General features: G+C 45.8%; 6 protein-coding genes and 2 long non-coding RNA genes across 8 annotated transcripts; 2 read left to right on the forward strand and 6 right to left on the reverse strand.

Moving 5' to 3' along the window:
- Positions 1-3988: 3988 nt before the first annotated feature.
- On the reverse strand, positions 3989-4627 carry LOC135824209 (pulmonary surfactant-associated protein D-like). Its single transcript, XM_065336941.1, has one exon. It carries the CDS (start codon positions 4625-4627, stop codon positions 3989-3991), a length of 639 nt encoding a protein of 212 aa, XP_065193013.1.
- Positions 4628-24571: 19944 nt separating this feature from the next.
- On the reverse strand, positions 24572-25210 carry LOC135824210 (tetranectin-like protein). Its single transcript, XM_065336942.1, has one exon. The coding sequence runs from the start codon at positions 25208-25210 to the stop codon at positions 24572-24574; it is 639 nt and encodes a 212-aa protein (XP_065193014.1).
- A 2360-nt stretch (positions 25211-27570) lies between these two features.
- LOC135825259 (uncharacterized) lies at positions 27571-28105 on the reverse strand. Its single transcript, XR_010555042.1, has 3 exons — positions 28003-28105; positions 27777-27917; positions 27571-27634 (listed from the first exon to the last, which is right to left on the reverse strand). It is a non-coding gene; the product is annotated as an uncharacterized LOC135825259 (long non-coding RNA).
- A 14895-nt stretch (positions 28106-43000) lies between these two features.
- Positions 43001-43645, reverse strand: LOC135824211 (tetranectin-like protein). Its single transcript, XM_065336943.1, has one exon. It carries the CDS (start codon positions 43643-43645, stop codon positions 43001-43003), a length of 645 nt encoding a protein of 214 aa, XP_065193015.1.
- A 3857-nt stretch (positions 43646-47502) lies between these two features.
- Positions 47503-48141, reverse strand: LOC135824213 (tetranectin-like protein). Its single transcript, XM_065336944.1, has one exon. The coding sequence runs from the start codon at positions 48139-48141 to the stop codon at positions 47503-47505; it is 639 nt and encodes a 212-aa protein (XP_065193016.1).
- An 8241-nt stretch (positions 48142-56382) lies between these two features.
- On the forward strand, positions 56383-56994 carry LOC135824214 (pulmonary surfactant-associated protein D-like). Its single transcript, XM_065336945.1, has one exon. The coding sequence runs from the start codon at positions 56383-56385 to the stop codon at positions 56992-56994; it is 612 nt and encodes a 203-aa protein (XP_065193017.1).
- A 2386-nt stretch (positions 56995-59380) lies between these two features.
- On the reverse strand, positions 59381-60635 carry LOC135824740 (uncharacterized). Its single transcript, XR_010554935.1, has 2 exons — positions 60065-60635; positions 59381-59671 (listed from the first exon to the last, which is right to left on the reverse strand). It is a non-coding gene; the product is annotated as an uncharacterized LOC135824740 (long non-coding RNA).
- Positions 60636-62156: 1521 nt separating this feature from the next.
- Positions 62157-62789, forward strand: LOC135824215 (pulmonary surfactant-associated protein D-like). The gene has a single exon (XM_065336946.1). The coding sequence runs from the start codon at positions 62157-62159 to the stop codon at positions 62787-62789; it is 633 nt and encodes a 210-aa protein (XP_065193018.1).
- Positions 62790-72089: the final 9300 nt, after the last annotated feature.

The following is a 72089-nucleotide window of genomic DNA, read 5'->3' on the forward strand; positions in this document are numbered from 1 at the left end:
TGGCAGCAGCAAAATACTATCAGGGGAAACTAACGTCATGCAGATATGCGCGGGCACCCACACATACACACAATACTTGACACAATCTTTACTAGGAAACTTGAAATACATTACAGATGTGAAAAACAGTAGATGGTTCAGCTACAGTATGCAATACAATGTCCATACATACTTTGTCGAATGTACAGGTACATATTATTATTACTACTACTGCTACATGTGTGTACATTGTACAGCTGCCACAAAATGGCCAGGTCGCTCCCAGGGGCGGAAGACAGCAGCGAGAAAGGCAAGGAAACAAGTGGAGTGATTGAGTGTCGCTGTCTTCCAGTGGCGGAGAATCGTTCGCTACATAGGCTGCATTGGAGGGGCAGATTAAGAAAGCCTCAATGAAACTGATTAACTAGGCGAAGGTCAGCAGGTAGGAAGGTTTCAAACTCCTCCACTGTTAAGTTAACAGACTGTCTTTTGATGCGTGTTATGTCCCCATGACGCCGTGACGTCAGGTCCGCTGAGGGCAAAAAGAATCACCATCATGGTGCTCCAGTATGTAATTTTTGTCTCTGCCTGTGAGCTGTGATCATTGTAAAATAAAATAAAAATGTGATCCCGCGACTTCCTTTAATTAATGTGCAGACTGCGCCAGGCAGTGCACCAGTGAGGTTGCAACTAAACCAGATTTGAACAGTCAGACGTGCACAATCTAGCACAAAACTGACAAGGAGTACTGATACATACCACAGCATGATCGTCAACTTGAACATTGCTCAATAGCGCTAACCTTCCCGTCTTTTATTAGCACTATAAATATCCATGAAACTTCCAAGTTGGAAAGCCGTTGGTTAGCGCTATCGAGCAGTGCTCAAGCTGACTTTCATCGTAGAATGTCTCAGTACTCCTTATCAGTTTTGTGCTAGATTGTGCACGTCTGACTGTTCAAAATCTGGTTTACTTGGTGGACTCGATCACATAACTTGAATACAACTAAGTTACGGTGTAGTCGTCATCCAAGAAGGTTGGTGCATTGCGTGTTTCGGCCTCTTCCAAAGTTTGCCTCATAGCAGTGACGTGCCACAACAACTGATGTGCCCAACAAAAGATTTCAGACACGGCTTCGTGACTTTACATGTCTGATTCCACGTACATGTTAGTGCCACTGACAAGCAGCACTCACACAGTTCGAAAACACCTCAAGTTGATAAAAATTACCTACATTGTACACTGGGATAGGAGCACGGCCTGTATCTACATTAAATTTTGGCTGTGGAGCAACACGCGAACATGAAAAGTCGAAAAATGAATGCGTGCATCATGTGCGGTTGTGTTGGGTACTCGAGCGTTAATCCCTCTAAGCTGCCCATTTGTGGCTTGAAACTACTCTGATGATCCTATTCTCAGTGGAAAGAGGATGAGAAATATTTGACCGAGTCTGGAAGTGGCATCGTCTGATTCCAGCTGTTTGTTTGACAGTTCAGTTATTTTTTCTGCATCAATGTCAAGTGTTTTGCGTACTTGTATGTTAACCGTCGTGTGCCTATGCACTCTGCTTGTAGTACTGTGTTCAATTCCAGCGAGGAGCTCATGCAGTGACGGGCAGTTCTTTGTAGAACACCAGAACCGTTGCTCATTGTACTGTATTGCAATCTCATTGCATGAACTGATCGCCAAGTAAGTGGTGCTCTATGCCCCGAAAGCCGATTACCTTTCGCATGATGAGCGTCACGGAGATGGAAACGGGAAACGTCTGAGGAAAATATTGGCTGTCACCACCATTGAGGATTCCAACCAGAGACCCTTGCGACCAGAGATGCTCTACCACTAAGCCCTAGGCTCCGGCGGCTTATGCTCGCGAAATCATGGAATTATGCTTTCATGGATTCTCGCATTATGCTTGCGAAATCCTCATAATTATTATGCTTTGGCACGCGGGGATCCATATCCACTTTGTTGTATACTTACCGGGAGCCTCAAAGTTCGGAAGATTGTGCCTTTTTCGTCCTTGCAGGTGACCATACGGACAACAAAATACATGAGTATCCCCATACCAAGGAGCTAGGTGTCCATGCATGCTAGAGATCAACATGGAAAAGAGGAAACATTACTTCTTCAATTCATTAATTGACTCCTTTTTTTGTAAAATGATTTTTTCATTGCCGAATTAGTTTGAGTTACCTTTGAAAATTATCATCACGGTTCAACTCTCTTCGCAATCGTCATACTCGCCCAAGCGTTGTCAACCTCACCCTGCGATTCATCAGCTCACCTCTCCCGTAGCTCCATGTCTACTTCCATCATGACCGAACATCAACTATACCTCAATTTGTTAGAGCTGCATTGTATATCGGGATAACCGTAGCCTGCGCAGTCATGGCTGCTAAAATCCAGAGGTCATGGCTTCGTAACATGCAGAAGGTACAATCATGTACATGAATGTATGCAGCGTTTTGCGGACTACCCGTTACTATCTCGTTCGCGCCGGGATGCCTGATAAAGGGGGATTCCCTCGCATCTTCAGCTACATGTACTGTATCAATGCGAGAAAGAACTTTGAAGGAGCCTACGATAATGTATTGCCATGATTTCTACCCTGTGTTTTCATTGAAAACATTATCTGCACGCAGTGCATGACCTCCGAACCCTTTTTTCATTACATGTACATGTACCATGCGGACTACCACCACTAATCATGTGCATTGAACACAATTGTGTAGCCTTCATACTAGAACTGTAGTACAATCCGATGTAGTTATGCTCCTACCTCCGAAAGGATGCCAAATTATGCTCCAAATTTTCAACAGACAAATTATGCCAATAATTATGCCGGCAAAATCTGCCGGTGCCTACTAAGGCCCTCTTTTTTCTCCCTCACTACTGCGTCCGCCGGCGCGAGGGTTTTTCCTGGCTGGATTGGTTCAGGAATATTTTATCTGACGGTCCCAAGTGTTTTGGCATCACGGCCTCTTTCTGCTATCCACTGGCACACCTATTCTATCTGAGACACTCTGTTCTCAGTCCTTGCTTCCAAGCCTTTCATGCCTCACTCGTTATCCGGTTCACATCTGGCTGCCTAGTCACATCTGGCTGCGGCCAACTACCTTTCACTTTATTCTTTGTTGCCATCTTCATTAGGTCCGTCAAATAGTAGTTATAGGTTTTTTCATTTGACCCGACGAGAGTGTGGTCTCGTCGGGTCAAATGAAAAAACCTATAACTACCTTTCACTTTGTGTGCTGTCCTTATTGTTGTCTATGTCCCTGTGTGTGCAAGTATATCTGGAGCGAGAACTTGGAGAATCTTGGACAAAAAGAGTCTGATCACAACTGTGACATTATCTACCCGTCAGATCTTACCTAACTCACTAATGAAGCGCGTGATAAAATTCTGCATAACTCTATGCTACACACACCATGTTAACTACTTCCCATCCCACACGTCTCGGCATCAACTAAAGACACACACGTACTGTACACGACATTGACCTCGCACTAACGTTGATGTCATGCATATACCGGCACACTCAAGTACATTCCCCCAGAGCTAAGCATGTGGTCTAATGATATCATTCGGAGTCGACTGAACGCAATGAACATGGTAGAAACACAGTTATCAGCTGCTGATCCGACTAAGAAAGAACAAAATTAACGATGCAGGGCCTGGGTACACGGATGTAGAGCATGATCCTCGGTTTGCGCAAGATACAATATTAGTAGGGTGAATCCGGCATAAAGAGCTATCTAATCGTCAGGGAGATATTCGTGAAAGCATGGAGACAGGAGGGTGAATAGACACTAACAGAATTATACATGACCGGTTGCAGCAAACCCATGGAGGGGAAGACTAGAGTAAGGTTGTACAAGTCAGCTACATGTATGGACATGTGTATGGAGGGTTTACACGCCGATTTGTGGGCTGGAGGCAGTGACGGCAAATATCACTTAAGCAATCATGAATGAGTTGTCAGCAATGCGGTTTAAGGGTTGGGCTAGATCTAATATCCAGGGATTCTGAACTCACAGATAGATTGGAGTAGAGCAGAGCATGGTTTGTCGTTAAATTTTCCAGTCGGTCCATGCATCTCTACACAATCTTCTTCGCCTGAGTTGTTTGGCTCGTGAGGGAAATAGTTGTTGATCACCGCGGGATGTCCGGTGTTGTCGACAAACGTGCCTTCCTGCTCAAAATCATTGTATCCAACAAAGCCAAAAGTGTTCCCCAGAAGGGGACGAACGAAGGCCTCCAGGACAATGAATTCCTTCATGTTGAGTGGCGTTGCCAGTTCTCCGCCATTGCGCTGACAGTTCTTGAGAGCGTCGTGATGGTTCATAGCAGTTGCTTCGAACCGGTAAATGAGAAGTCGATGCTCGGAGTCTTGGCAGCACTCAACGGAGATGGGCGCTGTCTCCGATGGCGATCGTTTGCCTGAATTCTTCATAGCCAGCTGGTTTCCTGCAACACTTGCACTGTCTTCAATGCTCTGGGCAGGTTGATCCTCATTCTCCTTTACACGGTCAGTGTTACTGTCAAGGCCATCTTCATACGAATCTAGAAACGGATGAGACGAGGGCAGGCTGGATACCTCAGACAGGAACACCACGCACAAGGCGAGAGTCAAGGAACAGCGAATCATGATTTCTTTCCTGACGCGATGACAAACAGTTCCTTTTTATGATGGAGCAGAGAAAAATGAAGCCCTACTTTCGATGATCAAATTCTGTAGTCTGCCGGTTGTAGGTTGCTGCTTTAAATACTCTGCGCACACAATGCACGCTTGTGTGCATGTGTATTGCTAGTAGAGTTCACTGGGACACGACCGTTCAGATGTTTTCATTTCTTGTTGGCTGAGTTTTGCGAAATAAAAAAAGAAATGTTGTTCTTTTCGAACGAACAGGTCTGGGACCGAGGTCAGACAGTTTTGGGCGTACTAGTACGCCGCAGTTCCTCATCTTTTGTTTCCTTGCTTTGCAAGCTGGTTGCTGTGGCTGTCCCCGCAGTTGTCTATTCTGTGATGAGTGTGTGTATGAGTGTGTGTGTGTGTGTGTGTGAGAGCGAGAGAGAGTGTGTGTGTGTGTGTGCGTGTGTGTGTTTGTGTGTGTGTGTGTCTGTGTGAGTATGTGTGCAGGTGTGTATATAGTACTGACTTGTGAGTGAGAAAAGAAAACCGTATTTGCAACTAAAACGAGGAAGATAACATCACGGAACTACTATGCAAACAGATCTGAGAGAATCTTGGACGTTAAGAGTTTGATGTCAACATCAAACACTATCCAAGATTTTCGAAGATCTTCCGCTTCGTTCTTCAGATAACAATCTGATCGTGGGATTAGTTTCAAATGTCAGCGAAGAGAAATCTACCAGCGCCTAACACGACCGTACATAATGCTGACACACGTTATTCGACTTTCATTTTCGGGTGAAGGTCTACAGAATTTGTTATAGACCATGCTGCTGTATATGCTGCTATCTACAAAGATCACACAGCAATGAAGCGAACAAATTCTTTCCCGCTGTTACTCGGAGTTTTGTGTGAAACACTCATCAGATAGCATTTCTCACGAAACTCGGAGTAACAGCGGATAAGGAATTCTTTGCTTCAATGCTGTGTGATCATTGCAATACTGGCTCTGTCCACGGGACATAGAGCACTATACGCAGCATGATGACCTTAGACAATTGTCTTACTGGCTATGCTGCTATCTACATGGACACGTAACTGGTTGCCGTCAGGTTGGAGTGCTTCAATACTTGTCAGAACTGTTTGTCACTGTCATTTTCATACGGTTAGCGCTACGGAGATGTGTTAAAGCTAGGTGTCAGGACGTCGATTGTCTCAGTACTCTGTCAGTTTTGTGCCTAGTTATTGCACTTACTGACTGTATATAGTATCCAGTTACAGTGATGGAGAGCTACTCTTAACTCGTATCCATATGTCCTTTTCTTTTCTACATTATTTTATTTATGGCTCAACATCCGAGTTTCAAATTGCACAACTGATGTGCCGTCACGAACCGTACGGCGAAACGTACGTGGTGTGAAACAACTTGTTTTGTAGTCAACTAGTCCATCACAATGTCATGCATGAGGAGTACTGTAGGAGTTTGGCTTTCGGCTTGTACAATTCGTTTTCGGAAAGCTTCCCCTTTCTTTACTTACCTTTAATATTTATGACCCACCCAAGTTGGGTGGTGTGCTGCTTTGCTGCTTCGAATTGTAGTCAGACCGCTTTGTCAAATATCGTACTGGTCTCGTCATCATCCAGTAACAATCGACATTCTTTATTCCGTTGGGACTGTAGCTTTTGCTCGTTTTCGTTGCGCTTGCCTTCCCCTCTTTGGTCTTTTCATAACCTTGAACCTTCCAAGTTGGAAGGCTGTCGGTTAGCGCTACGGAGATGTGTTGAAGCTAGGTGTCAGGACGTCGAATGTCTCAGTACTCTGTCAGTTTTGTGCCTAGTTATTGCATTTTCTGACTGTATAATTATAGTATCCAGTTACAGTGATAAAGATTTACTCTTAACTCGTATCCATATGTCCTTTTCTATTCTACATAATTAAGAGTGTGAACAACAAACGGGAAGTGCTACAGCATTACATAATAGGTGTCAAACATAATGCTAAAATACATTAATTTTATAACAGCATAATTACGAGTGTAAACAAAAAAAGGGAAGTGCTACAGCATTACATAATAGGTGTCCACCCTAGTGCTAAAACTATAATTATAACTGAGTGCACACACAAAGCATGAGGTGATACAGTGCAACATAACACGAAATTTACATCTGATAACCAGCTACGAGAACAACTTTAACGCGACTACTTGCTTCTTTTGTTTACGAAGAACAGGATTATGCACACGAATACATACAGCTTCTAGAACCTTCAACTGCTTATCATAACGTGCACGGCACAAAACAGAAAAGTGAGAATCATCGTACACACTTGATGGCCCTCTTGTGTGCTCTGCATGTAGCCGTGAGTCAGGCAGGCAAGAAAGCGCAACCACCAGCGCAGCATTTGTAGCAACGCAAAACGATTCACAAGGAGTGAATATATCTTGGCTTCAGTGGACTGGCCAGGGTTGTTCGCTCATTCGTTGACACGATGGGAAACTGTCATTTGCCAATAAATCAGTGCGGTGAGCTCAGCAAATAGCGACTTACTCGAGAGGTTGTCAGCTGACAAACACCGTGCATATTTTCAGTTTCCAAATATTAGCTGATGTTTAGGAACATAGTTACTTACCCTGTTTTCGGAGAATCTTGCAAGCTCACTACCCAGTCCCCCATCCAGATATACAGCCACGCGTTATCTATTTTTCATCTCACTCACGCCAAAGAAGAATTATACTACATGTATTTGTGTATCTATATCCTCACCCTGTAACATTAGGAGATAGTGGTAGCGACTTCGGCGGTGACTTCATGGGAAAGGTTCTCCCCACACCGGGGCTCGCGATTTTCCGCCAACTGACTTGACACTTGACTGACTCACGACTGCCATCTAGAGTACACAAGTCCATGGAACCTGCCACTCGGCCAACCTTCCCTACATGTATACAGCACAACACCATGCTCACAGTGTTTCGGGGAACTTACCCCTGATCAGTTGAGCTTCAGTAGGCTGAGAAAGATTTTTTCTGAACAGCACCACTTATAGCGCTCTCCAGGCCAAAGCATCACCCGAGTAGTTAGTGCGGGGCAGGTTCTGGCTCACTTTTTGACCTTTGACCTTTGGGCCAAATAAGGCACACTGTGTCGGTCGTGCTTGGTCTGGCCCCAGGACTTCCCCAGGGTTTGACCTTTGACCTTTGGGTTAAATAAGGCACACTGCGTCGGGCGCGCTTGGTCTGGCCCCGGGACTCCCCAGAGTTTGACCTTTGACCCCTGGCATGCCATAAATGTGCCATAAAGGTTCTTTTCCGTGGCGAACGTGCACTTGTGCACGTTCGGTGCATTCGCACCGGGGAGTAGTAAAATACGTACTATTTCCTGATTTGCACATCGTAGATGTGCAGTGACATATTGCGCATGCGTGCATACGCACGCGGAGCGTGTGACCTTCAGAGACCCTGCTTGCGGGAAAGACGCAGTACAACACAAGGTGTACTAGTACACGTGTCATTATACTACTCCCTGATTCGCACTTCGTAGATGTGCAGCAAACAAGTGAGTTCACGTGCCATGCACTCGTTGAGCTCCAAGATCAGAACTCGGCTCAACGTAGTACTTGAAGTCACCGTTCCCATTACGTCATGTACATTTACATACACTCTGTTGAAGCACTGAAACATCGGTTTTCGGGGAATTCAACATGCGAATTTTTGAACATTCGGCGAAAAGATGGGTAATTTCTTCAAAACCACTGTTTTCGGCGAATTTTTCGCCCGGCCGATTTGGGAAATGCCAACTATCCATGCATGTACATTAGATGCATATTTCTATTTTGATCGGGATACAGTAAGAATCAACCGGCTACGCCCGGAGTATCATGCATTAAAACAATTATTGAAGGGGTGTCACAGTGAAGCAGTGTTGCTACGCACCACAAATCCCCTCTGCACTGTACCGAATCTATACTGGAGAATCCAGAGTGGCCAGCAAAGAGTCACAACCCGCGGGTATCCAGTCACACTAAGGCATGTCCACCATTCCCCACATATTCACCATAACAAAACACAATACTGTTTACTATAATACACTTTTATTTAAATAATTGACTTGGATGAGTCTGTAGAAGAGAACACAATGCACGCACACGCACGCATGCGCGGACACACACACGCACACACGCACACACACACATCTAGGTTATAGTGCTATACACGTATCTAGGGTTTAGGAAGCACGAGAATATGTCGAAGCACCCACACATACCCCTTCATGCAGTGTACTTCAGTAGCCCAACACGTTACGACCGCTCAGGACCATCACAAAACACATTACGACCGCTCAGGACCATCACAAAACACTACACACTGTTACTACACTGCATACACAGTTACTACACTACGCCTGTTACAAGTACTTACAAATAATTTTGAAAACAAATGGCACATCCCGAAGACGGCAGCTAGCTCCAGACCTTCATACATACGTCATCATCATCTGTAAAACCAAGCATGAGCGCACACAAACACTATTAGTGTCACGAATACGGAAGCAGGGTAAGACAAGAGGATACGAAACAAGTAAGTATCGCTATAACGAGGGGGGTAAGTATACATGTAGACAGAGCAGTGCTTACTTACAGGGTCCGGATACGCTCCATGGCGTCCCGGTAGTCGGACTGCAACAGCAGCCCGACTTGCCGGCCCTCCCAGTAACGGGCCCGATGGGCCGCACCCGCCAGGTGTGCGGCCACGGCCTGGCCTCCCACCAGCCTTTCTCCACTGTAAAAACGAAAGAAACCGCAGAAAGCACAGTGTCATAGAGCTCTTTTGTTGGGGGAGAGAGCTAGGAGCACTGCACACTTACCATTTGTCGCAATATATGATAAGAAAGAGGCGGCGCTTGACGCACCGCCTCAGGTGCTGGAACAGGGGTATTACCCCTGTCAGCTCCACACCGCAGTGGCAAGTGAATGCCATACTGTAAATGTAATGATACTGAAGTGAAGGTGTGAACCGCAAAGCAAGGCCTTTACCTTCTTCCTGTCGAATTCGCTCCCCAGCTGCATACCGACATCACCCGCTAAAATCCAATCATACCAAGTAATGCAAAGGTCATCAGTTGACCTTTTGGACTTTTCAACTCTTATCCAAAACCACCAAGAGGAAAAACCAGGATGAAGAAGACGTCAGTTGTAGAAGCGTTTGTGGAGGAGTTGTTACATTATTCTCAGTAAATAGATATGGCTGATACATTCGGCGTAGACTTGGACGACCGGTCGTGGTCTCTCACCACGGGTCCTTTACTAATAGAAAGATGGACGCCAATAAGAACTGTTGTGGAGTTGGCAGATCAAAACGCGCAGCAAGAAATTTGGCACGTCGATGGTAGACTCCATCGGGAGGACGGACCAGCTCTTGTTGATAGTAGGGGAGTGTCCGCCTGGTGCTATGGAGGTCGCCTTCATCGCGTTAATGAACCGGCTTGGATAGGACGGGGTAGCATAGAGTACTACCTCAACGGCGCCCGTCATAGAGCCGGCGGTCCTGCAGTCAGTTATTATGACGCCACATGCGGTATTCTACGGTGGTATCACCACGGAAGACTCCACAGGTATGATGGCCCTGCAGTGGAAACATTTTCAGACCTTGGTGAAGACTCTGAGGGGTTCTACCGACACCGCGAAGAGTGGTATTGGAATGGCGTCAGACAAAGGATCGGCGACGGCCCTGCTCTGACGGAGAGATTTGATGGCGCCTATTTGCTGGAAGCCTGGTATGTCCAAGGGCGTCTACACAGAGTAGACGGACCAGCCAGGATCACTCGGAGTGATGATGGTATCACCATCCAGTGGTATTATCACGACCGGCTCCACAGGGAGAATGCGCCAGCCGTGATACGCAGGGAAGGTAACAACCGTGTACGGGAGTGGTACCGATACAACCTTCGGCATAGGGAAGATGGGCCTGCTTTCATCTCTCAGGAGGAGGGTATCTATCAGTGGTACCTCAACGGGGTGTATTACGGTGACCACCATCAAGACCAGGCAATACACCCCATGGAGCTGCAGTACATCAATGTAGTGCCTACTAAGGTAGACTCGTCAGCAATAAGTCATGAGCCCATTTGTGTGATTTGTCAGGATACCCTGGACCGTCCTCTATCCAAGTTGGAGTGTGGTCATGAATTTCACTTCCACTGTATCAAGGAGTGGATCAGTTCTGCCTCCAGCCCAACTTGCCCAACCTGCCGCTACTCCATGACTGCTGAGGACTTGGTTGAGTTCTTGTAGTAATACATGACACCGCTGCGTGTAGGCGACTACGAATGACCAGTCATGTGCTACAGATGGACACGGACACGCCACCCTAAGTAGCCATGAGCGGCTATTTGGACAAGGACAACAAAGCACCTCGTGGGTGGCCAAGGTTGACACTAGCCACAAGTCTGGTCGCTCAGTTGAATAAGCTGGGTGTGCCCATGAAGACCATGCAGAGGACAAGACAGACTGGAAGAAACTGTGCAGCTCGACACTCGAGGACAAATCAGTATCAGCAGCTACTACACCTTGCTGATGATGCTCACAAGACAGAAGTGGGGAAAAAAAACTGAATTTCTTTATTTAGTGCTCAACTACGCGAAATGTGTTATTATTATTATACATGTTCAACTGTAATCAGTCTGGCTGACTGCCATTCTCTACCACACATTACCGGACACTGTTGTGGTTGTCGTCGTTATCGTCGTCGTTGTTGATGTTGTAGTCGGTTGTTGTCGTCGTTATCGTCGTCGTTGTTGATGTTGTTATTGGTTGTTGTTGTCGGTTGTTGCCGGTTGTTGTCGTCGTTTGTTGTTGGTTGTTGTTGGTTGTTGTTGATGTTGTAGTCGGTTGTTGTCGTCGTTATCGTCGTCGTTGTTGATGTTGTTATTGGTTGTTGTTGTCGGTTGTTGCCGGTTGTTGTCGTCGTTTGTTGTTGGTTGTTGTTGGTTGTTGTTGATGTTGTTGTCGGTTGTTGTCGTCGTTATCGTCGTCGTTGTAGATGTTGTTATTGGTTGTTGTTGGTTGTTGTTGTGTGTTGTTGTCGGTTGTTGTTGGCTGTTGGATGTTGTTGTCGGTTGTTGCTGGTTATTGTTGGTTGTTGTTGGTTGTTGTTGTTGTCGGTTGTTGTCGGTTGTTGGGTGTTGTTGTCGGTTGTTGGGTGTTCTTGTTGGCTGGTGTTGGTTGTTGTTGGTTGTTGTCGGTTGTTGTCCGTTGTTGTCGGCTGTTGCTAGTTGTTGCTGGTTGTTGTTGTTGGCTGTTGTTGGTTGTTGTTGGATGTTGTTGTCGGTTGTTGTCGGTTGCTAGTTGTTGGTTGTAGTTGGTTGTTGTCGGTTGTTGTTGGTTGTTGTCGGTTGTTTTCGGCCGTTGTCGGTTGTTGTTGTTTATTGTTGGCTGTTGTTGGTTGTTGTTGGGTGTTGTTTGGTATTGTTGTCGGTTGTTGCCGGTTGTCGTTTGCTGTTGTTGGTTGTTGTTGCCGGTTGTTGTCGGTTGTTGGGTGTTGTTGTCGGTTGTTGGGTGTTGTTGTTGTCGGTTGTTGGGTGGTGTTGTTGGTTGTTGTTGGTTGTTGTTGGTTGTTGCCGGATGTTGTCGGTTGTTGTTGGTTGTTGTTGTCGGTTGTTGTCGGTTGTTGTCGGTTGTTGTTGGTTGTTGTTGGTTGTTGTTGGTTGTTGTTGGTTGTTGTTGGCTGTTGTTGGCTGTTGTTGTCGGTTGTTGTTGGTTGTTGTTGGTAGTTGTTGTCGGTTGCTGTCGGTTGTTGTCGGTTGTTGTCGGTTGTTGTTGTTTGTTGTTGGTTGTTGTTGGTTGTTGTTGGTTGTTGTTGGTTGTTGTTGGCTGTTGTTGTTTGTTGTTGTTTGTTGTTGTCGGTTGTTGTCGGTTGTTGGGTGTTGTTGTTGGTTATTGTCGGTTGTTGTCGGTTGTTGTCGGTTGTTGTGTTTTAACCCTTTGCGGTGCATCAGTCATTAACGACTGATATTGTGTACATACCGTAAAACTGTCGTAACTCCATCGATTTTAGTCCTGTTGCACATATCGAAATATGTAGATTAATCGTTATTTTGTTCATTATCCAGGAGGATGTTGCTATGATTCAGTACCATTTTTTCGCATAATGAGACAAGTTTGTGTAACGTTAGTGTGACGTGGGTATGCTGATTGGATGCGAGGTGGTGAGAGTATGCTGATTGGCCGATAACAATTAGTGGAAGGGATAAAGTAATGCGCTGCTTGTGCAGCGTAACCAAACACATGGTCTGTGGGAAACACCCTAGTAAAATAAATAAAATAATAATAACACGAATTGCCACCGGCACTTGAGAGACTCGAGCCCCGCCACCTTGTTCAAATCGGACTTGGTAGCTTCGTATTGGAACTTAATCTTCTTCTTTTTGAGGTATGACCGTACAAAACGCGCTTGGAGTTTTCATTTATTTTATTTTTTCATTGCAACTTTTTTAGCAGATGTCCACTCGTGAAACAACGGTGAATCTGGAACGAATAAATGGTCCATGCCAAAGGCATGACGAGTCTCGAAGTCTTCACATTCATGATGGAACCTTGTCATGATTGACGCATTCCTTGATGGTGCGCACATGAAATCAACCTGGCTCATCTTTTCCAATTCCATTCTTTTCACATCCTGCAACCCATACCCTACTAGTATCAGTGGGGACGCTAGAATCAGAAGAGGCAAGGCAGCACTCTTCCGTGGATGTATTACTCGACACAACACCACCCATACTTGTTTTCTAGAAGTTTTGAATATAATGATATATTGCAGTAGGAAGTAGTATACAGTCAAATAGGATAGGATAAGAATGAATGATCAGCTGTCTGATAAAGAATGCAGTTCATTAAAGACTTATTGGAAGCTCTCTACCAGCTGATCGTCTTGTTGAACGGCGACACTGCATAATGATATGAAGCTCTCAGTTAGCTGTTTCAGTTCCGTGGTAGAAAGTGTCATGTGCGCGTCCAGAGCACGATGAAAACATCTGGGCTCCACGTGGATGCAGACGATTGGAGCAACAGTAAGACGTACCTTCAACGCCTGCTCGTCAATGTCGAGGGAGACTGCCCCGGGGTAGATGAAAACATCTTGTTCCACATCCAGTTCGAACGAGCTGGTCGGGACTAGCTTGCTTTCACCGTTGATGTACACCCGACATTGACCGTCGGACGAACGTGATGGGTAGAAGTTGGTCTTGATCTTCTCCACACGTCCTCTTCGGAGAGTGTCACGGAGCGATGGACAAGTCTTCATCAAGTTCGTAATGATGAACTCAGTGGACTCATTCAGGTCGATGTAAACCTGTCCTTGAGCATCTTTGCGAGCTGTTGCCGTACTACCACAGGCTGGTAGAGCTCCTGAAGGGAAGTACATCTTATAACCAGGCTTGTAGAAGGATCTACCTGATGACTTGTAGGACAGTTGCATGTCCTCCTGAAACCCATCCACCACAATCTCTTTGTGGAGCTTGGTAGGAGCAGGTGGCACATAGCGACGCTTAGCCGGTACTGCGTTCGAAGAGAGCACAACTTGAGGAGGGTCAGCAGGAAGAGCGGAATTCTTCCTCACCCGTCGCTCGTAAAGGGAATCCATCTTCCAGGAAGCGAAGGCAGAACAACTCATCAGCACTGTATTCGATGAACGAATGACTCAACTACAGGACAACCATCTGTATTTATACAAGTCAGAGACGGGGGCGGATTGAAATGTTAAAAATATGTGTCAGCTAGATCAACCAATCACCATCAAGCCCGACACAAACATTTGCCCAATCAGCATTGAGCCCGCCAAAAACATTTGACCAACCAGCATCAAACTCACCAAAAACATTTTGTCCAGTCAGCGGCATGCCCACCAAATAATTATCTCATCTTAAAGATTCCTTACATGATACAGCCACTTTAGTGAACTGATACAGTATGGAAATAAGATCAAAGTCAAACGTGTGCAAGTTCTGAATCACGTGATCAAGTGAATAGGTTTCCCAACAATAGGCATCAATCAATGATGTCATAAGAGATGTATCAGATGGAGATAAAATCAGCAAATTCGTACGCAACGTGGACAGTTGAGATGATGACACCATCCTGGTCGACTCCATGAGATGCAGTACATATAGGAGTGGAAAATGCTGAGGAAGAGGTTTCATGATTCGACTGAACCTCAACCACGATACATTGCTACGAGGTAAGTAGGAACGCAGTTTACGTAGTACATCCACATTCGTATCGTATACTATGCAGGATAATGCTATAGCATAGTTTAAACTCTTGTACAAACAGGATTTTTTCATCGCAAGTAACTGCTCCCGAAGAGGGTGTACGCAAAGCTGATCGGATAAGAGTTCAGTTTTCGAAAGAAAATGCAAAAGATGACGATCCACACCGCATAACCGCTCATGTACAGCGTAACGCTTCTTCATCAAACTACATCTCCTATGCACATCATCTTCAGGGAAGTAAATCACCGCCATGACAAGTCCACACGAAGAACACACGTATCTTCCTTCATGTAAAACATGATCAAGATGTTGACACTGTTTTTCCTCCCCGTATTGCTCTTTTTCTTCTTCTTTCTTCTTAAATTCAGAATCCATCTTCACTCCTCACCAACATCCTCATTATGACACTATATCCAGCATGATATCTACTTTATATAACCAATCCTATCCAGGGCAATTATCAGGTACAACCATGGGGGTAGATGACCTCATACCCTCTCCGACGTGTTGGCGAGGGTATGAGGTCATCTACCCCCATGGTTGTACCTGATAATTGCCCCGGATAGGATTGGTTATATAAAGTAGATATCATGCTGGATATAGTGTCATAATGAGGATGTTGGTGAGGAGTGAAGATGGATTCTGAATTTAAGAAGAAAGAAGAAGAAAAAGAGCAATACGGGGAGGAAAAACAGTGTCAACATCTTGATCATGTTTTACATGAAGGAAGATACGTGTGTTCTTCGTGTGGACTTGTCACGGCGGTGATTTACTTCCCTGAAGATGATGTGCATAGGAGATGTAGTTTGATGAAGAAGCGTTACGCTGTACATGAGCGGTTATGCGGTGTGGATCGTCATCTTTTGCATTTTCTTTCGAAAACTGAACTCTTATCCGATCAGCTTTGCGTACACCCTCTTCGGGAGCAGTTACTTGCGATGAAAAAATCCTGTTTGTACAAGAGTTTAAACTATGCTATAGCATTATCCTGCATAGTATACGGTACGAATGTGGATGTACTACGTAAACTGCGTTCCTACTTACCTCGTAGCAATGTATCGTGGTTGAGGTTCAGTCGAATCATGAAACCTCTTCCTCAGCATTTTCCACTCCTATATGTACTGCATCTCATGGAGTCGACCAGGATGGTGTCATCATCTCAACTGTCCACGTTGCGTACGAATTTGCTGATTTTATCTCCATCTGATACATCTCTTATGACATCATTGATTGATGCCTATTGTTGGGAAACCTATTCACTTGATCACGTGATTCAGAACTTGCACACGTTTGACTTTGATCTTATTTCCATACTGTATCAGTTCACTAAAGTGGCTGTATCATGTAAGGAATCTTTAAGATGAGATAATTATTTGGTGGGCATGCCGCTGACTGGACAAAATGTTTTTGGTGAGTTTGATGCTGGTTGGTCAAATGTTTTTGGCGGGCTCAATGCTGATTGGGCAAATGTTTGTGTCGGGCTTGATGGTGATTGGTTGATCTAGCTGACACATATTTTTAACATTTCAATCCGCCCCCGTCTCTGACTTGTATAAATACAGATGGTTGTCCTGTAGTTGAGTCATTCGTTCATCGAATACAGTGCTGATGAGTTGTTCTGCCTTCGCTTCCTGGAAGATGGATTCCCTTTACGAGCGACGGGTGAGGAAGAATTCCGCTCTTCCTGCTGACCCTCCTCAAGTTGTGCTCTCTTCGAACGCAGTACCGGCTAAGCGTCGCTATGTGCCACCTGCTCCTACCAAGCTCCACAAAGAGATTGTGGTGGATGGGTTTCAGGAGGACATGCAACTGTCCTACAAGTCATCAGGTAGATCCTTCTACAAGCCTGGTTATAAGATGTACTTCCCTTCAGGAGCTCTACCAGCCTGTGGTAGTACGGCAACAGCTCGCAAAGATGCTCAAGGACAGGTTTACATCGACCTGAATGAGTCCACTGAGTTCATCATTACGAACTTGATGAAGACTTGTCCATCGCTCCGTGACACTCTCCGAAGAGGACGTGTGGAGAAGATCAAGACCAACTTCTACCCATCACGTTCGTCCGACGGTCAATGTCGGGTGTACATCAACGGTGAAAGCAAGCTAGTCCCGACCAGCTCGTTCGAACTGGATGTGGAACAAGATGTTTTCATCTACCCCGGGGCAGTCTCCCTCGACATTGACGAGCAGGCGTTGAAGGTACGTCTTACTGTTGCTCCAATCGTCTGCATCCACGTGGAGCCCAGATGTTTTCATCGTGCTCTGGACGCGCACATGACACTTTCTACCACGGAACTGAAACAGCTAACTGAGAGCTTCATATCATTATGCAGTGTCGCCGTTCAACAAGACGATCAGCTGGTAGAGAGCTTCCAATAAGTCTTTAATGAACTGCATTCTTTATCAGACAGCTGATCATTCATTCTTATCCTATCCTATTTGACTGTATACTACTTCCTACTGCAATATATCATTATATTCAAAACTTCTAGAAAACAAGTATGGGTGGTGTTGTGTCGAGTAATACATCCACGGAAGAGTGCTGCCTTGCCTCTTCTGATTCTAGCGTCCCCACTGATACTAGTAGGGTATGGGTTGCAGGATGTGAAAAGAATGGAATTGGAAAAGATGAGCCAGGTTGATTTCATGTGCGCACCATCAAGGAATGCGTCAATCATGACAAGGTTCCATCATGAATGTGAAGACTTCGAGACTCGTCATGCCTTTGGCATGGACCATTTATTCGTTCCAGATTCACCGTTGTTTCACGAGTGGACATCTGCTAAAAAAGTTGCAATGAAAAAATAAAATAAATGAAAACTCCAAGCGCGTTTTGTACGGTCATACCTCAAAAAGAAGAAGATTAAGTTCCAATACGAAGCTACCAAGTCCGATTTGAACAAGGTGGCGGGGCTCGAGTCTCTCAAGTGCCGGTGGCAATTCGTGTTATTATTATTTTATTTATTTTACTAGGGTGTTTCCCACAGACCATGTGTTTGGTTACGCTGCACAAGCAGCGCATTACTTTATCCCTTCCACTAATTGTTATCGGCCAATCAGCATACTCTCACCATCTCGCATCCAATCAGCATACCCACGTCACACTAACGTTACACAAACTTGTCTCATTATGCGAAAAAATGGTACTGAATCATAGCAACATCCTCCTGGATAATGAACAAAATAACGATTAATCTACATATTTCGATATGTGCAACAGGACTAAAATCGATGGAGTTACGACAGTTTTACGGTATGTACACAATATCAGTCGTTAATGACTGATGCACCGCAAAGGGTTAAAACACAACAACCGACAACAACCGACAACAACCGACAATAACCAACAACAACACCCAACAACCGACAACAACCGACAACAACAACCAACAACAAACAACAACAGCCAACAACAACCAACAACAACCAACAACAACCAACAACAACCAACAACAAACAACAACAACCGACAACAACCGACAACAACCGACAGCAACCGACAACAACTACCAACAACAACCAACAACAACCGACAACAACAGCCAACAACAGCCAACAACAACCAACAACAACCAACAACAACCAACAACAACCAACAACAACCGACAACAACCGACAACAACCGACAACAACAACCAACAACAACCGACAACATCCGGCAACAACCAACAACAACCAACAACAACCAACAACACCACCCAACAACCGACAACAACAACACCCAACAACCGACAACAACACCCAACAACCGACAACAACCGGCAACAACAACCAACAACAGCAAACGACAACCGGCAACAACCGACAACAATACCAAACAACACCCAACAACAACCAACAACAGCCAACAATAAACAACAACAACCGACAACGGCCGAAAACAACCGACAACAACCAACAACAACCGACAACAACCAACTACAACCAACAACTAGCAACCGACAACAACCGACAACAACATCCAACAACAACCAACAACAGCCAACAACAACAACCAGCAACAACTAGCAACAGCCGACAACAACGGACAACAACCGACAACAACCAACAACAACCAACACCAGCCAACAAGAACTCCCAACAACCGACAACAACACCCAACAACCGACAACAACCGACAACAACAACAACCAACAACAACCAACAATAACCAGCAACAACCGACAACAACATCCAACAGCCAACAACAACCGACAACAACACACAACAACAACCAACAACAACCAATAACAACATCTACAACGACGACGATAACGACGACAACAACCGACAACAACATCAACAACAACCAACAACAACCAACAACAAACGACGACAACAACCGGCAACAACCGACAACAACAACCAATAACAACATCAACAACGACGACGATAACGACGACAACAACCGACTACAACATCAACAACAACCAACAACAACCAACAACAAACGACGACAACAACCGGCAACAACCGACAACAACAACCAATAACAACATCAACAACGACGACGATAACGACGACAACAACCGACTACAACATCAACAACGACGACGATAACGACGACAACCACAACAGTGTCCGGTAATGTGTGGTAGAGAATGGCAGTCAGCCAGACTGATTACAGTTGAACATGTATAATAATAATAACACATTTCGCGTAGTTGAGCACTAAATAAAGAAATTCAGTTTTTTTCCCCACTTCTGTCTTGTGAGCATCATCAGCAAGGTGTAGTAGCTGCTGATACTGATTTGTCCTCGAGTGTCGAGCTGCACAGTTTCTTCCAGTCTGTCTTGTCCTCTGCATGGTCTTCATGGGCACACCCAGCTTATTCAACTGAGCGACCAGACTTGTGGCTAGTGTCAACCTTGGCCACCCACGAGGTGCTTTGTTGTCCTTGTCCAAATAGCCGCTCATGGCTACTTAGGGTGGCGTGTCCGTGTCCATCTGTAGCACATGACTGGTCATTCGTAGTCGCCTACACGCAGCGGTGTCATGTATTACTACAAGAACTCAACCAAGTCCTCAGCAGTCATGGAGTAGCGGCAGGTTGGGCAAGTTGGGCTGGAGGCAGAACTGATCCACTCCTTGATACAGTGGAAGTGAAATTCATGACCACACTCCAACTTGGATAGAGGACGGTCCAGGGTATCCTGACAAATCACACAAATGGGCTCATGACTTATTGCTGACGAGTCTACCTTAGTAGGCACTACATTGATGTACTGCAGCTCCATGGGGTGTATTGCCTGGTCTTGATGGTGGTCACCGTAATACACCCCGTTGAGGTACCACTGATAGATACCCTCCTCCTGAGAGATGAAAGCAGGCCCATCTTCCCTATGCCGAAGGTTGTATCGGTACCACTCCCGTACACGGTTGTTACCTTCCCTGCGTATCACGGCTGGCGCATTCTCCCTGTGGAGCCGGTCGTGATAATACCACTGGATGGTGATACCATCATCACTCCGAGTGATCCTGGCTGGTCCGTCTACTCTGTGTAGACGCCCTTGGACATACCAGGCTTCCAGCAAATAGGCGCCATCAAATCTCTCCGTCAGAGCAGGGCCGTCGCCGATCCTTTGTCTGACGCCATTCCAATACCACTCTTCGCGGTGTCGGTAGAACCCCTCAGAGTCTTCACCAAGGTCTGAAAATGTTTCCACTGCAGGGCCATCATACCTGTGGAGTCTTCCGTGGTGATACCACCGTAGAATACCGCATGTGGCGTCATAATAACTGACTGCAGGACCGCCGGCTCTATGACGGGCGCCGTTGAGGTAGTACTCTATGCTACCCCGTCCTATCCAAGCCGGTTCATTAACGCGATGAAGGCGACCTCCATAGCACCAGGCGGACACTCCCCTACTATCAACAAGAGCTGGTCCGTCCTCCCGATGGAGTCTACCATCGACGTGCCAAATTTCTTGCTGCGCGTTTTGATCTGCCAACTCCACAACAGTTCTTATTGGCGTCCATCTTTCTATTAGTAAAGGACCCGTGGTGAGAGACCACGACCGGTCGTCCAAGTCTACGCCGAATGTATCAGCCATATCTATTTACTGAGAATAATGTAACAACTCCTCCACAAACGCTTCTACAACTGACGTCTTCTTCATCCTGGTTTTTCCTCTTGGTGGTTTTGGATAAGAGTTGAAAAGTCCAAAAGGTCAACTGATGACCTTTGCATTACTTGGTATGATTGGATTTTAGCGGGTGATGTCGGTATGCAGCTGGGGAGCGAATTCGACAGGAAGAAGGTAAAGGCCTTGCTTTGCGGTTCACACCTTCACTTCAGTATCATTACATTTACAGTATGGCATTCACTTGCCACTGCGGTGTGGAGCTGACAGGGGTAATACCCCTGTTCCAGCACCTGAGGCGGTGCGTCAAGCGCCGCCTCTTTCTTATCATATATTGCGACAAATGGTAAGTGTGCAGTGCTCCTAGCTCTCTCCCCCAACAAAAGAGCTCTATGACACTGTGCTTTCTGCGGTTTCTTTCGTTTTTACAGTGGAGAAAGGCTGGTGGGAGGCCAGGCCGTGGCCGCACACCTGGCGGGTGCGGCCCATCGGGCCCGTTACTGGGAGGGCCGGCAAGTCGGGCTGCTGTTGCAGTCCGACTACCGGGACGCCATGGAGCGTATCCGGACCCTGTAAGTAAGCACTGCTCTGTCTACATGTATACTTACCCCCCTCGTTATAGCGATACTTACTTGTTTCGTATCCTCTTGTCTTACCCTGCTTCCGTATTCGTGACACTAATAGTGTTTGTGTGCGCTCATGCTTGGTTTTACAGATGATGATGACGTATGTATGAAGGTCTGGAGCTAGCTGCCGTCTTCGGGATGTGCCATTTGTTTTCAAAATTATTTGTAAGTACTTGTAACAGGCGTAGTGTAGTAACTGTGTATGCAGTGTAGTAACAGTGTGTAGTGTTTTGTGATGGTCCTGAGCGGTCGTAATGTGTTTTGTGATGGTCCTGAGCGGTCGTAACGTGTTGGGCTACTGAAGTACACTGCATGAAGGGGTATGTGTGGGTGCTTCGACATATTCTCGTGCTTCCTAAACCCTAGATACGTGTATAGCACTATAACCTAGATGTGTGTGTGTGCGTGTGTGCGTGTGTGTGTCCGCGCATGCGTGCGTGTGCGTGCATTGTGTTCTCTTCTACAGACTCATCCAAGTCAATTATTTAAATAAAAGTGTATTATAGTAAACAGTATTGTGTTTTGTTATGGTGAATATGTGGGGAATGGTGGACATGCCTTAGTGTGACTGGATACCCGCGGGTTGTGACTCTTTGCTGGCCACTCTGGATTCTCCAGTATAGATTCGGTACAGTGCAGAGGGGATTTGTGGTGCGTAGCAACACTGCTTCACTGTGACACCCCTTCAATAATTGTTTTAATGCATGATACTCCGGGCGTAGCCGGTTGATTCTTACTGTATCCCGATCAAAATAGAAATATGCATCTAATGTACATGCATGGATAGTTGGCATTTCCCAAATCGGCCGGGCGAAAAATTCGCCGAAAACAGTGGTTTTGAAGAAATTACCCATCTTTTCGCCGAATGTTCAAAAATTCGCATGTTGAATTCCCCGAAAACCGATGTTTCAGTGCTTCAACAGAGTGTATGTAAATGTACATGACGTAATGGGAACGGTGACTTCAAGTACTACGTTGAGCCGAGTTCTGATCTTGGAGCTCAACGAGTGCATGGCACGTGAACTCACTTGTTTGCTGCACATCTACGAAGTGCGAATCAGGGAGTAGTATAATGACACGTGTACTAGTACACCTTGTGTTGTACTGCGTCTTTCCCGCAAGCAGGGTCTCTGAAGGTCACACGCTCCGCGTGCGTATGCACGCATGCGCAATATGTCACTGCACATCTACGATGTGCAAATCAGGAAATAGTACGTATTTTACTACTCCCCGGTGCGAATGCACCGAACGTGCACAAGTGCACGTTCGCCACGGAAAAGAACCTTTATGGCACATTTATGGCATGCCAGGGGTCAAAGGTCAAACTCTGGGGAGTCCCGGGGCCAGACCAAGCGCGCCCGACGCAGTGTGCCTTATTTAACCCAAAGGTCAAAGGTCAAACCCTGGGGAAGTCCTGGGGCCAGACCAAGCACGACCGACACAGTGTGCCTTATTTGGCCCAAAGGTCAAAGGTCAAAAAGTGAGCCAGAACCTGCCCCGCACTAACTACTCACCCGGGATACACAAACGTACAGAGAAGCTCCATTTCCAGCGCGAAAAACACCTCTTGAGCGCCAGAAAGCAGTGCGCGAGTGAGTCAGTTTCGCTCCTGGACTTTGAGAACAGATGTTGAGGGCCCTTGGTCATTCGCAACGTTGTCACCTCCAAATCAACTAGTCGCAACCGCTTGTTTGCTCTGGATGGCAGTCGTAAGTCAGTCGGCGGAAAAGCGAGAGCTCCGGTGTGGCGAGCACCTTTCCTATGAAATCATCAGCGAAGTCGCTACCAATATCTCGTAGTGTTCTGGGAAAGGTTTTCAGAATTCTATTGTTGCCCGAACAATCAATATTCATTAATTTGAGGCAGTCTGTTGAGCTGGTTGTTGCCGACGCCAAGGTTGCTCACATGTGAGAAATAAATTGCCGCAGATTATTCTTATTTTAAATACTGGAAGTGGCTGCTGGATGACTGTGCTCTTTGTATGTTACAGGCTATTTTCATTATTAAAAAGGCCCTCTTCTTTCTCCCTCACTACTGCGTCCGCCGGCGGGAGGGTTTTTGCCTGGCTGGCTTGGTCCAGGAATATTAATCTGACGGTCCCAAGTGTTTTGGCATCATGGCCTCTTTCTGCTATCCGCTGGCACACCTATTCTATCTGAGACACTATGTTCTCAGTGCTTGCTTCCAAGCCTTTCATACCTCACTCGTTATCCGGTTCACATCTGGCTGCGGCCAACTGCCTAGTCACATCTGGCTGCGGCCAACTACCCTTCACTTTGTGTGCTGTCGATGTCTCTGTGTGTGCCAGTATATGTGGAGCGAGAACTTGGAGAATCTTGGACAAAAAAAGTCTGATCACAACTGAGATATTATCTACCCGTCAGATCTTACCTAACTAACTAATGAAGCGCGTGATAAAATTCTGCATAACTCTATGCTACACACACCATGTTAACTACTTCCCATCCCACACGTCTCGGCATAAACTAAAGTCAAGACACACACGTACTGTACACGACATTGACCTCGCACTAACGTTGATGTCATGCATATACCGGTACACTCAAGTACATTCCCCCAGAGCTAAGCATGTGGTCTAATGATATCATTCGGATTCGACTGAACGCAATGAACATGGTAGAAACACAGTTATCAGCTGCTGATCCGACTAAGAAAGAACAAAATAACGATGTAGGGCCTAGGCACACGGATGTAGAACATAATCCTCGGTTTGCGGAAGATACAATAATAGTAGGGTGAATCGGGCACTAACAGAATTTTACATGACCGGTTGCAGCAAACCCATGGAGGGGAAGACTAGACTAAGGTTGAACATGTATGTTACGCTTGTGAACCAGAATAATCAGTGACACGCCCAGTCAGCTACATGTATGGACATGTGTATGGAGGGTTTACAGGCCGGTTTGTGGGCTGCAGGCAGTGACGGCAAATATCACCTAAGCAATCATGAAGGAGTCGTCAGCAATGCGGTTTAAGGGGTGGGCTAGTTCTAATATCCAGGGATTCTGAACTCACAGATAGATTGGCGTCCAGAGGTGCATGTTTGATCGTTAAATTTTCCACTGGATCCTTGCATCTCTACACAATCCTCGTTGCCTTGGTTGTTTGGCTCGTTGGGGAAATAGTTGTTGATTACCGCGGGATGTCCGGTGTTGTCGACAAACGTGCCTTCCTGCTCAATATCATTGTATCCAACATAGCCAAAAGTGTTCCCCAGAAGGGGACGTACGAAGGCCTCCAGGACAATGAATTCCTTCATGTTGAGTGGCGTTGCCAGTTCTCCGCCATTGCGCTGACAGTTCTTGAGAGCGTCGTGATGGTTCATAGCAGTTGCTTCGAACCGGTAAATGAGAAGTCGATGCTCGGAGTCTTGGCAGCACTCAACGGAGATGGGCGCTGTCTCCGATGGCGATCGTTTGCCTGAATTCTTCATAGCCAGCTGGTTTCCTGCAACACTTGCACTGTCTTCAATGCTCTGGGCAGCTTGATCCTCATTTTCCTTTACACGGTCAGTGTTACTGTCAAGGCCATCTTCATACGAATCTAGAAACGGATGAGATGAGGGCAGGCTGGATACCTCAGACAGGAACACCACGCACAAGGCGAGAGTCAAGGAACAGCGAATCATGATTTCTTTCCTGATGCGATGACAAACAGTTCCTTTTTATGATGGAGCAGAGAAAAATGAAGCCCTACTTTCGATGATCAAATTCTGTAGTCTGCCGGTTTCAGGTTGCTGCTTTAAATACTCTGCGCACACAATGCACGCTTGTGTGCATGTGTATTGCTAGTAGAGTTCACTGGGACACGACCGTTCAGATGTTTTCATTTCTTGTTGGCTGAGTTTTACGAAATAAACAAGAAATGTTGTTCTTTTCGAACGAACAGGTCTGGGACCGAGGTCGGACAGTTTTGGGCGTACTAGTACGCCGCAGTTCCTCATCTTTAGTTTTCTTGTCCCCGCAGTTGTCTATTCTGTGATGAGTGTGTGTGTGTGTGTGTGTGTGTGTGTGTGTGTGTGTGTGTGTGTGAGTGTGTGTGTATGAGTGTGTTTCTGTGTGTGTGAGAAAGAGAGAGAGAGAGTATGTGTGTTTGTGTGTGTGTGTGTGTGCAGGTGTGTGTCTGTGTGAGTATGTGTGCAGGTGTGTATATAGTACTGACTTGTGAGTGAGAAAAGAAAGCCGTATTTGCAACTAAAACGAGGAAGATAACATCAGGGAACTACTATGCAAACAGATCTGAGAGAATCTTGGACGTTAAGAGTTTGATGTCAACATCAAACACTATCCAAGATTTTCAAAGATCTTCCGCTTCGTTCTTCAGATAACAATCTGATCGTGCGATTAGTTTCAAATGTCAGCGAAGAGAAATCTACCAGCGCCCAACACGACCGTACATAATGCTGACACACGTTATTCGGCTTTTCATTTTCGGGTGAAGGTCTACAGAATTTGCTATAGACCATGCTGCTGTATATGCTGCTATCTACAAAGATCACAGTAGTTAGTGCGGGGCGGGTTCTGGGCCACTTTTTGACCTTTGACCTTTGGTCCAAATAAGGCACACTGTGTCGGTCGTGCTTGGTCTGGCCCCGGGACTTCCCCCAGGGTTTGACCTTTGACCTTTGGGTTAAATAAGGCACACTGTGTCGGGCGCGCTTGGTCTGGCCCCGGGACTCTCCCAGGGTTCGACCTTTGGCCCTGCCATGTCATAAATGTGCCATAAAGGTTCTTTTCGCCATTGATGGCGAACGTGCACTTGTGCACGTTCGGTGCATTCGCACCAGGGAGTAGTAAAATACGTACTATTCCCTGATTCGCACATCATAGATGTGCATTGCATGCAGCGAATGACATATTGCGCATGCGCGCATACGCACGCGGAGCATGTGACCTTCAGTGGTCCTATGCGTGTGGAAAAGATGCAGTGCAACACAAGGTGTACTAGTACACGTGTCATTATACTACTCCCTGATTCGCACTTCGTAGATGTGCAGCAAACAAGTTCACGTTCCGTGCATTCGTTTTATTCGCACATCGTAGATGTGCACTGATTGACAAGTTGCCCATACAGAGCATGCCTAATCGGTTTTTCGATCCGTTAAGAGAATGTTCAAAATCGGCCATATTATGAGCCCCAAGATCAGAATTCGGCTCAACGTAGTACTTGAAGTCCCATTACGTCATGTACATTTACACACAAGCACACTCTGTTGAAGCACTGAAACATCGATTTTCGGCGAATTCAACATGCGAAATTTGAAAATTCGGCGAAAAGATGGGTGATTTCTTCAAAACCACATTTTTCGGCGAATTTGTCGGCCAGCCGATTTGGGAAATGCCTACTGTCCATGCAGGTGCATTAGATGCATATTTCTATTTTGATCGGGATACAGTTAGAATCAACCGGTTACGCCCGGAGTATCATGCATCAAAACAATTATTGAAGGGGTGTCACAGTGAAGCAGTGTTGCTACGCACCACAAATCCCCTCTGCACTGCATCGAATCTATACTGGAGAATTCAGAGTGACCAGCAAAGAGTCACAACCGGCGGGTATCCAGTCACACTAAGGCATATCCACCATTCCCCACATATTCACTGTAACAAAACACAATACTGTTCACTATAATACACTTTTATTTAAATGGACTTGGATGAGTCTGTAGAAGAGAACACAATGCACGCACACGCACGCATGCGCGGACACACACACACGAACACACACGCGCGCGCGCACACATCTAGGTTATAGTGCTATACACGTATCTAGGGTTTAGGAAGCACGAGAATATGTCGAAGCACCCACACATATGACATATCCCTTCATGCAGTGTACTTCAGTAGCCCAACACATTACGACCGCTATAGCACAGGACCATCACAAAACACATTACTCCTGCTATAGCACAGGACCATCACAAAACACTACACACTGTTACTACACTACACACACAGTTACTACACTACGCCTGTTACAAGTACTTACAAATAATTTTGAAACAAATGGCACATCCTGAAGACGGCAGCCCCAGACCTTCATACATCATCATCTGTGAAACCAAACATGAGCGCACACAAACACTATTAGTGTCACGAATACGAAAGCAGGGTAAGACAAGAGGATACGAAACAAGTAAGTATCGCTATAACGAGGGCGTAAGTATACATGTAAACAGAGCAGTGCTTACTTACAGGGTCCTAATACGCTCTACGGCGTCATGGTAGTCGGACTGCAACAGCAGTCCGACTTGCCGACCCTCCCAGTAACGGGTTAGATGGGCCGCACCCGCCAGGTGGGCGACCACGGCTGGGCCTCCCACCAGCCTTTCTCCACTGTAAACACGAAAGAAACCGCAGAAAGCACAGTGTCATAGAGCTCTTTTGTTGGGGGAGAGAGCTAGGAGCACTGCACACTTACCAAGTATCACAATATATGATAAGAAAGAGGCGGCGCTTGACGCACCGCCTCAGGTGCTGAAACAGGGGTACTACCCCTGTAAGGCGAACACCGCAGTGACACGTGAACGTCATTTCTACATTTCTAATGATACTGAAGTGAAGGTGTGAACCGCAAAGCAAGACCTTTACCTTCTTCCTGTCAAATTCGCTCCCCAGCTGCATACCGACATCATCCGCTAAAACCCAATCATACCAAGTAACGCAAAGGTCATCAGTTGACCTTTTGGACTTTTCAACTCTTATCCAAAACCACCAGGAGGAAAAAACCAGGATGAAGAAGACGTCAGTTGTAGAAGCGTTTGTGGAGGAGTTGTTACATTATTCTCAGTAAATAGATATGGCTGATACATTCGGTGTAGACTTGGACGACCGGTCGTGGTCTCTCACCACGGATCCTTTACTAATAGAAAGGCGGACGCCAATAAGAACTGTTGTGGAGTTGGCAGATCAAAACGCGCAGCAAGAAATTTGGCACGTCGATGGTAGACTCCATCGGGAGGACGGACCAGCTCTTGTTGATAGTAGGGGAGTGTCCGCCTGGTGCTATGGAGGTCGCCTTCATCGCGTTAATGAACCTGCTTGGATAGGACGGGGTAGCATCGAGTACTACCTCAACGGTGTCCGTCATAGAGCCGGCGGTCCTGCAGTCAGTTATTGTGACGCCACATGCTGTATTCTACGGTGGTATCACCACGGAAGGCTCCACAGGGAGAATGCGCCAGCGGTGATACGCAGGGAAGGTAACAATCGTGTACGGGAGTGGTACCGATACAACCTTCGGCATAGGGAAGATGGACCTGCTTTCATCTCTCAGGAGGAGGAGGGTATCTATCAGTGGTACCTCAACGGGGTGTATTACGGTAGCCACCATCAAGACCAGGCAATACACCCCATGGAGCTGCAGTACATCTATGTAGTGCCTACTAAGGTAGACTCGTCAGCAATAAGTCATGAGCCCATTTTGTCAGGATACCCTGGACCGTCCTCTATCCAAGTTGGAGTGCGGTCATGAATTTCACTTCCACTGTATGAAGGAGTGGATCAGTTCTGCCCCAGCCCAACTTGCCCAACCTGCCGCTACTCCATGACTGCTGAGGACTTGGTTGAGTTCTTGTAGTAATACATGACACAGTTGCATGTGGGCGACTACGAATGACCAGTCATGTGTTACAGATGGACACGGACACGCCACCCTAAGTAGCCATGAGCGGCTATTTGGACAAGGACAACAAAGCACCTCGTGGGCGGCCAAGGTGGACACTAGCCACAAGTCTGGTCGCTCAGTTGAATAAGCTGGGTGTGCCCATGAAGACCATGGAAGACCTTTCCAGGTGCCGGCAACATGCAGAGGACAAGACAGACTGGAAGAAACTGTGCAGCTCGACACTCGAGGACAAATCAGTATCAGCAGCTACTACACCTTGCTGATGATACTCACAAGACAGAAGTGGGAAAAAACACTGAATTTCTTTATTTAGTGCTCAACTACGCGAAATGTGTTTTATTATTATTATTATACATGTTCAACTGTACACAGACTGGCTGACTGCCATTCTCTACCACACATTACCGGACACTGTTGTGGTTGTCGTCGTTATCGTCGTCGTCATTGTTGATGTTGTTGTCGGTTGTTGTCGTCGTTATCGTCGTCGTTGTTGATGTTGTTATTGGTTGTTGCTGTCGGTTGTTGCCGGTTGTTGTTGGTTGTTGTTGGTTGTTGTTGGTTGTTGTTGATGTTGTTGTCGGTTGTTGTCGTCGTTATCGTCGTCGTTGTTGATGTTGTTATTGGTTGTTGCTGTCGGTTGTTGGTTGTTATTGGTTGTTGCTGTCGGTTGTTGGTTGTTATTGTTGATTGTTGTCGGTTGTTGTTGGCTGTTGGATGTTGTTGTCGGTTGTTGTCGGTTGTTGTTGGTTATTGTTGGTTGTTGTTGGTTGTTGTTGGGCGTTGTTGGTTGTTGTCGGTTGTTGTCAGGTGTTGTTGGCTGTTGTTGGTTGTTGTTGTCGGTTATTGTCGGTTGTTGGGTGTTGTTGTCGGTTGTTGGGTGTTGTTGTCGGTTGTTGGGTGTTGTTGTTGGTTGGTGTTGGTTGGTGTTGGTTGTTGTTGGTTGTTGTCGGTTGTTGTCCGTTGTTGTTGGTTGTTGTTGGTTGTTGTTGGCTGTTGTTGGTTGTTGTTGTTTGTTGTTGTCGGTTGTTGGTTGTTGTTGTTTGTTGTTGTTTGTTGTTGTTGGTTGTAGTTGGTTGTTGTCAGTTGTTGTTGGTTGTTGTCGGTTGTTGTCGGTTGTTGTCGGTTGTTGTCGGTTGTTGTTGTTTGTTGTTGTTTGTTGTTGGCTGTTGTTGGTTGTTGTTAGTTGTTGTTGTTTGTTGTTGTTTGTTGTTGTCGGTTGTTGGTTGTTGTTGTTTGTTGTTGTTGGTTGTAGTTGGTTGTTGTCAGTTGTTGTTGGTTGTTGGATGTTGTTGTCGGTTGTTGTCGGTTGTTGTCGGTTGTTGTTGGTTGTTGTTGGTTGTTGTTGGCTGTTGTTGGCTGTTTTTGGTTGTTGTTGGTTGTTGTCGGTTGTTGTCGGTTGTTGTGTTTTAATCGTTATTTTGTTCATTATCCAGGAGGATGTTGCTATGATCCAGTACCATTTTTTCGCATATATGAGACAAGTTTGTGTAACGTTAGTGTGACGTGGGGTATGCTGATTGGATGTGAGGTGGTGAGAGTATGCTGATTGGCCGATAACAATTAGTGGAAGGGATAAAGTAATGCGCTGCTTGTGCAGCGTAACCAAACACATGGTCTGTGGGAAACACCCTAGTAAAATAAATAAAATAATAATAACATGAATTGCCACCGGCACTTGAGAGACTCGAGCCCCGCCACCTTGTTCAAATCGGACTTGGTAGCTTCATACTGGAACTTAATCTTCTCCTTTTTGAGGTATGACCGTACATAACGCGTTTTGGATTTTTTCATTTTATTTTATTTTATTTTTATTTTTTTTTCATTGCAACTTTTTTAGCAGATAGCAACTTTTTTAGCAGACTCGTGAAACAACGGTGAATCTGGAACGAATAAATGGTCCATGTGAAAGGCATGACGAGTCTCGAAGTCTTCACATTCATGATGGAACCTTGTCATGATTGACGCATTCCTTGATGGTGCGCACATGAAATCACCCTGGCTCATCTTTTCCAATTCCATTCTTTTCACATCCTGCAACCCATACCCTACTAGTATCAGTGGGGATGCTAGAATCAGAAGAGGCAAGGCAGCACTCTTCCGTGGATGTATTACTCGACACAACACCACCCATACTTGTTTTCTAGAAGTTTTGACTATAATGATATATTGCAGCAGGAAGTAGTATACAGTCAAATAGGATAGGATAAGAATGAATGATCATCTGTCTGATAAAGAATGCAGTTCATTAAAGACTTATTGGAAGGTCTCTACCAGCTGATCGTCATATTGGACGGCGACACTGCATAATGATATGAAGCTCTCAGTTAGCTGTTTCAGTTCCGTGGTAGAAAGTGTCATGTGTGCGTCCAGAGAACGATGAAAACATCTGGGGTCCACGTTGATGCAGACGATTGGGGCAACAGCAAGACGTACCTTCAACGCTTGCTCGTCAATGTCGAGGGAGACTGCCCCGGGGTAGATGAAAACATCTTGTTCCACATCCAGTTCGAAACAGCTGGTCGGGACTAGCTTGCTTTCACCGTTGATATACACCCGACATTGACCGTAGGACGAACGTGATGGGTAGAAGTTGGTCTTGATCTTCTCCACACGTCCTCTTCGGAGAGTGTCACGGAGCGATGGACAAGTCTTGATCAAGTTCGTAATGATGAACTCAGTGGACTCATTCAGTTCGATGTAAACCTGTCCTTGAGCATCTTTGCGAGCTGTTGCCGTACTACCACAGGCCGGTAGAGCTCCTGAAGGGAAGTACATCTTATAACCAGGCTTGTAGAAGGATCTACCTGATGACTTGTAGGACAGTTGCATGTCCTCCTGAAACCCATCTACCACAATCTCTTTGTGGAGCTTGGTAGTAGCAGGTGACACATAGCGACGCTTAGCCGGTACTGCCTTCGAAGAGAGCACAACTTGAGGAGGGTCAGCAGGAAGAGCGGAATTCTTCCTCACCCGCCGCTCGTATAGGTTATCCATCTTCCAGGAAGCGAAGGGAGAACAACTCATCAGCACTGTATTCGATGAACGAATGACTCGACTACAGGACAACCACCCGCATTTATACAAGGCAGAGACGGAGGCGGGTTGAAGTGATAAAATATGTGTCAGCTAGGTCAACCAATCACCATCAAGCCCGCCAAAAACATTTGACCACTCAGCATTGAGCCCACCAAAAACATTTGGCCAACCAGCATCAAACCCGCCAAAAGCATTTTGTCCAATCAGCGGCATGCCCACCAAAATCATATCTCATCTTAAAGATTCCTTACAAGTCTAGAGACCTTACAGAGACCTTACAGTATGGAAATAAGATCAGAGTCAAACGTGTGCAAGTTCTGAATCACATGATCAAGTGAATAGGTTTCCCAACAATAGGCATCAATCAATGATGCCATAAGAGATGTATCAGATGGAGATAAAATCAGCAAATTCGTACGCAACGTGGACAGTTGAGAAGAAGACACCATCCTGGTCAACTCCATGAGATGCAGTACATATAGGAGTGGAAAATGCTGAGCATTTTCCACTCCTATATGTACTGCATCTCATGGAGTTGACTGATTCACGTTTGACTCTGATCTTATTTCCATACTGTATCAGTTCACTAAAGTGGCGGTATCATGTAAGGAATCTTTAAGATGAGATATGATTTTGGTGGGCATGCCGCTGATTGGACAAAATGCTTTTGGCGGGTTTGATGCTGGTTGGCCAAATGTTTTTGGTGGGCTCAATGCTGAGTGGTCAAATGTTTTTGGCGGGCTTGATGGTGATTGGTTGACCTAGCTGACACATATTTTATCACTTCAACCCGCCTCCGTCTCTGCCTTGTATAAATGCGGGTGGTTGTCCTGTAGTCGAGTCATTCGTTCATCGAATACAGTGCTGATGAGTTGTTCTCCCTTCGCTTCCTGGAAGATGGATAACCTATACGAGCGGCGGGTGAGGAAGAATTCCGCTCTTCCTGCTGACCCTCCTCAAGTTGTGCTCTCTTCGAAGGCAGTACCGGCTAAGCGTCGCTATGTGTCACCTGCTACTACCAAGCTCCACAAAGAGATTGTGGTAGATGGGTTTCAGGAGGACATGCAACTGTCCTACAAGTCATCAGGTAGATCCTTCTACAAGCCTGGTTATAAGATGTACTTCCCTTCAGGAGCTCTACCGGCCTGTGGTAGTACGGCAACAGCTCGCAAAGATGCTCAAGGACAGGTTTACATCGAACTGAATGAGTCCACTGAGTTCATCATTACGAACTTGATCAAGACTTGTCCATCGCTCCGTGACACTCTCCGAAGAGGACGTGTGGAGAAGATCAAGACCAACTTCTACCCATCACGTTCGTCCTACGGTCAATGTCGGGTGTATATCAACGGTGAAAGCAAGCTAGTCCCGACCAGCTGTTTCGAACTGGATGTGGAACAAGATGTTTTCATCTACCCCGGGGCAGTCTCCCTCGACATTGACGAGCAAGCGTTGAAGGTACGTCTTGCTGTTGCCCCAATCGTCTGCATCAACGTGGACCCCAGATGTTTTCATCGTTCTCTGGACGCACACATGACACTTTCTACCACGGAACTGAAACAGCTAACTGAGAGCTTCATATCATTATGCAGTGTCGCCGTCCAATATGACGATCAGCTGGTAGAGACCTTCCAATAAGTCTTTAATGAACTGCATTCTTTATCAGACAGATGATCATTCATTCTTATCCTATCCTATTTGACTGTATACTACTTCCTGCTGCAATATATCATTATAGTCAAAACTTCTAGAAAACAAGTATGGGTGGTGTTGTGTCGAGTAATACATCCACGGAAGAGTGCTGCCTTGCCTCTTCTGATTCTAGCATCCCCACTGATACTAGTAGGGTATGGGTTGCAGGATGTGAAAAGAATGGAATTGGAAAAGATGAGCCAGGGTGATTTCATGTGCGCACCATCAAGGAATGCGTCAATCATGACAAGGTTCCATCATGAATGTGAAGACTTCGAGACTCGTCATGCCTTTCACATGGACCATTTATTCGTTCCAGATTCACCGTTGTTTCACGAGTCTGCTAAAAAAGTTGCTATCTGCTAAAAAAGTTGCAATGAAAAAAAAATAAAAATAAAATAAAATAAAATGAAAAAATCCAAAACGCGTTATGTACGGTCATACCTCAAAAAGGAGAAGATTAAGTTCCAGTATGAAGCTACCAAGTCCGATTTGAACAAGGTGGCGGGGCTCGAGTCTCTCAAGTGCCGGTGGCAATTCATGTTATTATTATTTTATTTATTTTACTAGGGTGTTTCCCACAGACCATGTGTTTGGTTACGCTGCACAAGCAGCGCATTACTTTATCCCTTCCACTAATTGTTATCGGCCAATCAGCATACTCTCACCACCTCACATCCAATCAGCATACCCCACGTCACACTAACGTTACACAAACTTGTCTCATATATGCGAAAAAATGGTACTGGATCATAGCAACATCCTCCTGGATAATGAACAAAATAACGATTAAAACACAACAACCGACAACAACCGACAACAACCAACAACAACCAAAAACAGCCAACAACAGCCAACAACAACCAACAACAACCAACAACAACCGACAACAACCGACAACAACCGACAACAACATCCAACAACCAACAACAACTGACAACAACCAACTACAACCAACAACAACAAACAACAACAACCAACAACCGACAACAACAAACAACAACAAACAACAACAACTAACAACAACCAACAACAGCCAACAACAAACAACAACAAACAACAACAACCGACAACAACCGACAACAACCGACAACAACCGACAACAACCAACAACAACTGACAACAACCAACTACAACCAACAACAACAAACAACAACAAACAACAACAACCAACAACCGACAACAACAAACAACAACAACCAACAACAGCCAACAACAACCAACAACAACCAACAACAACGGACAACAACCGACAACAACCAACAACAACCAACACCAACCAACACCAACCAACAACAACACCCAACAACCGACAACAACACCCAACAACCGACAACAACACCCAACAACCGACAATAACCGACAACAACAACCAACAACAGCCAACAACACCTGACAACAACCGACAACAACCAACAACGCCCAACAACAACCAACAACAACCAACAATAACCAACAACAACCGACAACAACCGACAACAACATCCAACAGCCAACAACAACCGACAACAATCAACAATAACAACCAACAACCGACAGCAACAACCAATAACAACCAACAACCGACAGCAACAACCAATAACAACATCAACAACGACGACGATAACGACGACAACAACCGACAACAACATCAACAACAACCAACAACAACCAACAACAACCAACAACAACCGGCAACAACCGACAGCAACAACCAATAACAACATCAACAACGACGACGATAACGACGACAACAACCGACAACAACATCAACAATGACGACGACGATAACGACGACAACCACAACAGTGTCCGGTAATGTGTGGTAGAGAATGGCAGTCAGCCAGTCTGTGTACAGTTGAACATGTATAATAATAATAATAAAACACATTTCGCGTAGTTGAGCACTAAATAAAGAAATTCAGTGTTTTTTCCCACTTCTGTCTTGTGAGTATCATCAGCAAGGTGTAGTAGCTGCTGATACTGATTTGTCCTCGAGTGTCGAGCTGCACAGTTTCTTCCAGTCTGTCTTGTCCTCTGCATGTTGCCGGCACCTGGAAAGGTCTTCCATGGTCTTCATGGGCACACCCAGCTTATTCAACTGAGCGACCAGACTTGTGGCTAGTGTCCACCTTGGCCGCCCACGAGGTGCTTTGTTGTCCTTGTCCAAATAGCCGCTCATGGCTACTTAGGGTGGCGTGTCCGTGTCCATCTGTAACACATGACTGGTCATTCGTAGTCGCCCACATGCAACTGTGTCATGTATTACTACAAGAACTCAACCAAGTCCTCAGCAGTCATGGAGTAGCGGCAGGTTGGGCAAGTTGGGCTGGGGCAGAACTGATCCACTCCTTCATACAGTGGAAGTGAAATTCATGACCGCACTCCAACTTGGATAGAGGACGGTCCAGGGTATCCTGACAAAATGGGCTCATGACTTATTGCTGACGAGTCTACCTTAGTAGGCACTACATAGATGTACTGCAGCTCCATGGGGTGTATTGCCTGGTCTTGATGGTGGCTACCGTAATACACCCCGTTGAGGTACCACTGATAGATACCCTCCTCCTCCTGAGAGATGAAAGCAGGTCCATCTTCCCTATGCCGAAGGTTGTATCGGTACCACTCCCGTACACGATTGTTACCTTCCCTGCGTATCACCGCTGGCGCATTCTCCCTGTGGAGCCTTCCGTGGTGATACCACCGTAGAATACAGCATGTGGCGTCACAATAACTGACTGCAGGACCGCCGGCTCTATGACGGACACCGTTGAGGTAGTACTCGATGCTACCCCGTCCTATCCAAGCAGGTTCATTAACGCGATGAAGGCGACCTCCATAGCACCAGGCGGACACTCCCCTACTATCAACAAGAGCTGGTCCGTCCTCCCGATGGAGTCTACCATCGACGTGCCAAATTTCTTGCTGCGCGTTTTGATCTGCCAACTCCACAACAGTTCTTATTGGCGTCCGCCTTTCTATTAGTAAAGGATCCGTGGTGAGAGACCACGACCGGTCGTCCAAGTCTACACCGAATGTATCAGCCATATCTATTTACTGAGAATAATGTAACAACTCCTCCACAAACGCTTCTACAACTGACGTCTTCTTCATCCTGGTTTTTTCCTCCTGGTGGTTTTGGATAAGAGTTGAAAAGTCCAAAAGGTCAACTGATGACCTTTGCGTTACTTGGTATGATTGGGTTTTAGCGGATGATGTCGGTATGCAGCTGGGGAGCGAATTTGACAGGAAGAAGGTAAAGGTCTTGCTTTGCGGTTCACACCTTCACTTCAGTATCATTAGAAATGTAGAAATGACGTTCACGTGTCACTGCGGTGTTCGCCTTACAGGGGTAGTACCCCTGTTTCAGCACCTGAGGCGGTGCGTCAAGCGCCGCCTCTTTCTTATCATATATTGTGATACTTGGTAAGTGTGCAGTGCTCCTAGCTCTCTCCCCCAACAAAAGAGCTCTATGACACTGTGCTTTCTGCGGTTTCTTTCGTGTTTACAGTGGAGAAAGGCTGGTGGGAGGCCCAGCCGTGGTCGCCCACCTGGCGGGTGCGGCCCATCTAACCCGTTACTGGGAGGGTCGGCAAGTCGGACTGCTGTTGCAGTCCGACTACCATGACGCCGTAGAGCGTATTAGGACCCTGTAAGTAAGCACTGCTCTGTTTACATGTATACTTACGCCCTCGTTATAGCGATACTTACTTGTTTCGTATCCTCTTGTCTTACCCTGCTTTCGTATTCGTGACACTAATAGTGTTTGTGTGCGCTCATGTTTGGTTTCACAGATGATGATGTATGAAGGTCTGGGGCTGCCGTCTTCAGGATGTGCCATTTGTTTCAAAATTATTTGTAAGTACTTGTAACAGGCGTAGTGTAGTAACTGTGTGTGTAGTGTAGTAACAGTGTGTAGTGTTTTGTGATGGTCCTGTGCTATAGCAGGAGTAATGTGTTTTGTGATGGTCCTGTGCTATAGCGGTCGTAATGTGTTGGGCTACTGAAGTACACTGCATGAAGGGATATGTCATATGTGTGGGTGCTTCGACATATTCTCGTGCTTCCTAAACCCTAGATACGTGTATAGCACTATAACCTAGATGTGTGCGCGCGCGCGTGTGTGTTCGTGTGTGTGTGTCCGCGCATGCGTGCGTGTGCGTGCATTGTGTTCTCTTCTACAGACTCATCCAAGTCCATTTAAATAAAAGTGTATTATAGTGAACAGTATTGTGTTTTGTTACAGTGAATATGTGGGGAATGGTGGATATGCCTTAGTGTGACTGGATACCCGCCGGTTGTGACTCTTTGCTGGTCACTCTGAATTCTCCAGTATAGATTCGATGCAGTGCAGAGGGGATTTGTGGTGCGTAGCAACACTGCTTCACTGTGACACCCCTTCAATAATTGTTTTGATGCATGATACTCCGGGCGTAACCGGTTGATTCTAACTGTATCCCGATCAAAATAGAAATATGCATCTAATGCACCTGCATGGACAGTAGGCATTTCCCAAATCGGCTGGCCGACAAATTCGCCGAAAAATGTGGTTTTGAAGAAATCACCCATCTTTTCGCCGAATTTTCAAATTTCGCATGTTGAATTCGCCGAAAATCGATGTTTCAGTGCTTCAACAGAGTGTGCTTGTGTGTAAATGTACATGACGTAATGGGACTTCAAGTACTACGTTGAGCCGAATTCTGATCTTGGGGCTCATAATATGGCCGATTTTGAACATTCTCTTAACGGATCGAAAAACCGATTAGGCATGCTCTGTATGGGCAACTTGTCAATCAGTGCACATCTACGATGTGCGAATAAAACGAATGCACGGAACGTGAACTTGTTTGCTGCACATCTACGAAGTGCGAATCAGGGAGTAGTATAATGACACGTGTACTAGTACACCTTGTGTTGCACTGCATCTTTTCCACACGCATAGGACCACTGAAGGTCACATGCTCCGCGTGCGTATGCGCGCATGCGCAATATGTCATTCGCTGCATGCAATGCACATCTATGATGTGCGAATCAGGGAATAGTACGTATTTTACTACTCCCTGGTGCGAATGCACCGAACGTGCACAAGTGCACGTTCGCCATCAATGGCGAAAAGAACCTTTATGGCACATTTATGACATGGCAGGGCCAAAGGTCGAACCCTGGGAGAGTCCCGGGGCCAGACCAAGCGCGCCCGACACAGTGTGCCTTATTTAACCCAAAGGTCAAAGGTCAAACCCTGGGGGAAGTCCCGGGGCCAGACCAAGCACGACCGACACAGTGTGCCTTATTTGGACCAAAGGTCAAAGGTCAAAAAGTGGCCCAGAACCCGCCCCGCACTAACTACTGATCACACAGCAATGAAGCGAACAAATTCTTTCCCGCTGTTACTCGGAGTTTTGTGTGAAACACTCATCAGATAGCATTTCACACGAAACTCGGAGTAACAGCGGATAAGGAATTGTTTGCTTCATTGCTGTGTGAACATTGTAATACTGGCTCTGTCCACTGGACATAGAGCACTATACGCAGCATGATGACCTTAGACAATTGTCTTACTGTCTATGCTGTTATCTACATGGACACGTAACTGGTTGCCGTCAGGTTGGAGTGCTTCAATACTTGTCAGAACTGTTTGTCACTGTCATTTTCATACGGTTAGCGCTACGGAGATGTGTTGAAGCTATGTGTCAGGACGTTGAATGTCTCAGTACTCTGTCAGTTTTGTGCCTAGTTATTGCACTTTCTGACTGTATATAGTATCCAGTTACAGTGATGGAGAGCTACTCTTAACTCGTATCCATATGTCCTTTTCTTTTCTACATTTATTTATGGCTCAACATCCGAGTTTCAAATTGCACACCTGATGAGCCGTCACGAACCATACGGCGAAACGTACGTGGTGTGAAACAACTTGTTTTGTAGTCAACTAGTCCATCACAATGTCATGCATGAGGAGTACTGTAGGAGTTTGGCTTTCGGCTTGTACAATTCGTTTTCGCAAAGCTTCCCCTTTCTTTACTTATCTTTGATATTTATGAACCACCCAAGTTGGGTGGTGTGCTGCTTTGCTGTTTCGAATTGTAGTCAGACCGCTTTGTCAAATATCGTACTGGTCTCGTCATCGTCCAGTAACAATCGACATTCTTTATTCCGTTGGGACTGTAGCTTTTGCTCGTTTTCGTTGCGCTTGCCTTCCCCTCTTTGGTCTTTTCATAACCTTGAACCTTCCAAGTTGGAAGGCTGTCGGTTAGCGCTACGGAGATGTGTTGAAGCGAGGTGTCAGGTCGTCGAATGTCTCAGTACTCTGTCAGTTTTGTGCCTAGTTATTGCATTTTCTGACTGTATAATTATAGTATCCAGTTACAGTGATAAAGAGTAACTCTTACCTCGTATCCATATTATCCTTTTCTTTTCTACATAATTAAGAGTGTGAACAAAAGAAGGGAAGTGCTACAGCATTACATAATAGGTGTCAAACATAGTGCTAAAATACATTAATTTTTATAACAGCATAAGAGTGTGAATAAAAAAAAGGAAGTGCTACAGCATTACATAATAGGTGTCAAACCTAGTGCTAAAACTATATAACTGAGTGTAAACACAAAGCATGAGGTGATACAGTGCTACATAACACGAAATTTACATCTGATAACCAGCTACGAGAACAACTTTAACGCGACTACATGCTTATTTTGTTTACAAAGAACAGGATTATGAACACGAATACATACAGCTTCCAGAATCTTCAACTGCTTAGCATAACTTGCACGGCACAAAACAGAAAAGTGAGAATCATCGTACACACTTGATGGCCCTCTTGTGTGCTCTGCATGTAGCCGTGAGTCAGGCAGGCAGGAAAGGGCAACCACCAGCGCAGCATTTGTAGCAACGCAAAACGATTCACAAGGAGTGAATATTATCTGGGCTTCAGTGGACTGGCCAGGGTTGTTCGCTCATTCGTTGACACGATGGGAAACAGTCATTTGCCAATAAATCAGTGCGGTGAGCTCAGCAAATAGCGACTAACTCGAGAGGTTGTCAGCTGACAAACACCTTGCATATTTTCAGTTTCCAAATATTAGCTGATGTTTAGGAACTTAGTTACTTACCCCGTTATCGGAGAATCTTGCAAGCTCACTACCCAGTCCCTCATCATTATACAGCCACGCGTTATCTATTTTTCATCTCATTCACGCTAAAAAATAATTATGCTTCATGTATTTGTGTATTTATATCCTCACCCTGTAACATTAGGAGATAGTGGTAGCGACTTCGGCGATGACTTCATGGGAAAGGTTCTCCCCACACCGGAGCTCGCGATTTTCCGCCAACTGACTTGACACTTGACTGACTCGCGACTGCCATCTAGAGTACACAACAAGTCCACGGAACCTGCCACTCGGCCAACCTTCCCTACATGTATACAGCACAACACCATGCTCACAGTGTTTCGGGAAACTTACCCCTGATCTGTTGAACTTCAGTAGGCTGAGAAAGATTTTTTCAAAACAGCACCACTTATAGCGCTCTCCAGGCCAAAGCATCACCCATGATACACAAACGTACAGAGAAGCTCCTTTTCCAGCGCGAAAAACACCTCGTGAGCGCCAGAAAGCAGTGCGCGAGTGAGTCAGTTTCGCTCCTGGATTTTGAGAACAGATGTTGAGGGCCCTTAGTCATTCGCAACGTTGTCACCTCCAAATCAACTAGTCGCAACCTCTTGTTTGCTCTGGATGGCAGTCGTAAGTCAGTCGGCGGAAAAGCGAGAGCTCCGGTGTGGCGAGCACCTTTCCTATGAAATCATCAGCGAAGTCGCTACCAATATCTCGTAGTGTTCTGGCCAAGGTTTTCAGGATTCTATTGTTGCCCGAACAATCACTATTCATTAGTTTGAGGCAGTCTGCTGAGCTGGTTTTTGCCGACGCCAAGGTTGCTCACATGTGAGAACTAAATTGCCGCAGATTATTCTTATTTTAAATACTGGAAGTGGCTGCTGGATGACTGTGCTCTTTGTATGTTACAGGCTATTTTCATTATTAAAAAGACCCTCTTCTTTCTCCCTCACTACTGCGTCCGCCGGCGCGAGGGTTTTTTCCTGGCTGGCTTGGTCCAGGAATATTAATCTGACGGTCCCAAGTGTTTTTGCATCATGGCCTCTTTCTGCTATCCGCTGGCACACCTATTCTATCTGAGACACTCTGCTCTCAGTGCTTGCTTCCAAGCCTTTCATACCTCATTCGTTATCCGGTTCACATCTGGCTGCGGCCAACTATCTTTTACTTTGTGTGCTGTCGCTATTGTTGTCTATTCCTCTGTGTGTGCCAGTATATGTGGAGCGAGAACATCGAGAATCTTGGACAAAAGAGTCTGATCACAACTGAGATATTATCTACCCGTCAGATCTTACCTAACTAACTAATGAAGCGCGTGATAAAATTCTGCATAACTCTATGCTACACACACCATGTTAACTACTTCCCATCCTACACGTCTCGGCATGAACTAAAGAAACACACGTACTGTACACGACATTGACCTCGCACTAATGTTGATGTCATGCATATACCGGTACACTCAAGTACATTTCCCCAGAGCTAAGCATGTGGTCTAATGATATCATTAGGATTCGACTGAACGCAATGAACATGGTAGAAACACAGTTATCAGCTGCTGATCCGACTAAGAAAGAAGAAAAATAACGATGCAGGGCCTAGGTACACGGATGTAGAACATGATCCTCGGTTTGCGCAAGATACAATATTAGTAGGGTGAATCGGGCATGAAGAGATATCTAATCGTCAGGGAGATATTCGTGAAAGCATGGAGACAGGAGGGTGAATAGACACTAACAGAATTATACATGACCGGTTGCAGCAAACCCATGGAGGGGAAGACTAGAGTAAGGTTGAACATGTATTGTTACGCTTGTGAACCAGAATAATCAGTGACACGCCGAGTCAGCTACATGTATGGACATGTGTATGGAGGGTTTACAGGCCGATTAGTGGGCTGCAGGCAGTGACGGCAAATATCACCTAGGCAATCATGAAGGAGTCGTCAGCAATGCGGTTTAAGGGTTGGGCTAGTTCAAATGTTCAGGGATTCTGAACTCACAGATAGATTGGCGTACAGAGGAGCATCTTTCATCGTTAAATTTTCCACTGGATCCTTGCATCTCTACACAATCTTCGTCGCCTTGGTTGTTTGGCTCGTGGGGTAAATAGTTGTTGATCACCGCGGGATGTCCGGTGTTGTCGACAAACGTGCCTTCCTGCTCAAAATCATTGTATCCAACAAAGCCAAAAGTGTTCCCCAGAAGGGGACGAACGAAGGCCTCCAGGACAATGAATTCCTTCATGTTGAGTGGCGTTGCCAGTTCTCCGCCATTGCGCTGACAGTTCTTGAGAGCGTCGTGATGGTTCATAGCAGTTGCTTCGAACCGGTAAATGAGAAGTCGATGCTCGGAGTCTTGGCAGCACTCAACGGAGATGGGCGCTGTCTCCGAAGGCGATCGTTTGCCTGAATTCTTCATAGCCAGCTGGTTTCCTGCAACACTTGCACTGTCTTCAATGCTCTGGGCAGGTTGATCCTCATTCTCCTTTACACGGTCAGTGTTACTGTCAAGGCCATCTTCAAACGAATCTAGAAACGGATGAGATGAGGGCAGGCTGGATACCTCAGACAGGAACACCACGCACAAGGCGAGAGTCAAGGAACAGCGAATCATGATTTCTTTCCTGACGCGATGACAAACAGTTCCTTTTTATGATGGAGCAGAGAAAAATGAAGCCCTACTTTCGATGATCAAATTCTGTAGTCTGCCGGTTGTAGGTTGCTGCTATAAATACTCTGCGCACACTGTGCACGCTTGTGTGCATGTGTATTGCTAGTAGAGTTCAGTGGTACACGACCGTTCAGATGTTTTCATTTCTTGTTGGCTGAGTTTTGCGAAATAAACAAGAAATGTTGTTCTTTTCGAACGAACAGGTCTGGGACCGAGGTCCGACAGTTTTGGGCGTACTAGTACGCCGCAGTTCCTCATCTTTTGTTTCCTTGCTTTGCAAGCTGGTTGCTGTGGCTGTCCCAGCAGTTGTCTATTCTGTGACGAGTGTGTGTGTATGAGTGTGTGTGTGTGTGTGTGAGACCGAGAGAGAGAGAGAGAGAGTGTGTGTGTGTGTTTGTGTGTGTGTGTGTCTGTGTGAGTATGTGTGCAGGTGTGTATATAGTACTGACTTGTGAGTGAGAAAAGAAAACCGTATTTGCAACTAAAACGAGGAAGATAACATCACGGAACTACTATGCAAACAGATCTGAGAGAATCTTGGTCGTTAAGAGTTTGATGTCAACATCAAACACTATCCAAGATTTTCGAAGATCTTCCGCTTCCTTCTTCAGATAACAATCTGATCGTGGGATTAGTTTCAAATGTCAGCGAAAAGAAATCTACCAGCGCCTAACACGACCGTACATAATGCTGACACACGTTATTCGACTTTTCATTTTCGGGTGAAGGTCTACAGAATTTGTTATAGACCATGCTGCTGTATATGCTGCTATCTACAAAGATCACACAGCAATGAAGCGAACAAATTCTTTCCCGCTGTTACTCGGAGTTTCGTGTGAAACACTCATCAGATAGCATTTCAAACGAAACTCGGAGTAACAGCGGATAAGGAATTGTTTGCTTCATTGCTTTGTGATCATTGTAATACAGGCTCTGTCCACTGGACATGTAGAGCACTATACGCAGCATGATGACCTTAGACAATTGTCTTACTGTCTATGCTGTTATCTACATGGACACGTAGCTGGTTGCCGTCAGGTTGGAGTGCTTCAAACCTTGTCAGAACTGTTTGTCACTGTCATTTTCATAGGGTTAGTGCTACGGAGATGTGTTGAAGCTATGTGTCAGGACGTCGAATGTCTCAGTCCTCTGTCAGTTTTGTGCCTAGTTATTGCACTTTCTGACTGTATAAAGTATCCAGTTACAGTGATGGAGAGCTACTCTAAACTCGTATCCATATGTCCTTTTCTTTTCTACATTTATTTATGGCTCAACATCCGAGTTTCAAATTGCACACCTCATGAGCCGTCACGAACCATACGGCGAAACGTACGTGGTGTGAAACAACTTGTTTTGTAGTCAACTAGTCCATCACAATGTCATGCATGAGGAGTACTGTAGGAGTTTGGCCTTCGGCTTGTACAATTCGTTTTCGCAAAGATTCCCCTTTCTTTACTTATCTTTGATATTTATGACTCACCCAAGTTGGGTGGTGTGCTGCTTTGCTGCTTCGGATTGTAGTTAGACCGCTTTGTCAAATATCGTACTGGTCTCGTCATCGTCCAGTAACAATCGACATTCTTTATTCCGTTGGGACTGTAGCTTTTGCTCGTTTTCGTTGCGCTTGCCTTCCCCTCTTTACTCGTTTCATAACCTTGAACCTTCCAAGTTGGAAGGCTGTCGGTTAGCTCTACGGAGATGTGTTGAAGCTACGTGTCAGGACGTCGAATGTCTCAGTACTCTGTCAGTTTTGTGCCTAGTTGTTGCACTTTCTGACTGTATAATTATAGTATCCAGTTACAGTGATAAAGAGTTACTCTTAGCTCGTATCCATATGCCCTTTTCTTTTCTACATAATTAAGAGTGTGAACAAAAAAAGGGAAGTGCTACAGCATCACATAATAGGTGTCAAACCTAGTGCTAAAACTATATAACTCAGTGCAAACACAAAGCATGAGGTGATACAGTGCAACATAACACGAAATTTACATCTGATAACCAGCTACGAGAACAACTTTAACGCTACTACATGCTTATTTTGTTAACAAAGAACAGGATTATGCACACGAATACATACAGCTTCCAGAACCTTCAACTGCTTAGCATAACGTGCACGGCACAAAACAGAAAAGTGAGAATCATCGTACACACTTGATGGCCCTCTTGTGTGCTCTGCATGTAGCCGTGAGTCAGGCAGGCAAGAAAGCGCAACCACCAGCGCAGCATTTGTAGCAACGCAAAACGGTTTCCAAGGAGCGAATATATCTGGGCTTCAGTGGACTGGCCAGGGTTGTTCGCTCATTCGTTGACACGATGGGAAACAGTCATTTGCCAATGAATCAGCGCAGTGAGCTCAGTAAATAGCTACTAAATAGAGAAGTTTTCAGCTGACAAACACCGTGCTTATTTTCAGTTTCCAAAATATTAGCTGATGTTTAGGAACATAGTTACTTACCCTGTTTTCGGGGAATCTTGCAAGCTCACTACCCAGTCCCTCACCATTATACAGGCACGCGTTATCTATTTTTCATCTCACTCACGCTAAAAATAATTAAGTTTTCAGGATTCTATTGTTGCCCGAACAGATATCAATATTCATTAGTTTGTGGCAGTCTGCTGAGCTGGTTGTTGGCGACGCCAAGGTTGCTCACATGTGAGAACTAAATTGCCGCAGATTATTCTTATTTTAATTACTGGAAGTGGCTGCTGGATGATTGTGCTCTTTGTATGTTACAGGCTATTTTCATTATTAAAAAGACCCTCTTCTTTCTCCCTCACTACTGCGTCCGCCGGCGCGAGGGTTTTTTCCTGGCTGGCTTGGTCCAGGAATATTAATCTGACGGTCCCAAGTGTTTTGGCATCATGGCCTCTTTCTGCTATCCGCTGGCACACCTAAATCTATCTGAGACACTCTGTTCTCAGTGCTTGCTTCCAAGCCTTTCATACCTCATTCGTTATCCGGTTCACATCTGGCTGCGGCCAACTATCTTTCACTTTCTGTGCTGTCGCTATTGTTGTCTATGTCTCTGCGTGTGCCAGTATATTTGGAGCGAGAACATCGAGAATCTTGGACAAAAGAGTCTGATCACAACTGAGATATTATCTACCCGTCAGATCTTACCTAACTAACTAATGAAGCGCGTGATAAAATTCTGCATAACTCTATGCTACACACACCATGTTAACTACTTCCCATCCCACACGTCTCGGCATGAACTAAAGACACACACGTACTGTACACGACATGGACCTCGCACTAACGTTGATGGCATGCATATGCCGGTACACTCAAGTACATTTCCCCAGAGCTAAGCATGTGGTCTAATGATATCATTAGGATTCGACTGAACGCAATGAACATGGTAGAAACACAGTTATCAGCTGCTGATCCGACTAAGAAAGAAGAAAATAACGATGCAGGTCCTAGGTACACGGATGTAGAACATGATCCTCGGTTTGCGCAAGATACAATATTGGTAGGGTGAATCGGGCATGAAGAGTTATCTAATCGTCAGGGAGATATTCGTGAAAGCATGGAGACAGGAGGGTGAATAGACACTAACAGAATCATACATGACCGGTTGCAGCAAACCCATGGAGGGGAAGACTAGAGTAAGGTTGTACATGTATGTTACGCTTGTGAACCAGAATAATCAGTGACACGCCCAGTCAGCTACATGTATGCACATGTGTATGGAGGGTTTACAGGCCGATTAGTGGGCTGCAGGCAGTGACGGCAAATATCACCTAAGCAATCATGAATGAGTCGTCAGCAATGCGGTTTAAGGGGTGGGCTAGTTCTAATATGCAGGGATTCTGAACTCACAGATAGATTGGCGTCCAGAGGTGCATGTTTGATCGTTAAATTTTCCACTGGATCCTTGCATCTCTACACAATCCTCGTTGCCTTGGTTGTTTGGCTCGTTGGGGAAATAGTTGTTGATTACCGCGGGATGTCCGGTGTTGTCGACAAACGTGCCTTCCTGCTCAAAATCATTGTATCCAACATAGCCAAAAGTGTTCCCCAGAAGGGGACGTACGAAGGCCTCCAGGACAATGAATTCCTTCATGTTGAGTGGCGTTGCCAGTTCTCCGCCATTGCGCTGACAGTTCTTGAGAGCGTCGTGATGGTTCATAGCAGTTGCTTCGAACCGGTAAATGAGAAGTCGATGCTCGGAGTCTTGGCAGCACTCAACGGAGATGGGCGCTGTCTCCGATGGCGATCGTTTGCCTGAATTCTTCATAGCCAGCTGGTTTCCTGCAACACTTGCACTGTCTTCAATGCTCTGGGCAGCTTGATCCTCATTTTCCTTTACACGGTCAGTGTTACTGTCAAGGCCATCTTCATACGAATCTAGAAACGGATGAGATGAGGGCAGGCTGGATACCGCAGACAGGAACACCACGCACAAGGCGAGAGTCAAGGAACAGCGAATCATGATTTCTTTCCTGACGCGATGACAAACAGTTCCTTTTTATGATGGAGCAGAGAAAAATGAAGCCCTAATTTCGATGATCAAATTCTGTAGTCTGCCGGTTTCAGGTTGCTGCTTTAAATACTCTGCGCACACTGTGCACGCTTGTGTGCATGTGTATTGCTAATAGAGTTCACTGGGACACGACCGTTCAGATGTTTTCATTTCTTGTTGGCTGAGTTTTACGAAATAAACAAGAAATGTTGTTCTTTTCGAACGAACAGGTCTGGGACTGAGGCCCGACAGTTTTGGGCGTACTAGTACGCCGCAGTTCCTCATCTTTTGTTTTCTTGCTTTTCAATCTGGTTGCTGTGGCTGTCCCAGCAGTTGTCTATTCTGTGATGAGTGTGTGTGTGTGAGTGAGAGAGAGAGAGAGAGAGAGAGTGTGTGTGTGTGTGTGTGTGTGTGGAGGTGTGTGTCTGTGTGAGTATGTGTGCAGGTGTGTATATAGCACTGACTTGTGAGTGAGAAAAGAAAACCGTACTTGCAACTAAAACGAGGAAGATAACATCACGGAACTACTATGCAAACAGATCTGAGAGAATCTTGGACGTTAAGAGTTTGATGTCAACATCAAACACTATCCAAGATTTTCGAAGATCTTCCGCTTCGTTCTTCAGATAACAATCTGATCGTGGGATTAGTTTCAAATGTCAGCGAAGAGAAATCTACCAGCGCCTAACACGACCGTACATAATGCTGACACACGTTATTCGACTTTTCATTTTCGGGTGAAGGTCTACAGAATTTGTTATAGACCATGCTGCTGTATATGCTGCTATCTACAAAGATCACACAGCAATGATGCGAACAAAATCTTTCCCGCTGTTACTCGGAGTTTCGTGTGAAACACTCATCAGATAGCTTTTCACACGAAACTCGGAGTAACAGCGGATAAGGAATTGTTTGCTTCATTGCTGTATGATCATTGTAATACTGGCTCTGTCCACTGGACATAGAACACTATACGCAGCATGATGACCTTAGACAATTGTCTTACTGTCTATGCTGCTATCTACATGGACACGTAGCTGGTTGCCGTCAGGTTGGAGTGCTTCAATACTTGTCAGAACTGTTTGTCACTGTCATTTTTTCACACGAAACTTGAAACTGATGTGAGTCACTCGACGACGGAAGGCTGGATACCGCAGACAGGAACACCATGCACAAGGCGAGAGTCAAGGAACAGCGAATCATGATTTCTTTCCTGACGCGATGACAAACTGCTCCTTCTTTTATTAATCATGACAAAATGGAGTACAAAGAAGAATGGAGGTCAACACGAAGACATGGAAGTCTGTTTGGTGACGACGAGGATGTGCTGAGGAGGAAGCAACTGGTGACAGGTGCCTTTCGGGGCCTCTGGAACCTTCGGAAATGAAGCCAGCAAGTCAGCGAAAACCTTGCGTGGGCGATTACCAAGACAGTTCAGGAGCGACTGGACTCTTTCAATCGGCGTCAACTAAGGTCGCTTATACTTAACGTTATAGGCATCATCATGTTGCCTCAGACAACGCACTTTATAGTGATCGGGGGAGTGATCGGCTGGCTTTCGCATCGAGCTTATGCTCGATGCGAAAGCCAGCCGATCAGTCACACCATCAAGATTTTGCAATGGAAGCTATTCGGACATGTCCTCCGACTGTCATAGCACGCCAGCGTATTTATCGTGTTCTCCATGCAATAGTTTATCTTCATATACGACATACCCTTGTAATTCTGAGTTCACATCCAGTGCATTTGCAGATTTGAGTGCTTCTCCTGCGAGGGGCGTATACATGGCACATGATTATGGTGTATGTATGTATGTGTGTGTGTGTGTGTGTGTGTATGTGTGTGTTTGTGTGTGTGTGTATGTGTGTGTGTGTGTGTGTGTGTGTGTGTGTGTGTATGTGTGTGTGTGTGTGTGTGTAAAACACGGTGTATCCCATTATGCCACCCCAGTGTAGTTTACGAGCGAGAATATTTTGTCATGTTTGCACTTGGAGATGGGCTCACTTCTCTTGTTGAGGTATATTGCTATTATCTGGAACTTCTCCGAGAGGCAACGCATTAGATAAACAGGTGCAGCATCGCCGAGTCACCACTTGCCTTCTAGATAACAGCTCAAGAAGCTTGAGCGTATCATGAAAACACTTCTGTGTGTATGTTTGTTTGTGTGTGTATGTATGCAGGTCACACTCGCCACAATTTATTCCTGCGCGGTGATAGCTGAAATTGTGAATTTGTCGTATTGTTTGGACCTGAGTGGCCAGTCGTGCGGCGATTGTGTAGTAATGTTCGCTTGCTGCGCCTACTCCTCGTCGTTTCGTGAAAGTACGTCTTGTGGAGCCCTTGTGGGACGTTCGGTGCCCACCCTCCAGCTCAAGATTGTGCTTTCCTGGTGCATGAAGGCCGAAGCAGTACGCGTACAGACGTTATTGTTGAACAGAACATCATGTTCACATTAATTTTGTTCCTTTTTTTAGTCGTTGCATGTCATAGTGGACCTACAGCAGACTGTTCATCTGGTTTGTGATATTTCCTTCCTCTGTTTGTGAGTCCCTTTCCATCAATGTGGCAGCTTGTTTCGATTTCCTTTTTTTCAATTCATTTTGCTGTACTTCCTGTTTTGTTTGCGCCACTGCCCCTCACCTTCACCTTGCGCTCAGTTCTCTGAGTCGAGGGCGGCGTGACCCCAAGGGGTAGCTGATTGATAGTAGTAGTAGTATGTATGTGTGTGTGTGTGTGTGTGTGTGTGTCGGCAGCAGCGGGGGTTAAGGAGCCTGCCCCGAAGACGATTGTGTGCCACGTTTGCAGCCGCCTGTTTCGTCGGCGCGCCGACATGGCCCGGCATGGCATGGCCCGGCACAAGTGCATAGCAGTCCGACAGCTCCCCGTATCACAGCAGCCTGGGTCGGTGCAGTGTCCTGCCTGCAGTAGATGGCTCCGGAGCAGGGTGGGCTTGCAGTGCATAAGTGCCTAGGGAGTGACAACTGTGACGACCGACCGTCTTTTGATGCTCCTCCTGTTGCCGAGGTCCCGGTGTGTACTGCCTGCCAGCGTACTTTCAAGTCTACTGCTGGCCACAAGCGCCATCGCTGTGGACCCCGCCCGAAGCGCCCTACAGTGACTGATCGCCAGCACTTTGAACATCATTGACGTGTCTGTAGTCAACGCCAGTTTCGGAGGCGACAGGACCTGGAGCGCCATTTGAAGCACTGCCTACCTCTCCCCTAACCTCTCTGACAGTACCTCCCTTTGGGGAGCGGTGTGGCCATTTCTGGCAGCTGTCAATAGTAGTAGTAGTAGTGCGTGTATGTGTGTGTGTGTGTGTGTGTGTGTGTGTGTGCGTGTGTGTGTGTGTGGCTTGGTCCGGCATGTGTGTTCCCCGACGGGGATGCCACAGTGCCACCTGGAGCTACTGGAACGTCGTCACTGGCGGAGGGATGTTGTGCCGCGCATTGTGACAGGTGTGGTCGCTGCTTTCGCGGTGTCAGGGGACGGAGCAGGCATCACTGCTCAAGGGTGGCCCATAGACCAACGGCAGAGGAGCACTCAACCTTCCAGCACGCGTGCATATGCGGCAAGCGGATGCGACTACCTGTGCACCTGGAGCGTCACCGGGCGTCGTGCCCCCCCCCCTCTCTCTCTCTCTCTCTCTCTCTCTCTCTCTCTCTCTCTCTCTCTCTCTCTCTCTCTCTCTCTCTCTCTCTCTCTCTCTCCTTCTCTCTCTATCTTTCTCAAGTCCCTTACTTGAACGCATGAAACACGGCCCATACCCTCAGCATATACACCCACATGCACATCTTTGTATTCATTTGGCGCTGCCTGAACAAATTTTCAAGTACTCTGTTTGCAAGCTTTTTCACCCGTAGTCCCTCTCTCCGAACACGAAGAGGGAGCAGCAAGTTACTCATCATTCCTGTGTCCCCCACTGCATCCTCAGCTAAGCGCATTAGCCATGCTGGAGCTATCCTGTTGAACCAGCTACCAGACACAGCACGCCTCGAAAGAAAGCGCTCCACTTTCAAATCGCTAAGCCTGGCCTTTCTGTTAGGAAGTACCGTCAACTAGGATGAACTCATCTGCTTCACTACCTCTCTTTCTCTCTCTCTCTCTCTCTCTCTCTCTCTCTCTCTCTCTCTCTCTCTCACTCACTCACTCCTTTCTTCCCGGTTGCCGTGCTTGTGACTTTTTCCCCTGCTGCCGTTCTCATATTAGTTATCTAACTATCTTCTTCTCGATTCTGTTTGTCCGCTTATTTTTATATTTTTTCTTTTCTCTTATTATCAGTGGGACCATTGTCATTAGGTTTAGGCCTGTTTTGGAACTCCACTCTAAATAAAGCCCAACAACAACAACACAACAAGTTTCCCAGTGATGGGATTTCGTGACCCTTTTGCGGCAGTGACTCTACAGGACAGGACAGGTGTGCGTGTGTGTGTGTGTGTGTGTATGTGTGTGTATATGTGTGTGTATGTATGTATGTATGTGTGTGTGTGTGTGTGTGTGTTCTGCTTGGCAGAACATATTGTCATGTATTATAGTGACCTTGACGTCCTTCTTGTGTGCTCTGCATGTAGCCGTGAGTCAGACAGGCAGGAAAGCGCAACCACCAGCGCAGCATTTGTAGCAACGCAAAACGGTTTCCAAGGAGCGAATATATCTGGGCTTCAGTGGACTGGCGGGAAACAGTCATTTGCCCATGAATCCGCGCAGTGAGCTCAGTAAATAGCTACTAAATAGAGAAGTTGTCAGCTGACCAACACCGTGCTTATTTTCAGTTTCCAAAATATTAGCTGATGTTTAGGAACATAGTTACTTACCCTGTTTTCGGGGAATCTTGCAAGCTCACTACTCAGTCCCTCATCATTATACAGCCACGCGTTATCTATTTTTCATCTCACTCACGCTAAAAAATAATTATGCTACATGTATTTGCGTATTTATATCCTCACCCCGTAACATTAGGAGATAGTGGTAGTGACTTCGGCGGTGACTTCATGGGAGAGGTTCTCCCCACACCGGAGCTGACTTGACACTTGACTGACTCATGACTGCCATCTAGATAAGAGTACACAACAAGTCCACGGAACCTGCCACTCGACCAACCTGCCCTACATGTATACGGCACAACACCATGCTCACAGTGTTTCGGGGAACTTACCCCTGATCAGTTGTGCTTCAGTAGGCTTGAGAAAGATTTTTTCTGAAGAGCACCACTTATAGCGCCCTCCAGGCCAAAGGATCACCCGTGATACAAACATACAGAGAAGCTCCTTTTCCAGCGCGAAAAACACCTCGTGAGCACCAGAAAGCAGTGCGCGCGTGAGTCAGTTTCGCTCCTGGACTTTGAGAACAGATTTTGAGGGCCCTTGGTCATTCGCAACGTTGTCACCTCCAAATCAACTACTAGTAGTCGCAACCTCTTGTTTGCTCTGGATGGCAGTCGTACGTCAGTCGGCGGAAAAGCGAGAGCTCCGGTGTGGCGAGCACCTTTCCTATGAAATCATCAGCGAAGTCGCTACCATTATCTCGTAGTGTTGTGGCCAAGGTTTTCAGGATTCTATTGTTGCCCGACCAGATATCAATATTCATTACTTCGAAGTAGTTTGAGGCAGTCTGCTGAGCTGGTTGTTTCCGACGCGAAGGTTGCTCACATGTGAGATCTAAATTATCGCAGAATACCGTATTATCTCTAATATAAGCACTGTCTCCAATAATAGCACGTCTCCAATAATAGAACACCTTGGGCCGGCATTCAAAAAATAAAGTTCTCAGTCTCCATTATAAGCACACTGTGTAAATTCATTGTCTGTACCGGCGAAAAACCCCTTAAATGTGTGTGTGTCATACATGAATTTGGCATGGCAACATGCCTCTGAAATGAAGTTGAAATAATAATGGAACAGTCTCCAATAAAGGAACGTCTCCATTAATAGCACGGGGCAGAGGTACATTGAAAAATAAAGGACCGTGCTTATATTAGAGATAATACGGTGTTCTTATTTTAAACACTGGAAGTGGCTACTGGATGACTGTGCTCTTTGTATGTTACAGGCTATTTTCATTATTATAAACTCAGATGTCGAGCCGATAGTAATATTGAAAGAGAAAAGGGCCTGTAAATTACTAGTTATGACTAACAGTCCACCAAGGTAACGAGATAAAATACAGTCAGATAGTGAGATAGTGCGACAACAAGGCACAAAATTGGCAAGGATATTGAGACATTCGACGACTGGACACCTACCTCCAACACGTCTACGAAGCGCAAACCAACAACCTTCCAACTTGGAAGGCTCAGGTGCGGAATGTGTCAATGAGTGGAAGGGATGCGCGACGAAGAGGTGCACGAGCAATGTCCCTCGGCAACAAAGAATGTCGAACGTTACGGGATGATGATGACGAGACTAGTACGACCATTGGACAAACCGGTCCAACTACAACACGAACACGCAAGACAACCGACCACCCAACTTAGGAGATACAAAGATATGCAAAATACATGAAGAGGGGAAATAAAGCGAAGACGAAATGTCACGAACCGAAAGCCAACATTCTACTAAACTCCATGTTGATGTAAGGATGATCGACAAGTTTGGTACAATAACAAGTGGTTTCACACGACGTACGGTTGGGTGTATTGCTTGTAACGGCTCATCAGGTGTGCTTACTAAAAACACGGATGTTGAGCCAATACCAAAAAATAGTAATATGGAGTTTAGTAGGATATTGGCTTTCTGTTCGTGACAGTTCGATTTCGACCATAAATAAAGTATACAGCAATAACAACAACAGCTCACTTTGAAGTAGGGACTGGCGGATAATGCTCGGCAAAGGAAGCTGCTGTTTAGTCTGCTCAAAATTCTGCTCAAAGGACATGGGGTTCTGCTGATATTTCTGCTCAAAAAGTGCTCATCCTGTTGCATATCATTCTACACATTATACAAAATGAAATAAAATTTGAGGAACCACCATCTTCAGTGCGTGCTACATGGATATCGTGCGAGTGCTGAAACAGACATTGCACTTTGACATCTGTACTGAAGTAAGTACAGCACGAAATCAAGCGTCAGCGCCTGTCACTTGTGCTTTGGCTTACGGACTGGATGATGTAGGGCTGCATCTCGGCCCCAAAACGCAGCACCCTCTGCCAAGCACGAGCGAGAGCTTGAACTGCAATGCTAAAAAAGTACGCAGGATTGCTGAGATCACGGTAAAGCCTTCAGGTTAGGAGTTTTAGGACTCAGGATAGACATTCTGCATTTTCAAGCATCTGTGCTGTGACATTCTGCTCTCAGTCTCGTCTCTGATGCTGTTTTCTGTCGAATTTTCTACCGGCATTATAGCAGCTAGTCCTTACTTTGAAGATACCGGTAATTATAATGTCTGAAAGGAAGTACAACATGGTACTAGTTACTTGAATAACAAATCACACACACAAACAACATAATATAATCAACATTTCTACTCAGATCTTGAGCAAATTAAATCTATATTAAGAGGATCGACACAATGTTATGAGATATGACTAAAACTCGTCTCAGTTAGTTGACTGTCTCAGTACTCCCCCCCCCCCAGTCAGTTCTGTGATTTGGTGTGGCACTATCTAGCAGTGTCTATCAGTTTGTGTGCGTGTGTGTGTGTGTGTGTGTGTGTGTGTGTCATTTGCTTGTCATAAATCTCAATATTCTCTCTTTCCTCCTGGGAAGCAGACCTGATGGAGGGGAGGGGGGGGGGGGGGACTGAGACATTCATACAACGACCTGAGACCATTGTTAGTTATAGCTCGTAATAATATTGTCCATCCTCTTAAACAAAGACATGATCTGGTCACCATCCCAGTACAAATGACAGTGATAATGACAATGATAAAATCAATAAAATAATGTCAAATTGTTGCGAACACCAACCTTCGTTTAGCTACGCACTCTACTAAGTCTTGCCCTACCGTGTTGAATTGCAGCGAAATGAAAGCGGGATTACAGACATGACCAGTCTGTAACTTCAATACACTCCACTGATCCTGGCATCACATGCATATATATGTACGAGTACATGGTGTCCGTAGTGTGTATATAAAGCAGCAAACTCATACGGGCTATCGTCAAGAGTCGATCCTACCAAAGAAGTTTTCACTATTTTCCGTTTCATAAAAAGAACGAAAATCGAGTCAGGATATAAATCATGTTTCGTTTTTCCTTAGCTCTCGCCTTGTGTATGGTATTCATTACCGAAGTATCTAGCCTTCCCTCACCGACTAACGCTCAAAGGTTTCTCGATTCGTATGAAGACGGCCTTGAAAGCGAAAATGATGCTGTAAAGGTTGCCGAGCAATATTCCCATGACAATGAAGACATTTCAAATGATGAAGACATTGCAAATGCTGAAGACAACCGACTAGCTATGATGCAGGCACGATCGACGTCGAACACACCTCCCACCTCAGTGGAGTGCTGCGGAAACTCAGAGTATGGACTACTCATCTACCGTTTCGAGGCAACTTTAATGAACCGCGAAGACGCTCTCAAGAACTGCCAGCGCAATGGTGGAGAACTGGCAGCGCCACTCAACATGAAGGAATTCATTGTCCTGGAGAACTTCGTTCGTCCGTTTGGTCGTGCCTATATTGGCTACAATGATTTTAAGGAGGAGGGTAAGTTTGTCGACAACAACGGACAACCAACGGTGATCAACAATTTCTATCCCCACGAACCAAACAACGTTCGCAACGAAGACTGTCTGGAAATATTTCCGAATGGACAATTTAACGACATAAGATGCTCTTCTAAACGCCCATCGATCTGTGAATTCAGAGTTCATGGCTATTAAATTAGCACAGCATTTGACCTACATGTTTTCAGTTCCTTCATGATGGCTTCGATAATCTGTAGGACCATTCACTGCACCCACAAATCGACGTGTACCGCCTTCATCTACATATTTGACCTAACTTCTCACCGATTATTTGTGGCGCACAAGCGGATAATGCAAACACTCTCTAGTCTGCCCTCTCCCTCCTTTTACAATGTATGTCACGGATTATCATTTTAGCCTCTCTTGCATAACGCTATTATTGTTCATCCCTCCTATAAACTTCACGTTTTCATTAACCTTATCCTGTAAATGATAGGTATTGCTTGCCTCTACACGTTGCCGCCTTCATGCTGAACGAAAACGCTGCGTGCTATGGCGATAATTCGGCTTGAAATTAGGTGCATAAAAATGCCAATTTCAGCTTCGTTCACAACATATTCAATATACGTCTCCTCTACGAAACTTCACTAAAAATATATCTGCCGAAAGAGAGTCCCGTCAAGAATACATGGTATGAAATAAAATGAGGTGGTGCAAAGTAAAACGACGTAGGCCATGTAAACCAGCTTCCATCTCTCAGAACCAATTTAGGACAGTTCTCAAATTTGAGAACATTTTTTCGCTTTCGCGGCAAAAATCAGTCAAGAATCTGTTATATCGGGATTAGTGGGAGAGGTCTTTTTGCGCGTCTGGGGAAGGACTGTAGCTTTCAATATGTCTAGCTCACCAGCTAAATTTCGATCATCAATAAAGTCGTTAACAGTGTTCATTGTACAAAAGGCGTTGACGCCTGTTGGGAATTTCCTCTCAAAAATACTTACATGGAAGCACATTAAACATCGTGTCTTATTACTTACGAAGGAGGACAACATGGTATACGTCATTACTTACTAATCAGGTACACACATGTAATAATATAGAGTTATCACTTAAAAAAACCCGGTAATATTAATGTCTAAAAGGAAGTACAAAATGGTGCTAGTAAATAATGACTAACAAATCACACACACGCAAACAACATAATAATAATCATTATTTTGTACTCTAACTACTCGGATGGTGAGCCAATTAAAGGGGAACTCCGGTCCAAAATCACCCCCATTTTTTATTGCGGAATCCCTTAGAGTATGTCGTAAGTGGTAGAATGGCGAAAACCGGAAGCTTCTACGACAAGGATAACATACCTAAATTACCAATTGCAATTTTCCATATTTGGCACGAGGGGGCCCCCTCCCACCCTGTGACGTAAAACGTTCTCAGCCCGGTCCACTCAGATGAAATTTTCAAATAATTGAAGCAAGAATGAAAAGTCCTTGGCCATTGTTGAAGTGCTTGTTGTTCTGTGCCATGCCCGATTTATTGTCACGACTCGTTGCTGCGTCTCTGGATGCAACAATGTCACGAAGAAAGAGGCGCCTGCGGGCTGTCGTAGCATGGCTTTCCTCTGGCTGACGCGAACCTGACGAAAGCTTGGCTATGGAGAGTATGTTGGAAGGAATTTTTCTCGGACGAAAAATAATCGTGTCTGCACTGAGCATTTCACTGAGATGTGCTATGAAAGAGATTTCCAACAAGAGTTTGCACAAAGCATTGGTGGCTATAAGCAGAAGCAGCAACGACGCTTGAAGCCAGGGTCTCTGCCATCCTGAAACTTGGCGGTGCATGTCATACTAATAGTTAGTAGCTCCTCTACCTCTGCTGCCAGCAAAAGCAGACCATCTTCGATTTACTTCCAGGAACGTGAGCACGATGAGGTAAGTGAGCGGCATGATTTTGTGCCATCCAGAACGTAGCTCTAAACGACTACAGTCCTACTCAAAGTCCTCTACTCAAAATCCTAGTCAGTGAAGTCGAGAATTTATGTAATGTACATGGAACGTTATCATGTGTGTTATTTCAGTTCTCTTTATCTGTAAGTTTCCATTGCGTTACTTTCCGGTTGCAGCTACACTGCCACAAATACAAGGTACAGCATGATTTGTAGTCTGGAAATTTTCCATGCTGTCATACTGAAGTGGGCACCAAAACGTGTCCACTTTTCGTACAATGGCATGAGAGCACGGGTACAGTCGGCATGTCTGTCCCACAATGCCAATATAGGGAGAGCGCACACCAAAACCAAGGAGGGTGTGCTCAGGTACAGACTGGAATACACCAAGAGCACAAAGTGGCCAAGAAGCAGCACGACAATGTCCTGCAACTTCTTGAAGGACCTGTTGAACGATGTGCATACAACCATTCTCGGCATTCGCAACGGCACACAGCACCGGCACAACCCCATGCTCCCGAACACAGTACAGTCTTGTGCCATTGTATCTGTCAACTTTACCAGATTGTTCATGCAGCTGCATTGGTGCAAAGCATGCGCCCACCCGAAAACACAAATATTGCCCAAGTCAAGAATAGTTATAAATCGTGTCTGTCAACTGTTTTCTACATTCTGCATGCACATGTACCAATGATTATGTGAACGTCAACCAGGCCAAGAAGCATTATCATCATCATCATCATCATCATCATCATCATCATGTCCAACTGCTTCCTCAAAGCCCCAGTGCGCATCTGCATTGGCTTCTGGTACAGCTGCTTTATCTTCGATACCACGCAAGACGGTATCACACGCCGCTGCTTGCGTCCAAAGTATCCATGGGTGAACCATGTGTATTGTCTATACGCCACATGTCTCCAAATCCTGCACAAAACAGTTGGAGAGATGTAGATACACATACCACGAGCGTCTTCATGATTGTGTAAAAGTAAATAGTTTCAGTGTAAATAGTTTCGGATTCGAATTAATATTTCTATGGGCTACTATACAAACACTTTGGCCTTTTTTCAAATTTACATCACTTTTACACACAGTTGAAACACTTACAGTGCTAGGAATAGTATGAATGAAAGACATCGTTGTACCAGTATAATTATATTGGCATGGGTGCAATAGAACTTCATGATTGTGTGATGGAAGTTGGTGAATTTGAATACTGTACACAAAATCATTGCACAACACTTCCCATCCACTTTGTACCGGTACATGAAACATGGAAAGAAAGGAAATAATGAAACCGATTCAGTGAATCCTCACCTGTTTGACCACGGTCCACACCTTGCCCGAAATTCTTCGAAGGAAAGCAATGCCACCTCGAGCACTGATTTTTGCAGGCAAACAACAGCAAACTCTGAGTGCTGCGTGACGCACTGCAGCCCTTCCTGCTCGCCGCGTTTACTGAAAGCTGCAGGAACCTCCCAGCAACAAGTCGACTCGACCTCGCTCCACATCATGCTGCATTGTCCGCAACGGCATCAAGCAGTGCTTCTCACGCGAGCACTTGCAACCAAAGCGTTTTCTTCACGTTCATCTGTTTTGTAGTCTCAGAAATATTACTTGTAGACAGTTTCGCAGACGCTGATGCGCGCTTCGGCTCGAACCTAAAAGGCCTCGGTGTTGTTGAATCTGAAGTGGCGTCCACCTCCACACCTCCCGTGGTCTCCTCTTCCTCCAACATGATGATCGAATGAATACTAGTACAAGGGTTATTGATTGAAGAAAAACAGTGAATACCTTTTTCAAAATTTCTGCAGGTCTACCATTTGAATAAAAAAATTTGGAGGTCACTGAGAACGTTTTACGTCACAGGGTGGGCGGGGGCCCCTCGTGCCAAATATGGAAAATTGCAATTGGTAATTTAGGTATGTTATCCTTGTCGTAGAAGCTTCCGGTTTTCGCCATTCTACCACTTACGACATACTCTAATGGATTCCGCAATAAAAAATGGGGGTGATTTTGGACCGGAGTTCCCCTTTAAACCTATTTCCCTTTATTACCGGATTACTTGCACAGCATGAACCAGGATTACAAATTTCAGCACAATTTCCAACTTCACCAGGTCATAACTTTGGTCTCCTTCACTTGATTTCCACAATCTAGAGCTCGTTGGAAAGCTCTTGGCGTGAGGAACGCCAGGGTACCAAGCTCCATTATCCAGTCGCCACAAACCAGGCGCGGTAACACAGCAAAGTCGTCTCCAAGCCTGATATGCAAGCAAATTCGTCCCATCAACGCCATTCCACTCTCCTTCATCGTAGAACGCTCAAATTTATATGAGACGATTCAAACGTCAGCTGGCTACGTCATTATCGTGTGCTTAGTCGCTCAAAGAGCACACGAAAAGGGATTTTCCCCCAAAATGGCGAAGTGATCGATCAAATATTTGAATTTGCCGAGGTGAGAATACGGCGCGCGATATCTCTGGTGTCCGACATCGTAACTCTTCGGCGATTGTTGTATTGGATAGCTTGGAGTTTCCGCTACCAAATAGACCTTTCGATTGTTGAATTCGCACAAGAAATGATGGAGTTACGAAGAAATTACTGGCCTGCAGACTTTCGATCATAATTATATGATCGAAAGTCTGCAGGCCGGTAATAAAGTGAGGATGGGGAGATGTTACGAGTTATGACTAACAATCCTCTCAGTTCGTTGACTGTCTCAGTCCTTCCCCTCCACCCGTAAGTGACAAGTATGTACTTTGGTGTGGCACTACCGAGATCTCACAATATTGAGCAGCTTGTGTGTGTAGGATTTGTTTGTCATCACTCCCAATATTCTTCCCTTCCTCCTAGACAAATTCTACTGAAAGCATTTGCCACAGCGACAGAACTAGGGGTGGGGTGGGTACTGAGACATTCATTCAACGCCCTGAGACAATTGTTAGCCACAACTCGTAATAATCATTATTATTATATTGCCCTTAATCTTAAACAAAGTTATGATCTGGTCACCAACCCAGTACAAATCACAGTGATAATGACAATGATAAAATCAATAAAATAATGTCAAATTGTTGCGAACACCAATCTTCGTTAAGCTATGCACTCTACTAAGTATTGCCCTACTTCTGAAGTACTATGTACAATTGTCGCGAAATGAAAAGAAGATTACAGGTATGCACAGTTTGTAAGCTAAACGTCTCCACTGTTGCGTGCATGACATTCCCACAAGTGTACATGGCGTGAAGAGAGTATAATATAAAGAAGAGACCTAACACGAGTAATCTTCAGAAGTCGATCATCAAAATCAGCATTTCCCTTTCTCTGCTCATTAATACGGAGGAACAGTTTGTTCTCGAACCAAGAAAGAAATCATGTTTCGTTTTTCATTGGCTCTCGTATTGTGTATGATATTCTTGACAGGGGTGTCCAGCCTTCCCTCACCGAGTAACTCCGAAACGTTTCCCGATTCGAGTGAGGATGCTGATGGCCTTGAAAGCAAGGATGATGCTGTAAAGGTTGACGAGCAATATTCCCATGGCAATGAAGACATTGCAAATGTTGAAGACATTGCAAATGTTGAAGACAACAGACTGGCTATGATGCATGCAGGCAAACGGTCGACTTCGAACACAGCTCCCACCTCAGTAGAGTGCTGCGGAAACTCAGAGTATGGTCTCCTCATCTACCGTTTCGAAGCTACTCCTATGAACCGCGAAGATGCTATCAAGAACTGCCAGCGCAACGGCGGAGAACTGGCAGCGCCACTCAACATGAAGGAATTCATTGTCCTAGAGAACTTCGTTCGTCCCCTGCTTCAATTGCATCCTGCCCATATTGGATACAATGATGTTGAGGAGGAGGGTGAGTTTGTCGACAACAACGGACAGCCAGCGGCGATCAACAATTTCTTTCCCCGTGAACCAAACAACGCAGGAAACGAAGACTGTCTGGATATACATGCGGATGGAAGATTTAACGACATTAGATGCTCTGGTAAACGCACATCTATCTGTGAATTCAGAATTCATGGCTATTAAATTAGCGAAGCCTTTGAACTGCATTTTGTCTGTTCCTTCATGATGGCTTCGATTATCTGTACGACCACCGACTACAGTGCATCAATTGACTTGTACGCCCTCCTTTATTCAGTCCTAACTTCTCACTGATTATTTTGTGGTGCACAAGCGGATAATGCAAGCACTCCCTAGTCTGCCCCTCTCCCTGTATTTTCTGTCACGAACGTATCCTCTCTCGCATAACACTATCATTGTTCATCCATCCTAAAGTCTGTGCGTCTTCATTCACCTTGTCCCCAAAGATTAGTTAGCTCTTCGGTATTGAAGCTTGACTTCGCTTGCTATCCTTGGTTCTTGTTGAATCAGGATCACTATTCCTTTTTTCTCACTATTCCTTATCCATAATTATATATATTATGTATTCATCACAGTTTGTTTTCTCTCTCTCTCTCTCTTAGTCGGATCAGCAGGTAATAATGATGCCTCTACCAATGCCATTGCGTTACGTAAGCAATAATATAATGAGTGCATCAGACCACATATATACCTCCGTCGAAGTGTGACTGAATGTGAACAAGTCAAAATTAATGTCACGTCTATAATTATGTGAGATATGTGTAAATAGCGACTAAATAGAGAGGTTGTCAGCTGACAAACACCGTGCTTATTTTCAGTTTCCAAAATATTAGCTGATGTTTAGGAACATAGTTACTTACCCTGTTTTCGGAGAATCTTGCAAGCTCACTACCCAGTCCTTCATCCAGATATACAGCCACGCGTTATCTATTTTTCATCTCACTCACGCTAAACACTAATTATTTATGCTATAATTATGTGTATTTTAATTAATAGAGACTTAGTTGGCGGGAAATATATCAGCACACGAAGAGACGAAGCTAGTTCATAATCTGATGAGGCCTTTCGTACAATTACTCTTCAAAATCAGTACATGGTGATAATGTGACGAAGCACAACGATGTCAATTTATATAGCATATTGGCGGAAAAATTGTGATGAAACGTGCACAGACTGAATGATAGTGTGAGTTGCGCCAAAGACTACACGCACTATAACAGGGAGGTGGGATGTCAAAATAACACTAGCTTCCTAACAAACTCCTTCTGTCCCTTCTTGCCTGAATGCAGTATGTAAGAATGTTCCAGAGCACTTCAAGATTCACGCGCGGGCGCGCAGCAAATGTCACCTAGATGTGCTAGAGGCTGTTTACATTGCCCAGCTAAAGCCTGAGCTGTGTAGACAGAAGGAGTTTGTTAGGAAGCTAGTGCCATTTTGACTTCCCACCTCCCTGTTATAGTACATCATTGCAAATACATGTATCATGTATTTTGTGTATTTATATCCTCACCCCGTAACACTAGGAGATAGTGGTAGCGACTTGGGCGGTGACTTCATGGGAGAGGTTCTCCCCACACCGGAGCTCGCGATTTTCCGCCAACTGACTTGACACTTGACTGACTCATGACTGCCATCTAGATAAGAGTACACAACAAGTCCACGGAACCTGCCACTCGACCAACCTGCCCTACATGTATACAGCACAACACCATGCTCACAGTGTTTTGGGGAACTTACCCCTGATCAGTTGTGCTTCTGTAGGCTGAGAAAGATTTTGTCTGAAGAGCACCACTTATAGCGCTCTCCAGGCCAAAGCATCACCCGGGATACAAACGGACAGAGAAGCTCCATTTCCAGCGCGAAAAACACCTCGTGAGCGCCAGAAAGCAGTGCGCGCGTGCGTCAGTTTCGCTCCTGGACTTTGAGAACAGATGTTGAGGGGCCTTGGTCATTCGCAACGTTGTCACCTCCAAATTTACTCAATCCCCTCCAAATTTATTTATTTTTTACCTTGGCACACCGTCGGAATTTGTTTAAAAACAATGCAACACAATATTGTATAAGAGACAAGGTCAAAAGGAAAGCTTTACAATAATAATAATAAAACGTAGCCTAGAAGTTGCGACTTGGGCGGTAATATTATTATGCAGCCAGGCACAGCGCGCATTAGTGACAAAAATTATTGTCTCCTCGTCGAATTTTTGTTCAAATAATGTTCTTTTGTGTAGTGTGGCAATGTTGTTGCCACTTGTGCCTAAATGTGTTTTGTCACCTTCTTGTTTATTATTGTTATTATTATCATTCGTTCTCACTTTTTTGTTTTTGTTGCTGATACACACTTGTCACGCTTAGTTCTTACTTGTATACCCTTGTGTTCTGCACGCTTTTGTGAGAAATCGCCCCTCGATATTCCAGTGCTGTCATTGTATCGCGTCACCCTACCTTGATTGCTATATTCCTTTGTTCTCATTTTGTTCTTTAATACAACGGTGATTCCTGAAGAGTGTTGTACGAAAACTTGTTCGAATCATCTTTTTTTCCATTGACCTTTTTCTTCTTACATGTATTTTCCTTACCCTTTAGATTGTTTCTTGCATCGTCTCCATCGCTTACATTGTTAATAAAGTAGTCCACATGTCGCTTCAGCTCGTCCTACTTATTGCCATATTAAAATTATTGTCTCCTCGTCGAATTTTTGTTCAAATAATGTTCTTTTGTGTAGTGTGGCAACGTTGTTGCCACTTGTGCCTAAATGTGTTTTGTCACCTTCTTGTTTATTATTGTTATTATTATCATTCGTTCTCACTTTTTTTGTTTTTGTTGCTGATACACACTTGTCACGGTTAGTTCTTACTTGTATACCCTTGTGTTCTGCACGCTTTTGTGAGAAATCGCACCTCGATATTCCAGTGCTGTCATTGTATCGTGTCACCCTACCTTGATTGCTATATTATTTCCTTTGTTCTCATTTTGTTCTTTAGTACAACGGTGATTCCTGAAGAGTGTTGTACGAAAACTTGTTCGAATCATCTTTTTTTTCCATTGCCTTTTTCTTCTTACATGTATTTTCCTTACCCTTTAGATTGTTTCTTGCATCGTCTCCATCGCTTACATTGTTAATAAAGTAGTCCACATGTCGCTTCAGCTCGTCCTACTTATTGCCATATTAAAATTATTGTCTCCTCGTCGAATTTTTGTTCAAATAATGTTCTTTTGTGTAGTGTGGCAACGTTGTTGCCACTTGTGCCTAAATGTGTTTTGTCACCTTCTTGTTTATTATTGTTATTATTATCATTCGTTCTCACTTTTTTGTTTTTGTTGCTGATACACACTTGTCACGCTTAGTTCTTACTTGTATACCCTTGTGTTCTGCACGCTTTTGTGAGAAATCGCCCCTCGATATTCCAGTGCTGTCATTGTATCGTGTCACCCTACCTTGATTGCTATATTATTTCCTTTGTTCTCATTTTGTTCTTTAGTACAACGGTGATTCCTGAAGAGTGTTGTACGAAAACTTGTTCGAATCATCTTTTTTTCCATTGCCCTTTTTCTTCTTACATGTATTTTCCTTACCCTTTAGATTGTTTCTTGCATCGTCTCCATCGCTTACATTGTTAATAAAGTAGTCCACATGTCGCTTCAGCTCGTCCTACTTATTGCCATATTAAAATTATTGTCTCCTCGTCGAATTTTTAAATAATAATAATAATTTTAGAATTGCGATCAACAGAACGAGCTGAACCGACATTTTCACAGAGGCTTTTATTGTATTCAAAAAACGAGTGTATACGAAGGCGGTGAAGAACATGGAAGAGAAAAAATGTGATATGGAAGAAATGATGAACAAAAAATTTGTACTTCGAACTAGTTTTCGCACAACACTCCTCAGGAAGCTACGTTGTACTAATGAAAAACAATCCAGAAAGATACTAATAAAGAGAAATGGAGTGAGAAGAAACAACACCTATGAAAATGATAATCCTAGCACTAAGGTAATAACAGGAAAAACTGCGAAAGCACTTAGCGAACTTGTAAGGACTACTAGTATACTGTGACACAAGATATGACACCATGGCCAACCAGAGCCAAACAGACAGAACAAGTTGCTACTAAAACAATTTCAAACGAATAATGCTGTCCTTCTGGACACACAGATTAGGCTTATGAATACGTTGACAAACGGCTTCTAACACACTCAACTGCAACTTACATGTATAACCATGACGAGCACGGCACAAAACAGAAAAAGAAGAATCAGAATAGAGCCAGTGAGTCCAGTGATTCCGGTGAGTGTGAGAGCGAGAATGATCGTGTGAGTAAGAGTGGGTGCGAGCGTGTGTTTTCTAGTAGGAAGTCATCAGTGTATAAGCATCTTGCATCTCGTCCTGATTGCTGTAAGGTTTATTCTGATTCTTCTTTTTCTGTTTTGTGCCGTGCTCGTCATGGTTATAAGTTGCAGTTGAGTGTGTTAGAAGCCGTTTGTCAACGTATTCATAAGCCTAATCTGTGTGTCCAGAAGGACAGCATTATTCGTTTGAAATTGTTTTAGTAGCAACTTTTTCTGTCTGTTTGGCTCTGTCTGTTTGGCCCCGGGTTGATTTCAACCCTCCCCCCAAGGGGAGGGTTGAAATCAACCCGGGTCAAGAAAATCGTACAAACGTACTTCTGTGCGTATCTCGCGCCAGGTTTGAACGGCACTGCAGATGCAAATTTCGCGCGAACGGATTCACGTGACCAAACAGGACTGTAGAAGTGGACTTTTGGCGGCATATCAGTATTTGACCCGGGTCAACTGTCTTCATGTAAACGCTCACCTCTTTTGTCTATCGTACAGACTTTCAACCCGGGCTGAACTCGACCCGGGTTGAAATTTCTCATCTAAACACAGCCTAACTCTTCCCTGACAAATCAGTTTGTGACAGTACGACATATACATGTAATTCATACTAGTACCTGTCACCGTCGTTATGGTCCGGTGTCATATAGTAGAATGGCCCCCGTAGTGGAAGGTCATTGCACTATATAGTAGATTGCCCCCGGGGTCACTCTACTATATAGTACAACGACCCCCCTCGGCCGCTATTTTAGTAGAGGTCCGTGAACTCCTGAACTCCTGAATAATCCAAAAGGAGCAAGGAGCACACAGAAAACGCAAAGGAACACTGAACTTGCAAACTTTCTTCCAACTCCAAAACAAAAACAATCCAACACAAGGTGGGATGTTCATGTCTCCTAAAGAGGAAAATTGCGCGACCTATGTACAAATGTTGTGGACTTTTCACCACATATTCCCACAATCAAGAGTACATAACCCTGGACTCTTGCCACAATCCATAATGTCCACGTGGAATCTGTGGTGTAAACTCCATCCCTTTCTACCTGCACGTGCGAAACGACAAGTCTGGTGGACTCTGTAGTAGAATGACAGGGGGCAATCTACTATTATCACTCCCCCCTCACGTGACCGCGGACTCCTGCATATACACTCACACAATAACCACACAACTGTTTGGGGATAGCGCGCTTATTGTATTATGCCAAACTTGACACGCTGAGTCCAGCTTGACTCAGCTGAGTCCCTAACTGCAATTTACTGCTCTAACATGAAGCCGTGCCTGGAAGAAGGGAAAGAGCGAAAAAAGAAAAAAAAATTCTGGCCTTCTGCAAGCAATAGCAAGTAATGAGTGACGGCTGTGTAAAGTCGCACAACCATGCGGTCGACCGGATGATGGTGAGTGTCAGGCACACATCTTGCTCTGCTGCTCCACCTGCGCATACCTGATACGGTGGTGCGCTTACGGGCGGGCTGCCTGGGCCCCAGATGCCTCCTTGATGCGCCACGGAGTGCCGTCGAAGCACCTGTATCACTTCGGTGATCCAAATGCGAATGCAGCCTTGCCGGTCGCCCACCGGCCTGCCGCCTACGCGACCAGCCTGAGACTGGTCCTGCCGCATTTGGTGCTTCTAAATGCTGCGATCCGGTAGACAGCTCACTGGGCTGCCGAATACGTGACTGGCTTGAGGCCAGTTCCATACTGGGCAGGGCGCCCAGCTCAGGTCGCACGCCGTAGCGGCGTGAGCTGGGCGCGGTGAGGGTTGGTGATAACTACAGTTTCCTCCTCCCTCCTCCGGAAACTTCCATTTATCACTCCCCCTCACGTGACCGCGGACTCCTGCATATACACTCACACAATAACCACACAACTGTTTGGGGATAGCGCGCTTATTGTATTATGCCAAACTTGACACGCTGAGTCCAGCTTGACTCAGCTGAGTCCCTAACTGCAAGTTACTGCTCTAACATGAAGCCGTGCCTCCCAAAAATAATGGGGGTGGCCTCGCCGCACGCTATCCCCTATTCTTGGTCCCGTCGATCTCTGTGCTGTTCGCTGTAGACCTGTGATGGCATGCCTGATTCGGTATGCAGTGAAACCAGTAGCTAAAGACCACCGTGACCAGCGACCAGTCTGGTACTACCGACCACTTCGCCGGGCCCGGACGGTCTCACATTCATAATGGTTGTGCAGTGCAAGCCTGCAGCCAAGGACCACCTGCCACTAAGGACCGCTTTCTCTGGCCCCAAGGGGTGGTCGTTAGCCACAGGCTCAACCGCACATGTATCTCTTGCGGGTCAACCCTGACCACCTTCCGGCGGCCATGAGCTGCTGTCCGGGCACCTTCCTGGCCGCCAGATCCTGTGTCAGCTTGAGGGCGTCTACCAAGGGCATTGCCATGAAGGACTGCTAGGCTTTCCCCTGGTTGGTAGCTCCTGCTGGTGCTGGGCACTACTGAATACGCTGACGACTTGTCAGCTTCCGCGGGTAGTGTTCGCACGGGGGGATACCTGGGCGCCCCAAGCCGGGCAGACAACAGCCGAAGGGCTGTCGTGTTGGATACAAGTGTGACTAGCTACCCGCCTGGTACTATGGACACCTTCGCCGGGCACGGACGGTCTCACATTCATAGTTTGCGGTGCAAGCCTCCAACTAAGGACCACCTGCCCCTCAAGACCGCTTTCTCTGGCCCCAAGGGGTGGCCGTTTAGTCACAGGCTCCACCGCACATGCATCTCTTGCGGGTCAACCCTGACCACCTTCCGGTGACCTGGAGCTGCCGTCCAGGCCCCTTCCTGGTGGCCAGATCCTGTGTCAGCTTGAGGGGGTCTACCAAGGGAATTGCCATGAAGGACTGCTAGGCTTTCCCCTGATTGGTAGGTCCTGCTGGTGCTGGGCACTACTGAATACGCCGTCACAACTTTTCCGCTTCCACGGGTGGTGTTCGCACGAGGGGGATACCTGGGTGCCTCCCGCAGAGCCGACAACAGAGCCAAAGGGTTGGCGCGTTGTATACAATTATTAGTTTCTCAGTTATTCTTGTATTTTGCCTCTTAGGTCGATGACGGCTTCCCGCCCGCCGATCGTCCAAAAAAAAATATGGGGTGAGGCCCCTATCCTGCAACAGGCAATAAATGTGGCCGGGAGTATGCGCTAGAGGCCAGTCAGGACCTGCTGGGTGCCCGAGCTACGGTGCTAACAAGCAAATGCGAACAAGCAAGCTCGAAAGGAGATCTTCGGTTGCATTCCCCATCTCAGCTGCAAACAAACCCCGCTCCGAGGGAGAGCTGCCCCTGCATTTTGCAAGCCTAGCTGTAAATATACAAAGCTCCAAGGGGAAATGCCCCTGCATTTTGCAAACATAGCTGTACACATCCAATGCTCCCAGGGGAGCTGCCCGTGCATTTTGCAAACATAGCTGTAAACTTCCAAGGCTCCAAGGGGAGCTGCCCCTGCATTTTGCAAGCATAGCTATAAACATCCAAAGCTCAGGGGAGCTACCCCTGCGTTTTGCAAACCTAGCTGTAAACCAACAAAGCTCAAAGGGAAGCTGTCCCTGCATTTTGCACACATAGTTGTAAGCATCCAAGGCTCCAAGGGGGGCTGACCCTGCATTTGCAAACATAGCTGTAAACATCCAAAGCTCCCCGGGGAGCTGCCCCTGCATTTTGCGACCACACCTGTAAACATCCAACTTCAAAAGCTCCCAGGGGAGCTGCCCCTGCAGTTTGCAAGCATAGCTGTAAACATCCAAAGCTCCAAAGGGGAGCTACCCCTGCGTTTTGCAAACCTAGCAGTAAACCTACGAAGCTCAAAGGGGAGCTGCCCCTGCATTTTGCAAACATAGTTGTAAACGTGGAAGGCTCCAAGGGGAGCTGCCCCTGTATTTGCAAATATAGCTGTAAACATCCAAAGTTCCAAGGGGAGCTGCCCCTGCATTTGGCAAACCTAGCTGTAAACCTACAACGCTCTGAGGGGAGCTACCCCTGCATTTTGCAAACCTGGCTGTAAACATCCAAGCCCCAAGGGGAACTGCCCCTGCATTTAGCCAACATAGTGGTAAACATCCAAAGTTTCAAGGAGTGCTGCCCCTGCATTTTGTCCGCACAGTTGTAAACTAGTTAAAGCTCCAAGGGGAGCTGCCCCTGCATTTTGCAAACATAGCTGTAAACATCCAAAGCTCCAAGGGGAGCTGTCCCTGCATTTTGTCGCGTAGCTGTCAACTAGCTAAAGCTCCAAGGAGAGCTACCCCTGCATTTTGCAAACGTGGCCGTAAACATACCCAGCTCCAACTGCGGCCCTTTTTTTGTTTCTTCTTCGCAAACATAGCTGTAAACATACCCCGCACTAAGGGGAGCTACCCCTGCTTTCTGCAAGCATCGCTGTAAACGATTACATACAAGGCTCGGAGGGGAGTTGCCCCTGCTTTTTGCAAACATAACTGTACCAGGCCCCAAGGGGAGCTGCCCCTGAATCTTGCAAACATAGCTGTGAACATACAAAGCTCAAAGGGGAGCGGCCCCTGCGTTTTGCAAACATAGCCGCAGCGCCGGGCATAACGCCACCCAGGCGAGGCGCGCTGCCCCTGCCTTGACCAATGCCGCCGCAAACAACACGCGCAAAGGGGCGCTGCCCCTGCATTTGCTCGCATAGCCGCCGTATCAGACCGCTGGGTCAGCCGCCATATCAGACCGCTGGGTCAGCCGCCATATCAGACCGCTGGGTCAGCCGCCATATCAGACCGCTGGGTCAGCCGCCATATCAGACCGCTGGGTCAGCCGCCGCCATATCAGACCGCTGGGTCAGCCGCTATATCAGACCGCCGGGTCAGTTGCCATATCGGACCGCTGGGTCAACTGCCATGTCGGGCCGCCGGGTCAACCGCCGCATGGGCTAGGGGCGCTGCCCCTGCCTCTGCCGCCGCCACAAACAGAGCTCAAAAGGGAACCACCCCTGCATGTGCTCGCACCGCCGCCGTATCAGGCCGCCGGGTATTCCGCCGCACGGGCGATTACGAAGGGGAATCGCCCCTGCCTCCGCTAGTACAACTGAATAAGAAGCATGGGCCAATCGCCCTGCCCGCCGGGTGCGCATAATTGTGTGAGTGTGTGTGTGTAACGCACATACGCGTG

The sequence above is a fragment of the Sycon ciliatum genome, chromosome 9 (assembly GCF_964019385.1).
Source record: "Sycon ciliatum chromosome 9, ocSycCili1.1, whole genome shotgun sequence".
Classification (NCBI taxonomy): Eukaryota; Metazoa; Porifera; class Calcarea; order Leucosolenida; family Sycettidae; genus Sycon; species Sycon ciliatum.

Excerpts from the sequence above, each read along its gene's own strand:
- LOC135824209 (XM_065336941.1), bottom strand. The coding sequence starts at position 4,627 with ATGATTCGCTGTTCCTTGACTCTCGCCTTGTGCGTGGTGTTCCTGTCT.
- LOC135824210 (XM_065336942.1), bottom strand. The coding sequence starts at position 25,210 with ATGATTCGCTGTTCCTTGACTCTCGCCTTGTGCGTGGTGTTCCTGTCT.
- LOC135824211 (XM_065336943.1), bottom strand. The coding sequence starts at position 43,645 with ATGATTCGCTGTTCCTTGACTCTCGCCTTGTGCGTGGTGTTCCTGTCT.
- LOC135824213 (XM_065336944.1), bottom strand. The coding sequence starts at position 48,141 with ATGATTCGCTGTTCCTTGACTCTCGCCTTGTGCGTGGTGTTCCTGTCT.
- LOC135824214 (XM_065336945.1), top strand. The coding sequence starts at position 56,383 with ATGGTATTCATTACCGAAGTATCTAGCCTTCCCTCACCGACTAACGCT.
- LOC135824215 (XM_065336946.1), top strand. The coding sequence starts at position 62,157 with ATGATATTCTTGACAGGGGTGTCCAGCCTTCCCTCACCGAGTAACTCC.